Source organism: Physella acuta, unplaced genomic scaffold (genome assembly GCF_028476545.2).
Source record: "Physella acuta isolate Inbredline_101_S28 unplaced genomic scaffold, ASM2847654v3 ptg000476l, whole genome shotgun sequence".
Lineage (NCBI taxonomy): Eukaryota > Metazoa > Mollusca > Gastropoda > Physidae > Physella > Physella acuta.
Genome location: NW_026731995.1, coordinates 1,066,705 through 1,138,793, shown reverse-complemented (window position 1 = coordinate 1,138,793; position 72,089 = coordinate 1,066,705). Strand labels below are relative to the sequence as shown.

At 44.9% G+C, this 72,089-nt stretch overlaps 1 protein-coding gene across 1 annotated transcript; it reads right to left on the bottom strand.

The window, feature by feature from the left end:
• Positions 1-30,027: 30,027 nt before the first annotated feature.
• On the bottom strand, positions 30,028-51,256 carry LOC131944015 (RNA-binding protein 25-like). The gene is made up of 2 exons (XM_059304456.1): positions 50,424-51,256; positions 30,028-30,643 (listed from the first exon to the last, which is right to left on the bottom strand). The coding sequence occupies exons 1-2, from the start codon at positions 51,254-51,256 to the stop codon at positions 30,028-30,030; spliced, it is 1,449 nt and encodes a 482-aa protein (XP_059160439.1).
• Between the last annotated feature and the right edge of the window lie 20,833 nt (positions 51,257-72,089).

Here is a 72,089-nt window from a genome sequence, read left to right as displayed (position 1 = left end):
CTGTAGATGTAGCATCACGTGATACCGTACAGCGACCTCACCCATTGGCTAGTGCCATACTTTTAGAAGATGTAGTTTGCCAGCTCAAAAATGTATCCAAGGGCACATAATCTCAAAACCTTTTTTTGCTCATGTAATTTCATGAGTTACCTCGCTTTGACCGTGTAGTTTCCTCTAGCCTTGGCTAGTAATGAGATCGCCTTGTGATCTGTGAAAACATTTTTTTGTATCTCACATAAAACAGTCAAATCTCGAAGAGTTCAAAATGATTTTAATGACCAATTTAATGACTAATTTAATGACTAAATTAGTTTCAAAATTTTATCAATTCTGAACGATTTCCACTACCAGAAACGGGTACTTTATTTCAGTGTGACCGACAACTTGAGTGAGTACTGCTTAGGTTAGGTTGACGAGACTTCATATTTAACATCTTATACTTGGATTACTTTCAACTTTTAGTGACTTACAGCAAGGGTTAACCAGCCAGAGTTAAAGAAATACCGATAATTTAAGTACCGCATCAGTTAGGTAGAAAAAAGATTCCATAAATAGGTATGAATTTTGATTCTCTTATTCTGTCAATTTTGGGTATTTCTGATGATCGGAAGTAGCATTTTAAGCGATTTCCGTTTTCCAGAAGAAAAAAATCTTTTTTTTTCTACGCGTTTCAATTTCATTGAATGTGTGTCTAATGGCGTGGAAAACAAGAACTCAAAGTGGGATCTTGGGCTCTTGCCGATTTCTCAAAGATCGTCAGAGCAGAGTTTCTCTCCGGAATCTTCGCACGCCCCCCCCCCCCCCTCCCCCGGTGTGCGGAAAAAGTCACAGAAAGAAGTCACAAAATTATTTTAATTGTCGATACTTGTAACATTTCCGGTGGTAAATTTTTTGGTGGCAAATTTGTAAACTTTAAAAGCATAATGGTTTTTAAAAAATTATAAGTTAAAATAAAGTAAGATAATGTACATAGCAACCTCAACATTTGTTACGTATTTAGTTAACTACACGGTGGAAAATTATTATAAATTAAATTTAGGCTCATCAATTTGTTTGCACATATTTTTATGCCTATCTTGGTCGGCTTCTCCTCAGTCGGCCTTGTACGTCCATATTGTGTGTTGTTAATTTTTTGCGTGACAGCCTTTGTACCGTGTCGGCTTTCTCTTTTGATACAATGCTTTGCTATGTAATGAGCTTGATAAAGATTTTTTCACTATTGTTGCGATGAGTTGAGGGCAGCAAGTCTTTATGCCATTTTATGCTAATTTTAAGTTACTATTTAACAAACACGTTTGCAACCGATAAGGTTCGAACATTTTATTAAATTCTATTAAATATTATATTTAAAACTAAATTACAATTAAAACCTACAAACTTTATTCTAAAAATCTTTTATGTGTGGTATAAATAAAACTTGATGTATACAACCCACGAATATATACCTAAAATGTTTAAATTATATTTAGTTAATCGTAAGTTTATTCGCATAATACATAATAGTATTAACTGATTCTATACAAATTCCTCTGAATTTTTTTCCTGTGACTTTTTTCTTGTGACTTTTTTTATGACAATCCCCTCCCCCACCCCCGTTGCGAATCTGCCGACATAGAACACAATGTATTTATATATATATATATATATATATATATATATATATATATATATATATATATAAATTATTTGTAGAAACAAATCAGTTTGGTAAAGTTGTTGAAATTGTTTCACCTACGTGTCAAGTAAGAAACAAATTAGATTGGTAAAGTTGTTGAAATTGTTTCACCTACGTGTCAAGTAAGAAACAAATTAGATTGGTAAAGTTGTTGAAATTGTTTCACCTACGTGTCAAGTAAGAAACAAATTAGATTGGTAAAGTTGTTGAAATTGTTTCACCTACGTGTCAAGTAAGAAACAAATTAGATTGGTAAAGTTTGTGAGCAGAAATGACGAGAAATCAAATGATGTTTGTTTAATGTCTGATTTTAGATACATCCGCAATATCAAAGCATTATTAGCTTGATCTTCAGTTTAATTAGATATTAATTAAATGATTAAAGTAAATGTCGTTTTATGCAATAATAAAAGGACAAACATGCATTTGTGGTCATCTTTCTACGTAATGACATTTATTAGATAACATCAGCGTGGTTATGGTGCTATATTAGTGTGGTTATGGTGCTATATTAGCGTGGTTATGATGCAATATTAGCGTGGTTATGGTGCTATATTAGCGTGGTTATGGTGCTATATTAGCGTGGTTATGGTGCTATATTAAGGTGGTTATGGTGCTATATTAGCGTGGTTATGGTGCTATATTAGCGTGGTTATGGTGCTATATTAGCGTGGTTATGATGCAATATTAAGGTGGTTATGGTGCTATATTAGCGTGATTATGGTGCTATATTAGCGTGGTTATGGTGCTATATTAGCGTGGTTATGATGCAATATTAAGGTGGTTATGGTGCTATATTAGCGTGGTTATGGTGCTATATTAGTGTGGTTATGGTGCTATATTAGCGTGGTTATGGTGCTATATTAGCGTGGTTATGGTGCTATAGTGAATGAATAAAGCGCTCTTTTCAAATCTTTTCAGATCTTCAGTTTAATTAGATATTAATTAAATGATTAAAGTAAATGTCGTTTTATGCAATAATAAAAGGACAAACATGCATTTGTGGTCATCTTTCTACGTAATGACATTTATTAGATAACATCAGCGTGGTTATGGTGCTATATTAGTGTGGTTATGGTGCTATATTAGCGTGGTTATGATGCAATATTAGCGTGGTTATGGTGCTATATTAGCGTGGTTATGGTGCTATATTAGCGTGGTTATGGTGCTATATTAAGGTGGTTATGGTGCTATATTAGCGTGGTTATGGTGCTATATTAGCGTGGTTATGGTGCTATATTAGCGTGGTTATGATGCAATATTAAGGTGGTTATGGTGCTATATTAGCGTGATTATGGTGCTATATTAGCGTGGTTATGGTGCTATATTAGCGTGGTTATGATGCAATATTAAGGTGGTTATGGTGCTATATTAGCGTGGTTATGGTGCTATATTAGCGTGGTTATGGTGCTATATTAGCGTGATTATGGTGCTATATTAGCGTGGTTATGGTGCTATATTAGCGTGGTTATGATGCAATATTAAGGTGGTTATGGTGCTATATTAGCGTGGTTATGGTGCTATATTAGTGTGGTTATGGTGCTATATTAGCGTGGTTATGGTGCTATATTAGCGTGGTTATGGTGCTATAGTGAATGAATAAAGCGCTCTTTTCAAATCTTTGAAAGCGAATGCAAATATTTTACAATTCTGATAAGCTTTCATACGCAATGATATAAGAAAATAAACTAAATTTCACGTAGACATCAAACTGATTGTGTATATACATTGTATATACATTATATAATAATTATATATACATTAAATAACATTGTCTATACATAATATAACATTATGTAACTTTGTATTAATATTATATAACCTGGTAAAAAGGTGACTAATTATTTTGTTGTGTTGTTATATGTGGTAGGGTTGGATAACCCAAGGGCCCATTACATGTGTTGTTATATGTGGTAGGGGTGGATAACCCAATGTCCCATTACATGGTGTACATCGTCCCCAGGCCGATATCGATTAAATATATTAAACAGATCTAGATCGATCAGATATATTAAACAGATCTAGATCGATCATATATATTACACAGATCTCAACGGGCGAACACGATTTGGTGGATTAAAAAGTTGATGGAAATTTTTGTATTTGCATAATTTTTTTGGAGAACAGATAAGCTGATATAGCAGATATGGCAGACAATCAAAGCTTGGTGACATCATGGCAGACAATCAAAGCTTGGTGACATCATGGCAGACAATCAAAGCTTGGTGACATCATGGCAGACAATCAAAGCTTGGTGACATCTATTAGTTTCAAACTTAATTGCTCCTTTCGTACAGATGAAGTAGAGTTCGTGTGTTTTTGACCACTTGTGGTTAAGTATTTACAAGTGAAAAATCCGCAATGTGGTGACGTCATTGTAATTTCGGCGAATGACGTCCTTGTGTGAACGTCGACTGGGTCTGACGACATTTTCAACTTTTTAAATTCTTGTTTTTTTTTTTTCAAGACCCCAGGGTGCACCGAATTCTCCCTGATATAAATGTGATATGAGAGAAAAGGGGCCGCTGATCCCCCAGGATATGTGTGGTCACTCCTTGAATTAGCCCAACTACCAGACCAAAGCCAATCTTGCTCACCAGATTTGATTTACTGCACAGACAAAAATGTGAATTTTTTTATTTTTAACATATGGCCAATTTTGTTAATTGTAACAGGATGGAAAATGGGTAGAACAGTGAGGGGGGGGGGGGATGTAGCGTATAGCAATGTAGGCAGACGTGTAACTTTCAAATAGCACCTAGCAGTATGGGTAGCAGTGTTGGTGTAGCACGGTGTAGCAGCTGATGTTGTAGCCACGGTATAGCAGTTGATGGTGTAGCCACAGTTAGTCCATGGATAAACAAGGCTATTAATGACGTCACAATATTTTCAAGTTATTTAATCAATTGAATAATTGTAATCAAAGGTAGGACGCATTATCAGTTGTTGTTTATGGATTGTCCAATACTAACGCCTCGCCACCCCTCCCTCCGCCGCCATCTTTCATTACCACAACTTTGCTGATGAACCCCCCCCCCCCCCCCCCCCATGCCAGGGGATCAAAAGTTTCGCTTACTTTATTGACAAGGCTAGTGCCGCCTCAGACAAGGGAGATAATCAAGTGAAAGTAGTACCAGGGGCGACAAGCAACGGTAACCAGACCCGTCTCGGAGATTTTCCGGTCAAACGGCTCCCACATATCGCGTAGATCCACGAGCAGGCCGGACATTTTTTTTTACCCGTGATCCATCGGAAAATTTCCGCTCTCCTAGCTGACGCGGCGTCGAGAAGCGGGTGGAGTGGAGTGGAGTGGAAGACTGATAGAATTCAGGGCTTTGACCAGCGGAAACTGACACCGTTAGTTATTAGGGCCATACACAGATGAGATGGGGGGGGGGGGGTCGGTTACATACGCAGAATGATTTAGAAATCTTTTTCTCCACAAGAACCTTGGCTGACGACAGGGGTAAACACTAGGTGGGTCAAAGGTGAGTGACATGAAGCATATGGTCAACTGTCACATGAAACTAGGTCAACTGTCACGTTAAACTAGGCCAACTGTCACTTGAAATTAGGTCAACTGTCACATGAAACTGGCTAAGACGTGGAGTCTCAATGACACCAGGTGATATTTTAACAATGTGAGACTGTGTGTGACTGTGTGAGACTGTGTGAGACTGTGTGAAACTGTGTGAGACTGTGTGAGACTGTGTGAGACTGTGTGTGACTGTGTGAGACTGTGTGAGACTGTGTGAGACTGTGTGAGACTGTGTGAGACTGTGTGAGACTGTGTGAGACTGTGTGAAACTGTGTGAAACTGTGTGAGACTGTGTGAGACAGTGTGAGACTGTGTGAGACTATGTGAGACTGTGTGTGACTGTGTGAGACTGTGTGAGACTGTGTGAAACTGTGTGAGACTGTGTGAGACTGTGTGAGACTGTGAGACTGTGTGAGACTGTGTGAGACTGTGTGTGACTGTGTGAGACTGTGTGAGACTGTGTGAGACTGTGAGACCTACAGCTGGACGACACTGCTAGAAAATGATCACTTGACAAGATCCACACAGCTGTCACGTGGTCTGGTCAACTGGTGTGTTGCCACGTGACGTGAACACCTAATGACGTGACAGCGCATGTAGCCTGGCCCAGGTCACGCAGCCGTTGAGTGCGCACTACACGAGTTTACCTGTAAACAAAGCGCATTGATTGCAATCAGGTGGAGTGCCACGCCCCTTGAACCGGAGCGCTGCCGGTTCCCACGGGGGCCGGCACAATAATGTCGGCTGCACCGGAGCGCTGCCGGCAGGGTCTCCGCGTCACGTGCCGCATGTCGAGGGCCGCGCGTGCATTGATTGTGAGTGCTCACCCGGGCGTCTGCGTTAAGTTGGTTTCACTGTTCTACTCACGCTCGTCGGGCCTGTCAATATGTGGCATCTGTCAGTCAGAGGTAAACACACGGACAGCCGTCAGTCAGAGGTAAACACACGGACAGCTGTCAGTCAGAGGTAAACACACGGACAGCTGTCAGTCAGAGGTAAACACACGGACAGCTGTCAGTCAGAGGTAAACACACGGACAGCTGTCAGTCAGAGGTAAACACACGGACAGCTGTCAGTCAGAGGTAAACACACGGACAGCTGTCAGTCAGAGGTAAACACACGGACAGCTGTCAGTCAGAGGTAAGCACACGGACAGCTGTCAGAGGTAAGCACACGGACAGCTGTCAGGGGTAAACACACGGACAGCTGTCAGAGGTAAGCACACGGACAGCTGTCAGGGGTAAACACACGGACAGCTGTCAGTCAGGTGTAAACACACGGACAGCTGTCAGTCAGAGGTAAACACACGGACAGCTGTCAGGGGTAAACACACAGACAGCCGTCAGTCAGGGGTAAACACACGGACAGCAGTCAGTCAAAGGTAAACACACGGACAGCCGTAAGTCAAAGGTAAACACACGGACAGCCGTAAGTCAAAGGTAAACACACGGACAGCCGTAAGTCAAAAGTAAACACACGGACAGCCGTCAGTCAAAGGTAAACACACGGACAGCTGTCCGTAAACTTTCTCGAATATTCTTATACAATACTACGGGAGATGGCAACTCGATACATAGGCTAGACATAATTTCTAATCCATTTTTAAAAACTAAAGTTTAAAAAGATAGCGTAGAATCTTCTAGAAGAAAATGCGCACCAAATAAATAACAAACATTGTATGTATAATAAGTTACTTTAGAAAGATAAACTTAATTAAATTTCAAAAATTTAATTAATCATCTGATTCAAACATTTTATGTCGCAATACATTTTCCTTGAGTTTTGACCTACGTGAAAAGTTTGAAATAACTTGATCCGGCACAAGTGTTCGAAATTCTGTTCGCAATTTTCAGATGCCTTTTTTGAGAAATCGGAAATAGCGTAAAGTACTACTTCCGGTCACCGAAAATTACTCAAAAGTAGAATGTAAACAGAGAATTAGATCTTTTACTTACAAGTGAAGTTTCGTCCATCTAACTGAAACAGTAGGCCCAGTGGCGTAGCGAGATCGGGTGTCACCCGGTGCGGTCCGCACCCCCCCCCCCCCCCCCCCCCCCGCTACGCCTCTGAGTAGGCCTACTCAAGTTAGAAGGCTTTTTAAAAACCGAAAGCAGAATAAGCTATACTTCCGGTTACTGAAAATCGCTGAAAAGTTGAAACAGAACTACACATTTGATGTAATACTTATATATGAACTTTCATCAACCTAGCTGTAACGGTGTTCATGTTATCGTGTTTACAGACACAATACAGAGAGAGAGAGAGAGAGAGAGAGAGAGAGAGAGAGAGAGAGAGAGAGAGAGAGAGAGAGAGAGCGAGAGAGAGAGAGAGAGCGAGAGAGAGAGAGAGAGAGAGAGACATACGGACAAAATTGCCAAAGCAAGTTTTCCGGCTCAGGGAGACACCGAAAGATTTGTGAAATTTTCGTTTTCGATTTTTTGCACTATGACAATAATTGCTCTCTACTTGGTATACGAGACAGTAAAAAAACGTAAGACGCCTTTCATTGAACAAGTTGATGTTTCCAGCTAATTAATTTTTCACTTCTGACATAGCACGTGAAAGTCACTCAGGAAATGAGAAGGGAAATCAGAGATTGTCACGTGATCTTGCTAATCCTAGAGAGACCAGTGGACCAAATCACGTGACCGGTTCTTCAACAATGGAAACACATAGACGATATTTTCCAGACGAGCTGTTGGCCAGTTGTTGACCAGTTGTTGACCAGTTGTTGACCAGTTGTTGACCAGTTGTTGACCAGTTGTTGACCAGTTGTTGACCAGTTGTTGACCAGTTATTGACCAGTTGTTGACCAGTTGTTGACCAGTAGTTGACCAGTTGTTGACCAGTAGTTGACCAGTTGTTGACCAGTAGTTGACCAGTTGTTGACCAGTAGTTGACCAGTTGTTGACCAGTTGTTGACCAGTTGTTGACCAGTAGTTGACCAGTAGTTGACCAGTAGTTGACCAGTTGTTGACCAGTAGTTGACCAGCTGTTGACCAGTAGTTGACCAGTTGTTGACCAGTTGTTGACCAGTTGTTGACCAGTTGTTGACCAGTAGTTGACCAGTTGTTGACCAGTAGTTGACCAGTTGTTGACCAGTAGTTGACCAGTTGTTGACCAGTAGTTGACCAGTTGTTGACCAGTTGTTGACCAGTAGTTGACCAGTTGTTGACCAGTTGTTGACCAGTAGTTGACCAGTTGTTGACCAGTAGTTGACCAGTAGTTGACCAGTTGTTGACCAGTAGTTGACCAGTTGTTGACCAGTTGTTGACCAGTTGTTGACCAGTTGTTGACCAGTTGTTGACCAGTTGTTGACCAGTTGTTGACCAGTTGTTGACCAGTTGTTGACCAGCTGTTGACCAGTTGTTGACCAGTAGTTGACCAGTAGTTGACCAGTTGTTGACCAGTTGTTGACCAGTAGTTGACCAGTAGTTGACCAGTTGTTGACCAGTTGTTGACCAGTTGTTGACCACTGATTGTTGACCGATTGGCCACCTATGACAACCGACACTGACCATAAACCATTGAGATGAGAACCTCGCCAAAGCTAGATTTATACAGACAACCAGATCTTCGGTTGGTTGAAATGACCTGTCCAACCCTCCAACCCATCTCACCAGTCCAACCCCTCCCCAACCCATCTCACCAGTCCAACTCACCAACCCATCTCACCAGTCCAATCCCCCACCCCACAACCCATCTCACCAGTCCAACCCACAACACATCCTACAAGTCCAAACCCTCCCCAACCAGTCTGACGGGTCCAACCCCCCCCCCCCCCACCCCAACCCGTCCCACCACACCGACCAACCCTCCAACCCGTCATTAGTCTAGAGCCCAATAGTCTGGCTGCCCCTATAGGCTGAACTACTTGCCACTCCGCTCTGATAAACGATTCCAGGGGAGACAATATCTAAGAAAACATTTTATTTATCTCCCGTGCTCATCAGTGACGCTATTTTCCAAGTGTTCTCTGATCCCCAGCCTCCCCACCCCACCCCGACCCCTCCACCTCACTCCACCCCTGCTCCTCCATTCGTAAACGTCCCGGTCTACAAGTTCTATTCCCAAAAATGGCAATCAGTGATCGAACGGATGATCGTAGATCTACAAGTACTGACCAGCAAGTGACCGGCAAGGAAAATTGATTGAAGATTTACTTCGATTTTCCCAGCTCTGTCCTAGCCACTGACGTAAAGAGCTCGCCATTTTGTATGGGGTTCAGCCCCGTCTGACAAGGGCGATAATCTAGCAGGGGCATTAATCAAACGCTGTCATTTTGAAAAGGGGTGCAACTCTTATGTTGCAGGGAACTCAAAAGACGGGAGTAAAAATCGACCAGAATCCGTTTCTAGGTCATCTGGGCCTTACTGCAAGCAAACACGACCACCACCAACACCAACCCACCACCACCACCACCAACCCACCACCACCATCACCACCACAACAACAACAACAACACATACAGTATTGCCTCGAGGTACGAACTTTTCCATTCCGCAGCCTTGCTTTTAAGTTTATTTGCTCGCTTATCAAAACAATTTTCTCCGTTTAAATTAATTGAAATCCATTAAACAGATTAATTAGTGGTCTGCAGAAAAACGACGCCTAAAACACACCAGGACAGCACACAATGCTCAGACATTGAACAGGCTACAACAGGATGAAACAGCTGTTTGGAAAATTTAAAGTTGGTCCTAGCAAAACTTGACCTTTTGGTATGACCCCAGCCAATAAGACATGTCCCACCAGGCTACAGCATATACCACTAGACGCTGTATAGACTCAGGCCACAATACACCAGGCTACAGCATATACCACTAGACGCCACAATACACCAGGCTACAACATATACCACTAGACACTCTATAGACACAGGCCACAATACACCAGGCTACAGCATATACCACTAGATACTGTATAGACACAGGCCACAATACACCAGCCTACAACATATACCACTAGACACTGTATAGACACAGGCCACAATACACCAGGCTACAACATATACCACTAGACGCTGTATAGAGACAGGCCACAATACACCAGGCTACAACATATACCACTAGACACTGTATAGAGACAGGCCACAATACACCAGGCTACAACATATACCACTAGACACTGTATAGAGACAGGCCACAATACACCAGGCTACAACATATACCACTAGACGCCACAATACACCAGGCTACAGCATATACCACTAGACGCCACAATACACCAGGCTACAACATATACCACTAGACACTGTATAGACACAGGCCACAATACACCAGGCTACAGCATATACCACTAGACACTGTATAGACACAGGCCACAATACACCAGGCTACAGCATATACCACTAGACGCTGTATAGACACAGGCCACAATACACCAGGCTACAGCATATACCACTAGACACTGTATAGAGACAGGCCACAATACACCAGGCTACAACATATACCACTAGACGCTGTATAGACACAGGCCACAATACACCAGGCTACAGCATATACCACTAGACGCTGTATAGTGACAGGCCACAATACACCAGGCTACAACATATACCACTAGACGCCACAATACACCAGGCTACAACATATACCACTAGACGCTGTATAGACTCAGGCCACAATACACCAGGCTACAACATATACCACTAGACGCCACAATACACCAGGCTACAACATATACCACTAGACACTGTATAGACACAGGCCACAATACACCAGGCTACAGCATATACCACTAGACGCCACAATACACCAGGCTACAACATATACCACTAGACGCCACAATACACCAGGCTACAACATATACCACTAGACACTGTATAGACACAGGCCACAATACACCAGGCTACAGCATATACCACTAGACGCCACAATACACCAGGCTACAGCATATACCACTAGACGCCACAATACACCAGGCTACAGCATATACCACTAGACGCCACAATACACCAGGCTACAACATATACCACTAGACACTGTATAGACACAGGCCACAATACACCAGGCTACAGCATATACCACTAGACGCCACAATACACCAGGCTACAGCATATACCACTAGACGCCACAATACACCAGGCTACAGCATATACCACTAGACGCCACAATACACCAGGCTACAACATATACCACTAGACACTGTATAGACACAGGCCACAATACACCAGGCTACAGCATATACCACTAGACACTGTATAGACTCAGGTCACAATACACCAGGCTACAGCATATACCACTAGACGCCACAATACACCAGGCTACAGCATATACCACTAGACGCCACAATACACCAGGCTACAACATATACCACTAGACACTGTATAGACACAGGCCACAATACACCAGGCTACAGCATATACCACTAGACACTGTATAGACACAGGCCACAATACACCAGGCTACAACATATACCACTAGACACTGTATAGACACAGGCCACAATACACCAGGCTACAGCATATACCACTAGACACTGTATAGACTCAGGTCACAATACACCAGGCTACAGCATATACCACTAGACGCCACAATACACCAGGCTACAACATATACCACTAGACACTGTATAGACACAGGCCACAATACACCAGGCTACAGCATATACCACTAGACACTGTATAGACACAGGCCACAATACACCAGGCTACAACATATACCACTAGACACTGTATAGACTCAGGCCACAATACACCAGGCTACAACATATACCACTAGACACTGTATAGACACAGGCCACAATACACCAGGCTACAGCATATACCACTAGACGCTGTATAGACTCAGGTCACAATACACCAGGCTACAGCATATACAATTAGACGCCACAATACACCAGGCTACAACATATACCACTAGACACTGTATAGACACAGGCCACAATACACCAGGCTACAGCATATACCACTAGACGCCACAATACACCAGGCTACAACATATACCACTAGACGCTGTATAGACACAGGCCACAATACACCAGGCTACAGCATATACCACTAGACACTGTATAGACACAGGCCACAATACACCAGGCTACAGCATATACCACTAGACGTCACAATACACCAGGCTACAACATATACCACTAGACACTGTATAGACACAGGCCACAATACACCAGGCTACAACATATACCACTAGACACTGTATAGACACAGGCCACAATACACCAGGCTACAGCATATACCACTAGACACTGTATAGACACAGGCCACAATACACCAGGCTACAGCATATACCACTAGACGCCACAATACACCAGGCTACAGCATATACCACTAGACGATGTATAGACACAGGCCACAATACACCAGGCTACAGCATATACCACTAGACGCCACAATACACCAGGCTACAGCATATACCACTAGACGCTGTATAGACTCAGGCCACAATACACCAGGCTACAACATATACCACTAGACGCCACAATACACCAGCCTACAACATATACCACTAGACACTGTATAGACTCAGGCCACAATACACCAGGCTACAGCATATATCACTAGACGCTGTATAGACTCAGGCCACAATACACCAGGCTACAACATATACCACTAGACACTGTATAGACTCAGGCCACAATACACTAGGCTACAACATATACCACTAGACGCCACAATACACCAGGCTACAACATATACCACTAGACACTGTATAGACACAGGCCACAATACACCAGGCTACAACATATACCACTAGACGCTGTATAGACTCAGGCCACAATACACCAGGCTACAGCATATACCACTAGACGCTGTATAGACACAGGCCACAATACACCAGGCTACAACATATACCACTAGACGCTGTATAGACTCAGGCCACAATACACCAGGCTACAACATATACCACTAGACGCTGTATAGACTCAGGCCACAATACACTAGGCTACAACATATACCACTAGACGCCACAATACACCAGGCTACAGCATATACCACTAGACGCCACAATACACCAGGCTACAGCATATACCACTAGACACTGTATAGACACAGGCCACAATACACCAGGCTACAACATATACCACTAGACGCTGTATAGAGACAGGCCACAATACACCAGGCTACAACATATACCACTAGACGCCACAATACACCAGGCTACAACATATACCACTAGACGCTGTATAGACACAGGCCACAATACACCAGGCTACAGCATATACCACTAGACGCCACAATACACCAGGCTACAACATATACCACTAGACACTGTATAGACACAGGCCACAATACACCAGACTACAACATATACCACTAGACGCTGTATAGACACAGGCCACAATACACCAGGCTACAGCATATACCACTAGACGCCACAATACACCAGGCTACAACATATACCACTAGACGCTGTATAGACACAGGCCACAATACACCAGGCTACAGCATATACCACTAGACGCCACAATACACCAGGCTACAACATATACCACTAGACGCTGTATAGACACAGGCCACAATACACCAGGCTACAACATATACCACTAGACGCTGTATAGACACAGGCCACAATACACCAGGCTACAACATATACCACTAGACGCTGTATAGACTCAGGCCACAATACACCAGGCTACAACATATACCACTAGACGCTGTATAGACTCAGGCCACAATACACCAGGCTACAGCATATACCACTAGACGCTGTATAGACTCAGGCCACAATACACCAGGCTACAACATATACCACTAGACGCCACAATACACCAGGCTACAACATATACCACTAGACGCTGTATAGACACAGGCCACAATACACCAGGCTACAACATATACCACTAGACGCTGTATAGAGACAGGCCACAATACACCAGGCTACAACATATACCACTAGACGTCACAATACACCAGGCTACAGCATATACCACTAGACGCCACAATACACCAGGCTACAGCATATACCACTAGACACTGTATAGACACAGGCCACAATACACCAGGCTACAACATATACCACTAGACGCCACAATACACCAGGCTACAACATATACCACTAGACACTGTATAGACACAGGCCACAATACACCAGGCTACAACATATACCACTAGACGCCACAATACACCAGGCTACAACATATACCACTAGACACTGTATAGACACAGGCCACAATACACCAGGCTACAGCATATACCACTAGACGCTGTATAGACACAGGCCACAATACACCAGGCTACAGCATATACCACTAGACACTGTATAGACTCAGGCCACAATACACCAGGCTACAGCATATACCACTAGACACTGTATAAACACAGGCCACAATACACCAGGCTACAGCATATACCACTAGACGCTGTATAGACACAGGCCACAATACACCAGGCTACAGCATATACCACTAGACGCCACAATACACCAGGCTACAGCATATACCACTAGACACTGTATAGACACAGGCCACAATACACCAGGCTACAGCATATACCACTAGACACTGTATAGACACAGGCCACAATACACCAGCCTACAACATATACCACTAGACACTGTATAGACACAGGCCACAATACACCAGGCTACAGCATATACCACTAGACACTGTATAGACACAGGCCACAATACACCAGGCTACAGCATATACCACTAGACGCTGTATAGTGACAGGCCACAATACACCAGGCTACAACATATACCACTAGACGCTGTATAGACACAGGCCACAATACACCAGGCTACAGCATATACCACTAGACGCTGTATAGACTCAGGTCACAATACACCAGGCTACAACATATACCACTAGACACTGTATAGACTCAGGCCACAATACACCAGGCTACAGCATATACCACTAGACGCCACAATACACCAGGCTACAACATATACCACTAGACACTGTATAGACTCAGGCCACAATACACCAGGCTACAACATATACCACTAGACGCTGTATAGACACAGGCCACAATACACCAGGCTACAGCATATACCACTAGACGCTGTATAGTGACAGGTCACAATACACCAGGCTACAGCATATACCACTGGACGCTGTATAGACTCAGGCCACAATACACCAGGCTACAACATATACCAATAGACGCTGTATAGACACAGGCCACAATACACCAGGCTACAGCATATACCACTACACGCTGTATAGACTCAGGCCACAATACACCAGGCTACAGCATATACCACTAGACGCCACAATACACCAGGCTACAACATATACCACTAGACACTGTATAGACACAGGCCACAATACACCAGGCTACAGCATATACCACTAGACGCCACAATACACCAGGCTACAACATATACCACTAGACACTGTATAGACTCAGGCCACAATACACTAGGCTACAGCATATACCACTAGACGCCACAATACACCAGGCTACAGCATATACCACTAGACACTGTATAGACTCAGGCCACAATACACCAGGCTACAACATATACCACTAGACACTGTATAGACACAGGCCACAATACACCAGGCTACAACATATACCACTAGACACTGTATAGACACAGGCCACAATACACCAGGCTACAGCATATACCACTAGACGCCACAATACACCAGGCTACAGCATATACCACTAGACGCCATAATACACCAGGCTACAACATATACCACTAGACACTGTATAGACACAGGCCACAATACACCAGGCTACAGCATATACCACTAGACACTGTATAGACACAGGCCACAATACACCAGGCTACAGCATATACCACTAGACGCTGTATAGTGACAGGCCACAATACACCAGGCTACAACATATACCACTAGACGCTGTATAGACACAGGCCACAATACACCAGGCTACAACATATACCACTAGACACTGTATAGACACAGGCCACAATACACCAGGCTACAGCATATACCACTAGACGCAGTATAGACTCAGGTCACAATACACCAGGCTACAGCATATACCACTAGACGCCACAATACACCAGGCTACAACATATACCACTAGACACTGTATAGACACAGGCCACAATACACCAGGCTACAGCATATACCACTAGACGCCACAATACACCAGGCTACAACATATACCACTAGACGCTGTATAGACACAGGCCACAATACACCAGGCTACAGCATATACCACTAGACACTGTATAGACACAGGCCACAATACACCAGGCTACAGCATATACCACTAGACGTCACAATACACCAGGCTACAACATATACCACTAGACACTGTATAGACACAGGCCACAATACACCAGGCTACAACATATACCACTAGACACTGTATAGACACAGGCCACAATACACCAGGCTACAGCATATACCACTAGACACTGTATAGACACAGGCCACAATACACCAGGCTACAGCATATACCACTAGACGTCACAATACACCAGGCTACAACATATACCACTAGACGCTGTATAGACACAGGCCACAATACACCAGGCTACAACATATACCACTAGACACTGTATAGACACAGGCCACAATACACCAGGCTACAGCATATACCACTAGACGCTGTATAGACTCAGGTCACAATACACCAGGCTACAACATATACCACTAGACACTGTATAGACTCAGGCCACAATACACCAGGCTACAGCATATACCACTAGACGCCACAATACACCAGGCTACAGCATATACCACTAGACGCTGTATAGACTCAGGCCACAATACACCAGGCTACAACATATACCACTAGACGCCACAATACACCAGCCTACAACATATACCACTAGACACTGTATAGACTCAGGCCACAATACACCAGGCTACAGCATATACCACTAGACGCTGTATAGACTCAGGCCACAATACACCAGGCTACAACATATACCACTAGACACTGTATAGACTCAGGCCACAATACACTAGGCTACAACATATACCACTAGACGCCACAATACACCAGGCTACAACATATACCACTAGAAACTGTATAGACACAGGCCACAATACACTAGGCTACAACATATACCACTAGACGCCACAATACACCAGGCTACAACATATACCACTAGAAACTGTATAGTCACAGGCCACAATACACCAGGCTACAACATATACCACTAGACGCTGTATAGACTCAGGCCACAATACACCAGGCTACAACATATACCACTAGACGCTGTATAGACTCAGGCCACAATACACTAGGCTACAACATATACCACTAGACGCCACAATACACCAGGCAACAGCATATACCACTAGACGCCACAATACACCAGGCTACAACATATACCACTAGACACTGTATAGACACAGGCCACAATACACCAGGCTACAACATATACCACTAGACGCTGTATAGAGACAGGCCACAATACACCAGGCTACAACATATACCACTAGACGCCACAATACACCAGGCTACAACATATACCACTAGACGCTGTATAGACACAGGCCACAATACACCAGGCTACAGCATATACCACTAGACGCCACAATACACCAGGCTACAACATATACCACTAGACACTGTATAGACACAGGCCACAATACACCAGACTACAACATATGCCACTAGACGCTGTATAGACACAGGCCACAATACACCAGGCTACAGCATATACCACTAGACGCCACAATACACCAGGCTACAACATATACCACTAGACGCTGTATAGACTCAGGCCACAATACACCAGGCTACAGCATATACCACTAGACGCTGTATAGTGACAGGCCACAATACACCAGGCTACAGCATATACCACTAGACGCCACAATACACCAGGCTACAACATATACCACTAGACGCTGTATAGACACAGGCCACAATACACCAGGCTACAGCATATACCACTAGACGCCACAATACACCAGGCTACAACATATACCACTAGACGCTGTATAGACACAGGCCACAATACACCAGGCTACAACATATACCACTAGACGCTGTATAGACACAGGCCACAATACACCAGGCTACAACATATACCACTAGACGCTGTATAGACTCAGGCCACAATACACCAGGCTACAACATATACCACTAGACGCTGTATAGACTCAGGCCACAATACACCAGGCTACAGCATATACCACTAGACGCTGTATAGACTCAGGCCACAATACACCAGGCTACAACATATACCACTAGACGCCACAATACACCAGGCTACAACATATACCACTAGACGATGTATAGACACAGGCCACAATACACCAGGCTACAACATATACCACTAGACGCTGTATAGAGACAGGCCACAATACACCAGGCTACAACATATACCACTAGACGTCACAATACACCAGGCTACAGCATATACCACTAGACGCCACAATACACCAGGCTACAGCATATACCACTAGACACTGTATAGACACAGGCCACAATACACCAGGCTACAACATATACCACTAGACGCCACAATACACCAGGCTACAACATATACCACTAGACACTGTATAGACACAGGCCACAATACACCAGACTACAACATATACCACTAGACGCCACAATACACCAGGCTACAACATATACCACTAGACACTGTATAGACACAGGCCACAATACACCAGGCTACAACATATACCACTAGACGCCACAATACACCAGGCTACAACATATACCACTAGACACTGTATAGACACAGGCCACAATACACCAGGCTACAACATATACCACTAGACGCTGTATAGACACAGGCCACAATACACCAGGCTACAACATATACCACTAGACGCTGTATAGACACAGGCCACAATACACCAGGCTACAGCATATACCACTAGACACTGTATAGACACAGGCCACAATACACCAGGCTACAGCATATACCACTAGACGCTGTATAGACACAGGCCACAATACACCAGGCTACAGCATATACCACTAGACACTGTATAGACTCAGGCCACAATACACCAGGCTACAGCATATACCACTAGACACTGTATAGACACAGGCCACAATACACCAGGCTACAGCATATACCACTAGACGCTGTATAGACACAGGCCACAATACACCAGGCTACAGCATATACCACTAGACGCCACAATACACCAGGCTACAGCATATACCACTAGACACTGTATAGACACAGGCCACAATACACCAGGCTACAGCATATACCACTAGACACTGTATAGACACAGGCCACAATACACCAGCCTACAACATATACCACTAGACACTGTATAGACACAGGCCACAATACACCAGGCTACAGCATATACCACTAGACACTGTATAGACACAGGCCACAATACACCAGGCTACAGCATATACCACTAGACGCTGTATAGTGACAGGCCACAATACACCAGGCTACAACATATACCACTAGACGCTGTATAGACACAGGCCACAATACACTAGGCTACAACATATACCACTAGACGCTGTATAGACACAGGCCACAATACACCAGGCTACAACATATACCACTAGACGCTGTATAGACACAGGCCACAATACACCAGGCTACAGCATATACCACTAGACGCTGTATAGACTCAGGTCACAATACACCAGGCTACAACATATACCACTAGACACTGTATAGACTCAGGCCACAATACACCAGGCTACAGCATATACCACTAGACGCCACAATACACCAGGCTACAACATATACCACTAGACACTGTATAGACACAGGCCACAATACACCAGGCTACAACATATACCACTAGACACTGTATAGACACAGGCCACAATACACCAGGCTACAGCATATACCACTAGACACTGTATAGACACAGGCCACAATACACCAGGCTACAGCATATACCACTAGACGTCACAATACACCAGGCTACAACATATACCACTAGACGCTGTATAGACACAGGCCACAATACACCAGGCTACAACATATACCACTAGACACTGTATAGACACAGGCCACAATACACCAGGCTACAGCATATACCACTAGACGCTGTATAGACTCAGGTCACAATACACCAGGCTACAACATATACCACTAGACACTGTATAGACTCAGGCCACAATACACCAGGCTACAGCATATACCACTAGACGCCACAATACACCAGGCTACAGCATATACCACTAGACGCTGTATAGACTTAGGCCACAATACACCAGGCTACAACATATACCACTAGACGCCACAATACACCAGCCTACAACATATACCACTAGACACTGTATAGACTCAGGCCACAATACACCAGGCTACAGCATATACCACTAGACGCTGTATAGACTCAGGCCACAATACACCAGGCTACAACATATACCACTAGACACTGTATAGACTCAGGCCACAATACACTAGGCTACAACATATACCACTAGACGCCACAATACACCAGGCTACAACATATACCACTAGACACTGTATAGACACAGGCCACAATACACCAGGCTACAACATATACCACTAGACGCTGTATAGACTCAGGCCACAATACACCAGGCTACAGCATATACCACTAGACGCTGTATAGACACAGGCCACAATACACCAGGCTACAACATATACCACTAGACACTGTATAGACACAGGCCACAATACACCAGGCTACAACATATACCACTAGACGCTGTATAGACTCAGGCCACAATACACCAGGCTACAACATATACCACTAGACGCTGTATAGACTCAGGCCACAATACACTAGGCTACAACATATACCACTAGACGCCACAATACACCAGGCTACAGCATATACCACTAGACGCCACAATACACCAGGCTACAACATATACCACTAGACACTGTATAGACACAGGCCACAATACACCAGGCTACAACATATACCACTAGACGCTGTATAGAGACAGGCCACAATACACCAGGCTACAACATATACCACTAGACGCCACAATACACCAGGCTACAACATATACCACTAGACGCTGTATAGACACAGGCCACAATACACCAGGCTACAGCATATACCACTAGACGCCACAATACACCAGGCTACAACATATACCACTAGACACTGTATAGACACAGGCCACAATACACCAGACTACAACATATGCCACTAGACGCTGTATAGACACAGGCCACAATACACCAGGCTACAGCATATACCACTAGACGCCACAATACACCAGGCTACAACATATACCACTAGACGCTGTATAGACTCAGGCCACAATACACCAGGCTACAGCATATACCACTAGACGCTGTATAGTGACAGGCCACAATACACCAGGCTACAGCATATACCACTAGACGCCACAATACACCAGGCTACAACATATACCACTAGACGCTGTATAGACACAGGCCACAATACACCAGGCTACAGCATATACCACTAGACGCCACAATACACCAGGCTACAACATATACCACTAGACGCTGTATAGACACAGGCCACAATACACCAGGCTACAACATATACCACTAGACGCTGTATAGACACAGGCCACAATACACCAGGCTACAACATATACCACTAGACGCTGTATAGACTCAGGCCACAATACACCAGGCTACAACATATACCACTAGACGCTGTATAGACTCAGGCCACAATACACCAGGCTACAACATATACCACTAGACACTGTATAGACACAGGCCACAATACACCAGGCTACAGCATATACCACTAGACGCTGTATAGTGACAGGCCACAATACACCAGGCTACAACATATACCACTAGACGCTGTATAGACACAGGCCACAATACACCAGGCTACAACATATACCACTAGACGCTGTATAGACTCAGGCCACAATACACCAGGCTACAACATATACCACTAGACGCTGTATAGACTCAGGCCACAATACACCAGGCTACAACATATACCACTAGACGCTGTATAGACACAGGCCACAATACACCAGGCTACAACATATACCACTAGACGCTGTATAGAGACAGGCCACAATACACCAGGCTACAACATATACCACTAGACGTCACAATACACCAGGCTACAGCATATACCACTAGACGCCACAATACACCAGGCTACAGCATATACCACTAGACACTGTATAGACACAGGCCACAATACACCAGGCTACAACATATACCACTAGACGCCACAATACACCAGGCTACAACATATACCACTAGACACTGTATAGACACAGGCCACAATACACCAGGCTACAACATATACCACTAGACGCTGTATAGACACAGGCCACAATACACCAGGCTACAGCATATACCACTAGACACTGTATAGACACAGGCCACAATACACCAGGCTACAGCATATACCACTAGACGCTGTATAGACACAGGCCACAATACACCAGGCTACAGCATATACCACTAGACACTGTATAGACTCAGGCCACAATACACCAGGCTACAGCATATACCACTAGACACTGTATAGACACAGGCCACAATACACCAGGCTACAGCATATACCACTAGACGCTGTATAGACACAGGCCACAATACACCAGGCTACAGCATATACCACTAGACGCCACAATACACCAGGCTACAGCATATACCACTAGACACTGTATAGACACAGGCCACAATACACCAGGCTACAGCATATACCACTAGACACTGTATAGACACAGGCCACAATACACCAGCCTACAACATATACCACTAGACACTGTATAGACACAGGCCACAATACACCAGGCTACAGCATATACCACTAGACACTGTATAGACACAGGCCACAATACACCAGGCTACAGCATATACCACTAGACGCTGTATAGTGACAGGCCACAATACACCAGGCTACAACATATACCACTAGACGCTGTATAGACACAGGCCACAATACACCAGGCTACAGCATATACCACTAGACGCTGTATAGACTCAGGTCACAATACACCAGGCTACAACATATACCACTAGACACTGTATAGACTCAGGCCACAATACACCAGGCTACAGCATATACCACTAGACGCCACAATACACCAGGCTACAACATATACCACTAGACACTGTATAGACTCAGGCCACAATACACCAGGCTACAACATATACCACTAGACGCTGTATAGACACAGGCCACAATACACCAGGCTACAGCATATACCACTAGACGCTGTATAGTGACAGGTCACAATACACCAGGCTACAGCATATACCACTGGACGCTGTATAGACTCAGGCCACAATACACTAGGCTACAACATATACCAATAGACGCTGTATAGACACAGGCCACAATACACCAGGCTACAGCATATACCACTAGACGCTGTATAGACTCAGGCCACAATACACCAGGCTACAGCATATACCACTAGACGCCACAATACACCAGGCTACAACATATACCACTAGACACTGTATAGACACAGGCCACAATACACCAGGCTACAGCATATACCACTAGACGCCACAATACACCAGGCTACAACATATACCACTAGACACTGTATAGACTCAGGCCACAATACACTAGGCTACAGCATATACCACTAGACGCCACAATACACCAGGCTACAGCATATACCACTAGACACTGTATAGACTCAGGCCACAATACACCAGGCTACAACATATACCACTAGACACTGTATAGACACAGGCCACAATACACCAGGCTACAACATATACCACTAGACACTGTATAGACACAGGCCACAATACACCAGGCTACAGCATATACCACTAGACGCCACAATACACCAGGCTACAGCATATACCACTAGACGCCATAATACACCAGGCTACAACATATACCACTAGACACTGTATAGACACAGGCCACAATACACCAGGCTACAGCATATACCACTAGACACTGTATAGACACAGGCCACAATACACCAGGCTACAGCATATACCACTAGACGCTGTATAGTGACAGGCCACAATACACCAGGCTACAACATATACCACTAGACGCTGTATAGACACAGGCCACAATACACCAGGCTACAACATATACCACTAGACGCTGTATAGTGACAGGCCACAATACACCAGGCTACAGCATATACCACTAGACGCTGTATAGACTCAGGTCACAATACACCAGGCTACAACATATACCACTAGACACTGTATAGACTCAGGCCACAATACACCAGGCTACAGCATATACCACTAGACGCCACAATACACCAGGCTACAACATATACCACTAGACACTGTATAGACACAGGCCACAATACACCAGGCTACAGCATATACCACTAGACGCTGTATAGTGACAGGTCACAATACTCCAGGCTACAGCATATACCACTAGACGCTGTATAGACTCAGGCCACAATACACCAGGCTACAACATATACCACTAGACGCTGTATAGTGACAGGTCACAATACACCAGGCTACAGCATATACCACTAGACGCTGTATAGACTCAGGCCACAATACACCAGGCTACAACATATACCACTAGACGCTGTATAGACACAGGCCACAATACACCAGGCTACAACATATACCACTAGACGCTGTATAGACTCAGGCCACAATACACCAGGCTACAGCATATACCACTAGACGCTGTATAGAGACAGGCCACAATACACCAGGCTACAGCATATACCACTAGACGCTGTATAGACACAGGCCACAATACACCAGGCTACAACATATACCACTAGACACTGTATAGACACAGGCCACAATACACCAGGCTACAGCATATACCACTAGACGCCACAATACACCAGGCTACAGCATATACCACTAGACGCCACAATACACCAGGCTACAACATATACCACTAGACACTGTATAGACACAGGCCACAATACACCAGGCTACAGCATATACCACTAGACACTGTATAGACACAGGCCACAATACACCAGGCTACAGCATATACCACTAGACGCTGTATAGACTCAGGTCACAATACACCAGGCTACAACATATACCACTAGACACTGTATAGACTCAGGCCACAATACACCAGGCTACAGCATATACCACTAGACGCCACAATACACCAGGCTACAGCATATACCACTAGACGCTGTATAGACTCAGGCCACAATACACCAGACTACAACATATACCACTAGACCAGGCGTCTCCAAACTACGGCCCGCGGGCCGAATGCGGCCCGCGAAGTCCTCTCATCCGGCCCGCTGAGATATTTTTGTCCAAGGAAAAATCGTTTGTTAGTGATGGCTGAGGAACTTTGCCCAGAAAAATCAAAGATATGCCTGGAAGAAACTGGCCCCCGAACTGAAATTTTATAGTTAATGCGGCCCTCAGACTGAAACGTTTGGAGACCCCTGCAGACTACAATATATACCACTAGACTGTAGCTTATACCATCAGACTACAACTTATACCACTAGACTGTAGCTTATACCATCAGACTACAACTTATACCACTAGACTGTAGCTTATACCATCAGACTACAACTTATACCAATAAACGTTGTATAGACTCAGGCCACAAAATGTAGAGCTTGCAAACATGTAGGTGGCCGTGCTGTGTCGGATGGTGGTGATGTTACATTATTAATCAAATCTATAAAAGAATAAGAGCGAATGTGAAGAAAAAAATCAGATGAATCCGTTCTTATCTCCAAAATATCACCTCAGTTGTTTTTCTTGCGTGTTTTTGAATAAGAAAAGAACATTCATAAATGACAAAAGTTGTATAAAAACATAAAAGAGAACGTAAAATAAAGTGGGATTGATCTCCCCTAAACTTTCTCGAATATTCTTACATAACATTACGGAGGATGGCAACTCTGGATAGAAACATGATTTTTAGACAGTTTTTACATACTTAGATTTTTGAGACTAGAATAGAATCTCATACAAAAAAGAATTGCGCACCAAGTGAACGGCAAACAATATACAATACACTAAATACGCAACAAAAGTTTAGGCTGCTATGTACATTGTCTTACTGTATTTTAACGTGTTATTGTTATCATCCATAATGCTTATAAAATTTACAAATATGCTACCAAAGAAATCACCACGCACATTAACAAACACCCAAATTTTAGAAATATCAACAATTAAATCAAAATATTTCGTAAAAGATTTTTTGTGACTTTTTTACTTTCTCGTATATACGTAGTATAGAGAAAGTATTGTAATCGTGCAAAAAAAAAATCGAGATTTTTACAAATCTCGACGTTTTACACCTCACTGATACGGAAAAACATAATTTTGCAATCTTGTCCGTATGTCTGTGTGTGTGTGTGTCTGTGTGTGTGTCTGTGTGTCCGTGTGTAAACACGATAACTTGAGTACCGTTACAGCTAGGTTGATGAAATTTCATATATAAGTATTATATCAAAATCGTAGATCCGTATCAACTTTTGAGCTATTTCCGACAACCGGAAGTGGTACTTTTTTTTTAATTATAAAAGAAATTTAGGCACATTTAGCCGTAGGTTATTCTCTGGTCGGCCTCTCCTCAGTAGGCATTGTCCGAACATATTTTGTGTTGTGGACGGTTTGTGTCAATGACAGTCTTTGAACCTTGTCGGCTTTCTGTTTTGATCCTAGGTTTTGTTATGTAATGAGCGTGATAAATGTGGGCAGTAAAGGTAGTTGAACTAAACATAACTATTGTTGCCATGAGTTGAGGGCAGCAAGTCAGATGAACTTACCATTTCATGGTAATTTAATATTGGTATTTTAAAAAAAAACACGACGAAAAACGTGGACTTTGGAGCATTCTATTAAATGGTACTAATCTAAAGTTTAAAATAATCTACGTACTTTATAATAAATATTTTTAGATGAATTATTAAAATTCCTATGTGTATACAGCCTACACACATTACATTACATTTAATTAATCCTAAGTTAATTTACACTCTCTAAATATTTAATACATAAAATTATTAAGAAATATAATGCAAATATATATTTGTGACTTTTTTCCTGTGACTTTTTTTCCTACTCTTCTTCTTCGTTCTTAATTATTAGTGTTGAAGGGGATCGAGATTTATCTGCCAGTGCGTTTGAACTCGAGACTTTGTTCGAATTTATCAACCATGAGCTTTTTTGCCGACTCGACCACGCCTCCAACACAATTAAGGATTACGTGTCAACTGGTTATGCGCCATTGAGGCCATTGACACCGATTTCAGCCTGCTTTTCTTTTTGGATTTGCTTCCATAGCCTTTGTCCAACCAAGAACAAACTACAAGGCAGCAGTTGTTTAATTTTGGAGTTTTCTCTCCTAGAAGAGTGGCTGTCCCCAGCTAACGAGCCTCATCTGCCCGGGGGTTCGAACTCGAGACTTTTTCGGTTTAGCAAACATGAGCTTTACCGACTCGACCACGCCGACCCCTTTTTTTTTCCTACAATCAGTTAGAAAAGCCGGAAATTTTGCTCGAGCGTTTTATCTATGACGACAGACAGGTGAGTCAGTATGTTGTTAATCCTTGTGTGTGGGTAGGGGGTGGGGGTGGGGAGGGGTTCTTCCCCAAGGTCGGCACCGTCACAAAGGCTTCCTCACCGACACTGCTTGTATCGGCGTCCTACACAAGCGATATACCCAGTGTATCGGCGTCCTACATAAGCGATATACCCAGTGTTTCTTTCAGACTTTTATCTCCGGGGGGGGGGGGGGGGGGGGGGATACTTGATATTTTCGAGAGGGGGGGGGGGCGTTCAACATTTGGTGAACAAAAAAAAGTAAAAAAAAAACACAGACAAAAAATCACAGTTTTTGCTAGGAAAAAAGTCACAGAAACAAAATGGAAAAATTTTATCGGAAAAAAGTCACAGAAAAAAAGTCACAAAAATATTTGCAGACATATTTTGATTTATTTGTTTAGAATTGTAAAATGTTGTATGTTTATTGTTGTGAGTTTTGTTATTTCATAGCATAAATTTGTTAGACGTTAAAAGCATTATGGTTTATAACAACTTAAAGTAAAAAAAAAAAATAATTTACACAATTATCTCAACTTTTGTTAGGTATTTAGTTAAATATGCGGCAGAAAAGTTAATTATAAAAGAAATTTAGGCACATTGTGTTTTGCATATGTTTAGCCGCAGGCTATTCTCTGGTCGGCCTCTCCTCAGTAGGCCTTGTCCGAACATATTGTGTGTTGTTGACGTTATGCGTCAATGACAGCCTTTGAACCTTGTCGGCTTTCTGTTTTGATCATATGCTTTGATATGTAATGAGCGTGATAAATATGGGCAGTAAAGACGGTTGAACTAAGCATAACTATTGTTGCGATGAGTTGAGGGCAGACGAAATTATCATTTCACGGTATTTTAATGTTGGTATTTAAAAAAAAAACACGCTGAAAACCGAGGACGTTGAAACATTCTATTAAATGCTATTAATATTATGTTTTACATAAGTACAATCTACATACTTCATACTAAATATTTTTAAATGAATTTTAAAAATTACCATGTTTATACAACCTACACACATTACATTACATTTAATTAATCCTAAGTTAATTTGCACTCTCTGAATATTTAATACATAAAAGTATTAGCAAATTCCATGCAAATATATATATGTGACTTTTTTCCTGTGACTTTTTTTCCTACAACCCAACATTTTCCGGGAGGAGGGGGGGGGGGGCGGTCACTAGTAAAAGTATATGTTTACTATATAAATTCCATCTTGTTTGGGCGGGAAGTGCGGTAGACTATCTTTCCCCCCCCCCCCCCCCGAAAAGATGCCTGGAAGAAACTCTGGATATACAAACGATATACTAGCAATATATCAGCGATATACCAGCAATATATCAGCGATATACCAGCAATATATCAGCGATATACCAGCAATATATCAGCGATATACCAGCAATATATCAGCGATATACCAGCATTATAGTAGCGATATACCAGCAATATATCAGCGATATACCAGCAATATATCAGCGATATACCAGCAATATATCAGCGATATACCAGCAATATAGTAGCGATATACCAGCAATATATCAGCGATATACCAGCAATATATCAGCGATATACCAGCAATATATCAGCGATATACCAGCAATATATCAGCGATATACCAGCAATATATCAGCGATATACCAGCAATATAGTAGCGATATACCAGCAATATATCAGCGATATACCAGCAATATATCAGCGATATACCAGCAATATATCAGCGATATACCAGCAATATATCAGCGATATACCAGCAATATATCAGCGATATACCAGCAATATATCAGCGATATACCAGCAATATATCAGCGATATACCAGCAATATATCAGCGATATACCAGCAATATATCAGCGATATACCGCAATATATCAGCGATATACCAGCAATATACCAATGATATGCTGCCTATATAATATCAATTAACCAGCACAATACCAGCGATATACCAGCAATATATCAGCGATATACCAGCAATATACCAGCGATATACCAGCAATATACCAGCGATATACCAATGATATGCTGCCTATATACTATCAATTAACCAGCACAATACCAGCAATATATCAGCGATATACCAGCAATATACCAGCGATATACCAATGATATGCTGCCTATATACTATCAATCAACCAGCACAATACCAGCGATATACCAATGATATGCTGCCTATATACTATCAATTAACCAGCACAATACCAGCATTATAGGCTTACCGGTAATATCAAATAACTTTACCAATACTTTATTATCGTGAATGTTTTTACACGTGTGAATTTGTGAATAGAAATCAAATAAAACGAAGATTAACAATGACAACTTTGGCGCCGTAGTTTTGTCTAGAGACTGACGTCACAAATTGTACTTGGAGATCGACCGGAAATATCCGGCTACTGCAGCTGGCAATCAAAACAAAATTCTAATGAGCTGCCACAGCCACGTGCCGGCTCGTGTTTACGCCCAGTTGACATCTGTAAGCCCCGCCTTATTTCCAAATCACTGCGCGGGCTACGAGTGGACTACATTTCCAGACAAAGGGAGAGAATAAAGAAGTCTTCATTTCCGGTACGTCGCAGACGACGATATTAAACTCCGGCGCTCGTTTTCCTCGTCTGCCCCCGGGGGCTGGATGGACGCTCGTCGCCTCTCTTTCTCTGCCTCCCTTTCTCTGCCTCCCTTTCTCTGCCTCCCTTTCTCTGCCTCCCTTTCTCTGCCTCCCTTTCTCTGCCTCCCTTTCTCTGCCTCTCTTTCTCTGCCTCTCTTTCTCTGCCTCCCTTTGTCTGCCTCCCTTTCTCTGCCTCTCTTTCTCTGCCTCTCTTTCTCTGCCTCCCTTTCTCTGCCTCTCTTTCTCTGCCTCCCTTTCTCTGCCTCTCTTTCTCTGCCTCCCTTTCTCTGCCTCTCTTTCTCTGCCTCCCTTTCTCTGCCTCTCTTTCTCTGCCTCCCTTTCTCTGCCTCCCTTTCTCTGCCTCCCTTTCTCTGCCTCCCTTTGTCTGCCTCCCTTTCTCTGCCTCTCTTTCTCTGCCTCTCTTTCTCTGCCTCCCTTTCTCTGCCTCTCTTTCTCTGCCTCCCTTTCTCTGCCTCTCTTTCTCTGCCTCCCTTTCTCTGCCTCTCTTTCTCTGCCTCCCTTTCTCTGCCTCTCTTTCTCTGCCTCCCTTTCTCTGCCTCCCTTTCTCTGCCTCCCTTTTTCTGCCTCCCTTTCTCCGCCTTTTCGTTCTCCCCCCCCCCCCCCCCCCCCCACCTCTCCTTCAGCGTCGAGTAGAGAAAGTTTTGACGTCACAAGTCGTGATCTTCCAGTACCTCAGCACCTATTCGAATCCCCGCCCTCAAAATGTTGACAGTCCTTTTCCAAACACTCCTTTCTCCTCTCATCCCCCACACACCATCCCCCTTCACACACCCTCATACACACCCGCCACACCCTCACACACTCCCACCACACCCTCACACACTCCCCCACACCCTCATACACTCCCCCACACCCCACACCCTCATACACTCCCCCACACCCCCACACCCTCATACACACCCTCATACACTCCCCACACCCTCACTCACCATGGACAACCTCCACTACCAACCCGCCACGAAACAGTTTAATAACGAAACAAAAAACTAGAACATGTTCATAACGCCGCCATTAAAACTATTTTTCCCACAATTCATTTCATCTACTTCCGGTCATGTGTAAATAGCGATATTGTCTGACGCCATCCCCTGTTGTATCACGTGACCACGTTGCCGTGCACGTAAAAATTATTTTTTTTCTCACACGTGGGGTGGGGTGGGGGGGGGTGAAATATTTTCTCTTCAAATGGCTCCTTTTAATTGAATTCATTAATTTTTTATTTGTAGATAGGGGATTGAAAATGTTTGAAAAAAAATTAGTTTCAAGTATAGCTGACCATATATCTAACCTATAGAGCTGACCCACATAATTGACCCAGATAGTTGATCCACATAGCTGACCCACATAGCCGACCCACATAGATGACCCACATAGTTGACCATATGCCTGTCACATATAGCTGACCAATATAGCTTACCATTCAGCTGACCACATGGATGACCCATATAACTGACCCATATAAGTGACCTATGTACATGACCCCTATAACTGACCCATACAACTGCCCCATATAACTGACTCATATATGTGACCCAAATACTATACATCTGAAAACACATCTGAAAATTAAGCTCAACATATATACACATTCAGCTTAATATAAAACTTTAATATATAATATACAACATAACCATACTTGAATATACGCCTTAAACATACATCTGTATATACAGAACATTGTTCGTGGAAAATGGATATTTTTAGCTACTACAAAAATGATACATCTAGCTTGTGGCTCCAGCCTAATTTGAAATCTATTATATTATCCATTATATTATCTATTCTATTTTAAAAGGCGAAATTGTAAATTGGCTTCATTGAAATATTTTAAAATCTGATTTTATTTGCATTATTTTAATGGAATTTTTCAGATATATTTTTGTCCAAATTTCAGGTATGATTTTAAAAAAGAGTTAATTGTTCATTAAATGTGTGCGTGAGTGTGAGTGTATAGATGTGTGTATGTGTTTGTGTGTATATGTGAGTATGTGTGTGTATGTATGCATGTATTTATGTATGTATGTATGTATGTATGTATGTATGTATGTATGTATGTATGTATGTATGTATGTATGTATGTATGTATGTATGTATGTATGTATGTGTGTGTGTTATCCTTTCAATAGCCGACACAAGACCAACGCCTTTTCTAGCCGTATCCTCCCCCCTCCCCCTCCCCTCCCACGAATCGCCTGTAATTAATTTAAATCACTTCTATTTGACGAACTATTTGACGAACTAGATCAAATTTGTTTGTCAGCGTGAAAATTAAACGTCACGGCAAAAAAAAAAATTGTTTACAAATCAATTTTGCTTTAAGACATCACGTTGGCATTTTTATATCTCCGCCATTTTGTTCGTTGTGTTTTGTTGATGTGTTCTATAGTTTATTTAGTTGATGTGTTCTATAGTTTGTTGGTGTGTTCTAAAGTTTATTTTGTTGATGTGTTCTATAGTTTGTTGATGTGTTCTATAGTTTGTTGATGTGTTCTATAGTTTATTTTGTTGATGTGTTCTATAGTTTGTTGATGTTTTCTATAGTTTATTTTGTTGATGTGTTCTATAGTTTATTTTGTTGATGTGTTCTATAGTTTGTTGATGTGTTCTATAGTTTATTTTGTTGATGTGTTCTATAGTTTGTTGATGTGTTCTATAGTTTAGACTAAACCTAACACTAACCTTTAGACCTAAGGTTGGGGTGTCTAGTGGTGTTTTGACGTCATATGGTGTCTGATGGTGTAGGATGTTGCTTGATGGTGTTTGATGTTGAACCAAAATGCGTGTATAATAGTGAGGTAAATAATACTTTATATATTAAATTTTGATTAATTCATAAAAAAATGAATATAGCATCCACTTAACTCAAATATGAAGTCAGACTGCATTGTCATCGGGTCTTGACCCACGCGCCTAGTTTGAAACGATTCGGTCAGTTAGAAGTCAAAACACGTCTTTAAAATTATCTTCTTAATTCTGTCTCGTTACATTAAGGTTTGAGTCAGGGGCGTAGTGGGGGGGGGGGGGGGGGGGGGCGGGGGGTGCGGATCGCACCGGGTGACACCATTTAGGGGGGGTGACACCAAGGCAAAAAATAGCAAAATATATAGAGAAAAACTTGAGGGGGGGGGTGCAAATCGAAAGTTTGAGAGGGGGGGATGCACCGGATGACACCCGACCTCGCTACGCCACTGGTTTGAGTTAAAAATAGAAAGAAAACGGATGCTCTTCATCATTCCTAATTTTGTTTTGACCTCACTTCGTATAATCTCACGTTAATTTCACTTTGTGATGACCTTGGCCCCCAGAAGCCAACTAGTGACGTCACTAGAAGTGGAATCTCTAGCAGACGATTGTGACGTGGCCAGACTCTCCGGCTGGCCATCTCCAAACTGAAAAGGCCGTCCCGCTGTGGACGTTGAGCACACTACATCCGGCCCCGGAAGCCCGTGCGCATGCGCAAGCAGAATGACATCCGCCTTGAGAGGGCGTCTTACCGTAGTACGTCTTCAAAGCTGGGCCTCTCACGGTAATAGGGGAGATAAATGCAAATCGATTTTTTATGTGAACTTTCAATGAAAGAGAACAGCTGTATTTGTTCTTGGTTTGTTGAATAATTTAGACGTTCAAAACTTGCGTTCAAAATGTCCTAATACTTTATACAAATTGACCTCAAGATTGTATCCAAATGTCCTCTTCACAAAATGTACGTAACTAGTTGTTTAATTGGGTTACACGCATTGTTGGCTATGTAGATCTAAATTCTATAGCTTGTTTGAGAAAACTATAGCCATCTCCCAGCTATAGCCATCTCCCTATAGTCATCTCCCTATAGCCATCTCCCAGCTATAGCCATCTCCCAGATAAAGCCATCTCCCAGCTATAGCCATCTCCGAGCTATAGTCATCTCCCTATAGCCATCTCCCAGCTATAACCATCTCCCAGCTATAACCATCTCCCAGCTATAACCATCTCCCAGCTATAGCCATCTCCCTATAGCCATCTCCCAGCTATAGCCATCTCCCAGCTATAGCCATCTCCCAGCTATAGCCATCTCCCTATAGTCATCTCCCAGCTATAGCCATCTCCCTATAGCCATCTCCCAGCTATAACCATCTCCCAGCTATAACCATCTCCCAGCTATAGCCATCTCCCTATAGCCATCTCCCAGCTATAGCCATCTCCCAGCTATAACCATCTCCCAGCTATAGCCATCTCCCAGCTATAGCCATCTCCCAGCTATAGCCATCTCCCAGCTATAGCCATCTCCCAGCTATAACCATCTCCCAGCTATAGCCATCTCCCAGCTATAGCCATCTCCCAGCTATAGCCATCTCCCAGCTATAGCCATCTCCCAGCTATAGCCATCTCCCAGCTATAGCCATCTCCCAGCTATAGCCATCTCCCTATAGTCATCTCCCAGCTAAAGCCATCTCCCAGCTATAGCCATCTCCCAGCTATATCCATCTCCCAGCTATAGCCATCTCCCTATAGCCATCTCCCAGCTATAACCATCTCCCAGCTATAGCCATCTCCCAGCTATAACCATCTCCCAGCTATAGCCATCTCCCTATAGCCATCTCCCAGCTATAGCCATCTCCCAGCTATAACCATCTCCCAGCTATAACCATCTCCCAGCTATATCTATCTCCCTATAGCCATCTTCCAGCTATAGCCATCTCCCAGCTATAACCATCTCCCAGCTATAGCCATCTCCCAGCTATAGCCATCTCCCAGCTATAACCATCTCCCAGCTATAGCCATCGCCCAATAGACATCTCCCAGCTATAGCCATCTCCCAGCTATACCCATCTCACAGCTATAACCATCTCCCAGCTATAGCATCTCACAGCTTAAGCTAACTCACAGCCAACGAGTTTGTTTCAGAATTTGGCGTTTTCACTTGGAAATATTTTTTTTCTTGGTTGATGGGTGGGGGGGGGGGGGGGGAGATAGATAATTTCTGTGTGTTTGTGTGTGCGTAGGGAGGGGGGTGAGATAGATCATTTCTATGTGTGTGGGGTGGGGTGGGGTTGATCTGATATTGTAAAATATGAGAACCATCGACCCGAGCCGTCAAAGACTTTTTGGGCCCGGCTAGACTCAAGAAAGTCGGCAGAAGATAAGGCGTCATGGATTTTTTTGGTCGAAACGTCTCCTATGTAAGCCATTCTCTGGCTTTGTTGCGTCACTCACACTTGCTGGGATAAAAGCCATTTTTATTGGACCCTAAATAAGGGACACTTTTCTTACTTTTCGTTATTAGAAAATGTGTCGATAGCCGTACAAATTTGTCGAGTGTCGGAAAATGTGTCGAGTGCCGGAAAATGTGTCGAGTGTCGGAAAATGTGTCGAGTGTCGGAAAATGTGTCAAGTATATCCTGCTGTTTTTGGTCAGTGCAGGTAAAATAGTTGGCTCCTATTTGTGCTGGTAAAACAGTTGGCTCCTATTTGTGCTGGTAAAATAGTTGGCTCCTATTTGTGCTGGTAAAATAGTTGGCTCCTATTTGTGTTGGTAAAATAGTTGGCTCCTATTTGTGCTGGTAAAATAGTTGGCTCCTATTTGTGCTGGTAAAATAGTTGGCTCCTATTTGTGCTGGTAAAATAGTTGGCTCCTATTTGTGCTGGTAAAATAGTTGGCTCCTATTTGTGCTGGTAAAATAGTTGGCTCCTATTTGTGCTGGTAAAATAGTTGGCTCCTATTTGTGCTGGTAAAATAGTTGGCTCCTATTTGTGCTGGTAAAATAGTTGGCTCCTAATTGTGCTGGTAAAATAGTTGGCTCCTATTTGTGCTGGTAAAACAGTTGGCTCCTATTTGTGCAGGTAAAATAGTTGGCTCCTATTTGTGCTGGTAAAACAGTTGGCTCCTATTTGTGCTGTGCTGGTAAAATAGTTGGCTCCTATTTGTGCTGGTAAAACAGTTGGCTCCTATTTGTGCTGGTAAAACAGTTGGCTCCTATTTGTGCTGGTAAAACAGTTGGCTCCTATTTGTGCTGGTAAAACAGTTGGCTCCTATTTGTGCTGGTAAAATAGTTGGCTCCTATTTGTGCTGGTAAAATAGTTGGCTCCTATTTGTGCTGGTAAAACAGTTGGCTCCTATTTGTGCTGGTAAAATAGTTGGCTCCTATTTGACTAGCGGAGTTATTGCCCTTGCTTGTGACACCTGGCTAGAAATGGCCCATTGAAATATTTTTTTTGTTAAGACTAGTGTACGCAGCGGTGGGTGAGGGGTGGGTTAGGGGTGGGTGAGAGGGGGGGTATAGGGTTCACTACGATAACTTACCCGGCCAGTGTTCGAACCCGCCCGCCCAACTAAAACAGGCTCAAATTGATTTCAATTGGGGTCACACGATTGTCATTCCTCGCTGGACATTTGCAGTCGCTGAAATTTTAATCACTCAAGATAAAACCATTCAAGCTAGATTCTCTCAGATTTACTTGCGGCTCCGGCTTCAGTTGTAAAGATTCGGGTTCAATTGGGGCTCGTGTTGTGCGCCCCCTGGTTCGGGTTCGTGTGGGATCTGGTTTGTTTCAATAGCGGCTCAGGTACGGGTTCCAGAGGGGTTCGGGTTCAATTAGACATCTTTTGATGGTTCCATGGCTCGCTGCCAGTTCTGTTTGTAGCAAGTTGCAAGCGGCCAGCCAAGATATTGTAGCAGGGACACAACTCGGCACACAACAAGGGGACTAATCAGTCTGATTAACTTCTCCTGGGCGGGAAGATGAATGGAGTGACCGCCCGTTGAGTCAATGTTGACACCCGCCTTTCTTCCGTCCAGACAAATATTTGACCGGCTCGTTAGGAAGTTTTCCAAACATGTTGCATTCCTCTCTTTCTCTCGCCTCATTCACTGCCTTGTTTTTTACATCGCTCCTTTCATCCATACAGTTTGATCTTTTATCTTTAGAGCTCTAGCTTTCACAGATGATCCTCCCCCGCCCCACGCCAACCGTCCCCAACACCCCCACCCCAATATTGTGCGGGATCTGACGCCAAATTTTGGGGCCCTGGGTTATCCGGCCTGCCAAAATGGCGTCGTTCTTTGAGCAACGTACACAAGTGGGTAACAGGTAGTAATGTGTCTAGCAGGATTCCAGCATAATGACCACTTCCTGTCTATCATAATGACCACTTCCTGTCTACCATAATGACCACTTCCTGTCCTCTCATAATGACCACTTCCTGTATTTAAAACGTCCTTACTGTTTCCATGTGAAGAGATTGTACAGCAGAATATTCTCTAACACAACCACACCACTAATACCACTAACACCATCACACAACCACACCACTAATACCACTAACACCATCACACAACCACACCACTAACACCACTAACACCATCACACAACCACACCACAAACACCACTAACACCACTAACACCATCACACAACCACACCACAAACACCACTAACACCACTAACACCATCACACAACCACACCACAAACACCACTAACACCACTAACACCATCACACAACCACACCACAAACACCACTAACACCACTCACACAACCACACCACTAACACCACTAACACCATCACACAACCACACCACTAACACCACTAACACCACTAACACCACTCACACAACCACACCACTAACACCACTAACACCATCACACAACCACACCACTAACACCACTAACACCACTAACACCATCACACAACCACACCACAAACACCACTAACACCACTCACACAACCACACCACTAATACCACTAACACCATCACACAACCACACCACTAACACCACTAACACCACTAACACCATCACACAACCACACCACAAACACCACTAACACCACTAACACCATCACACAACCACACCACAAACACCACTAACACCACTCACACAACCACACCACTAACACCACTAACACCATCACACAACCACACCACTAACACCACTAACACCACTAACACCACTCACACAACCACACCACTAACACCACTAACACCATCACACAACCACACCACTAACACCACTAACACCACTAACACCATCACACAACCACACCACAAACACCACTAACACCACTCACACAACCACACCACTAATACCACTAACACCATCACACAACCACACCACTAACACCACTAACACCACTAACACCATCACACAACCACACCACAAACACCACTAACACCACTCACACAACCACACCACTAACACCACTAACACCATCACACAACCACACCACTAACACCACTAACACCACTAACACCATCACACAACCACACCACTAACACCACTAACACCACTAACACCATCACACAACCACACCACTAACACCACTAACACCATCACACAACCACACCACTAACACCACTAACACCACTAACACCATCACACAACCACACCACAAACACCACTAACACCACTCACACAACCACACCACTAATACCACTAACACCATCACACAACCACACCACTAATACCACTAACACCATCACACAACCACACCACTAACACCACTAACACCATCACACAACCACACCACTAACACCACTAACACCACTAACACCATCACACAACCACACCACAAACACCACTAACACCACTAACACCACTAACACCACTAACACCATCACACAACCACACCACAAACACCACTAACACCACTAACACCATACGTCTCTAACAAATGTTACAAGGTCACACAAAGATCAAGTTTTAATTAGAGATGACGTCATACAACCGTTCATCATACATTTTGTTCTGGCCACCCCAACTCCCCCCCCCCCCCTGCCCCCTGAGCGTCAAATTTCTCCTGTCCAGTTCGCTATTTGATAATTGTCCTCAAGCGATTTCTCATCTTTCTGACATCAAATTTGTCAATAAAAACATACGATATATGTATGACCGTCCCCCGACACACATCAAATTTGCCAATAAAAACATACGATGTATGTATGCCCGTCCCCCGACACACATCAAATTTGTCAATAAAAACATACGATGTATGTATGCCCGTCCCCCGACACACATTAAATTTGTCAATAAAAACATACGATGTATGTATGCCCGTCCCCCGACACACATCAAATTTGTCAATAAAAACATACGATGTATGTATGCCCGTCCCCCGACACACATCAAATTTGTCAATAAAAACATACGATGTATGTATGCCCGTCCCCGACACACATCAAATTTGCCAATAAAAACATACGATGTATGTATGCCCGTCCCCCGACACACAAACATACGATGTATGTATGCCCGTCCCCCGACACACATCACTAGCCAGCCAGTGTGACCTGTACTTGTGACAGTGACAACCTAGATGCCTCCACCCCCTCCCCCCCCCCCCCCCCCCCACACACACAGACCCCCACGTTATCCCCGCGTGTCGAGTTATTTACATTTGTTTTACCCACTGTCTGTAGGAAATTTTCCGCTAGAATATTATTTATTTATCTCTGACGTTACACGACGGTGCGACTGGGATTCGAACCTCCCAAGGGAGACGTGAGGAAACAAATAAAAGACACGGCTAATAGACCGGTGGCACAGCAGGTCATTGATAGATTCTTGTCTGCTGTTGCCCAAATCTCCCCCACCACACCTCCCCTCCACCCTCCCCGCTACTAATTTAATAATAATAAAACATGTAGAATAGAATAACATTACAACAAGCGTCCAAGTGTAATAAAGAACTATGAAAATGTTTTTCTGTCATCTAATAATAAAAGTGTCGGGCGCTCGTGATAATTGATTGACCTATTTTAGCGAGCAACTGTTTAACTTCTATCAACTATGGAGTGTTTTGGTCGATAGTTTAAGTTAAAAAAAGTTTAAAATAGCAAATCTTATTTCTCTTTCCATTCCTAGTGTTCTCTCGTCGACAACTTTCGATATCAAAACTTATTTGTTTTAAAATCCCGATCAGGATCTGGCTATCTTAAACTCTCGACGACAAAGATCTGTCAGCTAGTTGACAACCAGGGGTGACTTCCGCTTATCTGACGGTTCCGGCAAGTAGTAGTTACTTACTTCCCCTTTTGTTGGTCAATGTGGTTATCTTCCAATAATCAATCAATCATGACTGATGTAAACTCTAGTTTGATAAACAATTAGATATCATTGCTTTGTTATCACAGATTCATTATTTTAAAAGTTAGAAAGATATCGTTGCATTAACAGAGCAACCAGTGTGTGTGAGTGTGTGAGTGTGTGTGTGTGAGTGTGTGTGAGTGTGTGTGTTTAAGTGTGTGGATGTGTCTGTATTGCCCAACCCACTGACCAATCAAATTGTGTGTGAGTGTGTGGGTGGGTGTGAGTGTGTTTGTAAGTGAGTGTGAGTATGTGTGTGAGTGTAAGTGTGTGAGTGTGTGGACGGGTGTGAGTGTGTGTGTGTAAGTTTGTAAGTGTCAGTGTGTGGGTGGGTGTGAGTCTGTGTGTAAGTGTGTGTGGGTGTCAGTGTGTGGGTGTCAGTGTCAGTATCCCCCCATCCACTGACCAACTCTAGGAGTGTGTGATTATGTGGGTGTGAGTGTGAGTATCTGTATCTCCCCCCCCCCGACTGACCAACTCTAGGAAACATAAACCACGTGACGTCTCATGCCAGGACATTTGTTGTCGTGCGGGGACATTTGTCCCGATGACAGTTGTACTTTGTCAACCGGAAGTGATGGGAAGAACACGATTAAACTTCGCGGTGCTGGCACCGGAACGGGGAACACGGACAAAAACCTGAGGGTCACCCTGACCTCACTCTCGGCGATATATCACTCGATGGGAGGTTAATAGGTCATTGGATAGCTCATGTAGGTCATTGGATAGCTCATGTAGGTCATGGGATGGCTAATGTAGGTCATGGGATGGCTAACGAAAGTCAAGTGATGGCTAATGTAGGTCAGATGGCTAAATGGGTTAGGCATGACTAAAACACATGACTAAATAGATATCAACATGACTAAACCAGAAGACTAAACCAGATATCAACATGACTAAACCAGATGACTAAACCAGATGACTAAACCAGATATCAACATGACTAAGGCATCAATGAAATGTTAACACACGTATTCTTTCAATATTATCTTTTATTCTGACCGTCGTTTGTTTGTCCTCTAACCATCTAAAGTTATATATGTATATCAGCATATGTTGATATACATACATACATACACACACACACACACACATATATATATATATATATATATATATATATATATATATATATATATATATATATATATATATATATATATATATATATATATATATATATATATATATATATATATATATATATATATTGATTGATATGTGTGTATTTACAATATCATTTACATAAATACACACACACAAATCTTGTGTTATACTACCCACAATTCCCTAAATCACAGAAAAGTGCAAGCTGAATGGCCACCGCCCTAGCTCCCACCCCAGTCCAGTCCACCCCAGAGATAAAAACGGCCATCAAGTAGAAAATGGCCGTCAATGTTAACAAAAAAATCATACAAGATAGGGGAAAAATATGGTAGCCTAGAGGAGAACAGGGGGGATAGGAGGGGGGGAGATTTTCCATAGCCGCAACCTGCAAGTCGACAGTGATAGCCCTGTGGATGGCCCTGTGGATGGCCCTGTGGATGGCCCTGTGGATGGCCCTGTGGATGGCCCTGTTGGTGGCCCTGTTGGTGGTCCTGTGGATGGCCCTGTGGATGGCCCTGTTGGTGGCCCTATTGGTGGCCCTGTTGGTGGCCTGTTGGTAGCCCTGTGGATGGCCCTGTGGATGGCCCTGTTGGTGGCCCTATTGGTGGCCCTGTTGGTGGCCTGTTGGTGGCCCTGTGGATGGCCCTGTGGATGGCCCTGTTGGTGGCCCTATTGGTGGCCCTGTTGGTGGCCCTGTGGATGGCCCTGTGGATGGCCCTGTGGATGGCCCTGTGGATGGCCCTGTGGATGGCCCTGTTGGTGGCCCTGTTGGTGGTCCTGTTGGTGGCCTGTTGGTGGCCCTGTGGATGGCCCTGTGGATGGCCCTGTTGGTGGCCCTGTGGATGGCCCTGTAGATGGTCCTGTGGATGGCCCTGTGGATGGCCCTGTTGGTGGCCCTGTGGATGGCCCTGTGGATGGCCCTGTGGATGGCCCTGTGGATGGCCCTGTAGATGGCCCTGTGGATGGCCCTGTTGGTGGCCCTGTTGGTGGCCCTGTGGATGGCCCTGTTGGTGGCCCTGTTGGTGGCCCTGTGGATGGCCCTGTGGATGGCCCTGTGGATGGCCCTGTTGGCGGCCCTGTGGATGGCCCTGTTGGTAGCCCTGTGGATGGCCCTGTGGATGGCCCTGTGGATGGCCCTGTTGGTGGCCCTATGGATGGCCCTGTGGATGGCCCTGTTGGTAGCCCTGTGGATGGCCCTGTTGGTGGCCCTGTTGGTGGCCCTGTTGGTGGCCCTATGGATGGCCCTGTGGATGGCCCTGTTGGTAGCCCTGTGGATGGCCCTGTGGATGGCCCTGTTGGTGGCCCTGTGGATGGCCCTGTTGGTGGCCCTATGGATGGCCCTGTGGATGGCCCTGTTGGTAGCCCTGTGGATGGCCCTGTTGGTGGCCCTGTGGATGGCCCTGTGGATGGCCCTGTAGATGGCCCTGTGGATGGCCCTGTTGGTGGCCCTGTGGATGGCCCTGTTGGTAGCCCTGTTGGTGGCCCTGTGGATGGCCCTGTGGATGGCCCTGTGGATGGCCCTGTGGATGGCCCTGTGGATGGCCCTGTGGATGGCCCTGTGGATGGCCCTGTGGATGGCCCTGTGGATGGCCCTGTTGGTAGCCCTGTTGGTGGCCCTGTGGATGGCCCTGTGGATGGCCCTGTGGATGGCCCTGTGGATGGCCCTGTGGATGGCCCTGTGGATGGCCCTGTAGATGGCCCTGTGGATGGCCCTGTGGATGGCCCTGTGGATGGCCCTGTTGGTAGCCCTGTTGGTGGCCCTGTGGATGGCCCTGTGGATGGCCCTGTGGATGGCCCTGTGGATGGCCCTGTGGATGGCCCTGTTGGTGTCCCTGTTGGTGGCCCTGTGGATGGCCCTGTGGATGGCACTGTTGGTGGCCCTGTGGATGGCCCTGTTGGTAGCCCTGTGGATGGCCCTGTGGATGGCCCTGTAGATGGTCCTGTTGGTAGCCCTGTGGATGGCCCTGTGGATGGCCCTGTTGGTGTCCCTGTTGGTGGCCCTGTGGATGGCCCTGTTGGTGGCCCTGTGGATGGCCCTGTGGATGGCCCTGTTGGTGTCCCTGTTGGTGGCCCTGTGGATGGCCCTGTGGATGGCCCTGTAGATGGTCCTGTTGGTAGCCCTGTGGATGGCCCTGTGGATGGCCCTGTTGGTGTCCCTGTTGGTGGCCCTGTGGATGGCCCTGTGGATGGCCCTGTGGATGGCCCTGTTGGTGTCCCTGTTGGTGGCCCTGTGGATGGCACTGTTGGTGGCCCTGTGGATGGCCCTGTTGGTAGCCCTGTGGATGGCCCTGTGGATGGCCCTGTTGGTGTCCCTGTTGGTGGCCCTGTGGATGGCCCTGTTGGTGGCCCTGTGGATGGCCCTGTTGGTAGCCCTGTGGATGGCCCTGTGGATGGCCCTGTGGATGGCCCTGTTGGTGGCCCTGTGGATGGCCCTGTGGATGGCCCTGTTGGTAGCCCTGTGGATGGCCCTGTTGGTGGCCCTGTGGATGGCCTTGTTGGTGGCCCTGTGGATGGCCCTGTGGATGGCCCTGTGGATGGCCCTGTGGATGGCCCTGTGGATAGCCCTGTGGATGGCCCTGTGGATGGCCCTGTTGGTAGCCCTGTGGATGGCCCTGTAGATGGCCCTGTGGATGGCCCTGTTGGTGGCCCTGTGGATGGCCCTGTTGGTAGCCCTGTGGATGGCCCTGTGGATGGCCCTGTGGATGGCCCTGTTGGTGGCCCTGTGGATGGCCCTGTGGATGGCCCTGTGGATGGCCCTGTGGATGGCCCTGTAGCTGGCCCTGTGGATGGCCCTGTTGGTGGCCCTGTTGGTGGCCCTGTGGATGGCCCTGTGGATGGCTCTGTGGATGGCCCTGTAGATGGCCCTGTTGGTGGCCCTGTGGATGGCCCTGTGGATGGCCCTGTGGATGGCCCTGTGGATGGCCCTGTAGATGGCCCTGTTGGTGGCCCTGTTGGTGGCCCTGTGGATGGCCCTGTTGGTAGCCCTGTGGATGGCCCTGTGGATGGCCCTGTGGATGGCCCTGTTGGTGGCCCTGTGGATGGCCTTGTTGGTGGCCCTGTGGATGGCCCTGTGGATGGCCCTGTGGATGGCCCTGTGGATGGCCCTGTTGGTGGCCCTGTGGATAGCCCTGTGGATGGCCCTGTTGGTGGCCCTGTGGATAGCCCTGTGGATGGCCCTGTGGATGGCCCTGTGGATGGCCCTGTTGGTGGCCCTGTGGATAGCCCTGTGGATGGCCCTGTGGATGGCCCTGTTGGTGGCCCTGTTGGTGGCCCTGTTGGTGGCCTGTTGGTGGCCCTGTGGATGGCCCTGTGGATGGCCCTGTTGGTGGCCCTGTGGATGGCCCTGTGGATGGCGCTGTTGGTGGCCCTGTGGATAGCCCTGTGGATGGCCCTGTTGGTGGCCCTGTGGATAGCCCTGTGGATGGCCCTGTGGATGGCCCTGTGGATGGCCCTGTTGGTGGCCCTGTGGATAGCCCTGTGGATGGCCCTGTGGATGGCCCTGTTGGTGGCCCTGTTGGTGGCCCTGTTGGTGGCCTGTTGGTGGCCCTGTGGATGGCCCTGTGGATGGCCCTGTTGGTGGCCCTGTTGGTGGCCCTGTTGGTGGCCTGTTGGTGGCCCTGTGGATGGCCCTGTGGATGGCCCTGTTGGTGGCCCTGTGGATGGCCCTGTGGATGGCCCTGTGGATGGCCCTGTGGATGGCCCTGTAGATGGCCCTGTGGATGGCCCTGTTGGTGGCCCTGTTGGTGGCCCTGTGGATGGCCCTGTAGATGGCCCTGTGGATGGCCCTGTTGGCGGCCCTGTGGCTGGCCCTGTTGGTGGCCCTATGGATGGCCCTGTGGATGGCCCTGTTGGTAGCCCTGTGGATGGCCCTGTTGGTGGCCCTGTTGGTGGCCCTGTTGGTGGCCCTATGGATGGCCCTGTGGATGGCCCTGTTGGTAGCCCTGTGGATGGCCCTGTGGATGGCCCTGTTGGTGGCCCTGTGGATGGCCCTGTTGGTGGCCCTATGGATGGCCCTGTGGATGGCCCTGTTGGTAGCCCTGTGGATGGCCCTGTTGGTGGCCCTGTTGGTGGCCCTGTGGATGGCCCTGTGGATGGCCCTGTAGATGGCCCTGTGGATGGCCCTGTTGGTGGCCCTGTGGATGGCCCTGTTGGTAGCCCTGTGGATGGCCCTGTGGATGGCCCTGTTGGTGTCCCTGTTGGTGGCCCTGTGGATGGCCCTGTGGATGGCCCTGTTGGTGGCCCTGTGGATGGCCCTGTTGGTAGCCCTGTGGATGGCCCTGTGGATGGCCCTGTGGATGGCCCTGTTGGTGTCCCTGTTGGTGGCCCTGTGGATGGCCCTGTGGATGGCCCTGTTGGTGGCCCTGTGGATGGCCCTGTTGGTGGCCCTGTGGATGGCCCTGTGGATGGCCCTGTGGATGGCCCTGTTGGTGGCCCTGTGGATGGCCCTGTGGATGGCCCTGTTGGTAGCCCTGTGGATGGCCCTGTTGGTGGCCCTGTGGATGGCCTTGTTGGTGGCCCTGTGGATGGCCCTGTGGATGGCCCTGTGGATGGCCCTGTGGATGGCCCTGTGGATGGCCCTGTGGATGGCCCTGTGGATGGCCCTGTGGATGGCCCTGTTGGTGGCCCTGTGGATGGCCCTGTTGGTGGCATGTTGGTGGCCCTGTTGGTGGCCCTGTGGATGGCCCTGTGGATGGCCCTGTGGATGGCCCTGTGGATGGCCCTGTAGCTGGCCCTGTGGATGGCCCTGTTGGTGGCCCTGTTGGTGGCCCTGTGGATGGCCCTGTGGATGGCCCTGTGGATGGCCCTGTTGGTGGCCCTGTGGATGGCCCTGTTGGTGGCCCTGTGGATGGCCCTGTGGATGGCCCTGTGGATGGCCCTGTTGGTGGCCCTGTGGATGGCCCTGTTGGTGGCCCCTGTGGATGGCCCTGTGGATGGCCCTGTGGATGGCCCTGTAGATGGCCCTGTTGGTGGCCCTGTGGATGGCCCTGTGGATGGCCCTGTGGATGGCCCTGTGGATGGCCCTGTAGATGGCCCTGTTGGTGGCCCTGTTGGTGGCCCTGTGGATGGCCCTGTTGGTAGCCCTGTGGATGGCCCTGTGGATGGCCCTGTTGGTGGCCCAGTGAATGGCCCTGATGTTGGCCCTGTGGATGGCCCTGTTGGTGGCCCAGTGAATGGCCCTGATGTTGGCCCTGTGGATGGCCCTGTTGGTGGCCCAGTGAATGGCCCTGATGTTGGCCCTGTGGATGGCCCTGTTGGTGGCCCAGTGAATGGCCCTGATGTTGGCCCTGTGGATGGCCCTGTTGGTGGCCCAGTGAATGGCCCTGATGTTGGCCCTGTGGATGGCCCTGTGAATGGCCCTGTTGGTAGCCCTGTGGATGGCCCTGTGGATGGCCCTGTGGATGGCCCTGTTGGTGGCCCTGTGGATGGCCTTGTTGGTGGCCCTGTGGATGGCCCTGTGGATGGCCCTGTGGATGGCCCTGTGGATGGCCCTGTTGGTGGCCCTGTGGATAGCCCTGTGGATGGCCCTGTGGATGGCCCTGTTGGTGGCCCTGTGGATAGCCCTGTGGATGGCCCTGTTGGTGGCCCTGTTGGTGGCCCTGTAGTCACGTGATATGGTCACGTGGTATGGTCACGTGGTATGGTCTCCCTCTGTCAGGTATCAGGAGTCAGCTTTAGCTTCACAGAGGTCAGTTTGGGTTGGATATGGCTTATCTGGGTTAATCTAGGTTTAACGGCTATTTTCGGTTAAGCTACACTATCCAAAGTTCAACTAATCTAACCTAGACTACACTAACGTAGACTACACTAACCTAGACTAGACTAACCTAGACTTACTAAGACTAACCATGACTAAACTAACCAAGACTAGACTAACCTAGACTAACCTAGACTAACCTAGACTAACCTAGACTAACCTAGACTAACCTAGACTAACCTAGACTAACCTAGAAATTTAGGTTAATGGATTGAAGCGGGCATCAAACGGGGCGTGGCTATATTTTTCTCTTTTCTTGTTGCCAGATAACTTTTTTCTTTTCTTGTTGCCAGATAAATTTTCACGTTTCTTGTTGCCAGATAAATTTTCTCTCTTCTTGTTGCCAGATAAATTTTCTCTTTTCCTGTTGCCAGATAAATGTTCTGTTCTTGTAGCCAGATAAATTTTCTCTTTTCTTGATGCCAGATAAATTTTATGTTCTTGTAGCCAGATACATTTTCTGTTTCTGCCTACGCAATTACGGTTTTTTTTAAAAAAGAAAGCAAACCAAAAATGATCTGCAACATCTATGTGAGTGGCAGATCTGTAAAGCACATGTGAAGTATTAAAAGGCCGTTTGATGGAGGTTTTTTAAAGGAAGCCTGAACAGAGGATTCGAGAAATTTCTTAGCCAACGTTATGAATCATGATGTAATGCCCTAAAACGGCACCATGTCTCCCCTTACTCCGCCATCGAAATTGGATAAAATAACATCAGAAGGCAATATCTGGAAGATTGGCTTGATTGATATTTAATGTAGGCATGTTTTCGTGGACACGGCTATCCAATTGTCCCGAGTCTCACGTCGATGTCTATCCAATTGTCCCGAGTCTCACGTCGATGTCTATCCAATTGTCCCCGTGTCCCATAAATGACCATAGATGGGCCCCCCGGGGGTCTGACAGCCCAAATCTCCCCGACACAACGTGCTGGTGGGTGGAGGAGGGCGGGGTGCCCGCCTAATGGATACTTGAATAGTTTCGCCATTTGGGGGTTAACCAAGCATGGGAAGCTAACAGATCGCTGCTGAGTCGTCCGACACAGACACCGCTCGGAAGTTACAGGGTTAAAGATTACGTCACGGGGAACAGGATTGTAAATTGATAAAATTAGGATGGGGGGGGGGGGGGGGTCAAAGACGTACGAACATCTCCTGCCAATGTTTGAGTGAGGATTGGGAGTGGGGAGGGGGGGGGGGGTTACTCAGCTGCAGATATCAGGGGCTTGGTGGTAGACTTTTGTGGGGGGTGGGGTAAGTGTGTGAGGGTCAGTGGGGGGGGGGCAGTGTGTGAGGGTCAGTGGGGGGGGGGCAGTGTGTGAGGGTCAGTGGGGGGGGGGCAGTGTGGGGGTTGGTGGGTGGGGGCCAGTGTGTGTTGGTCAGTGTGTGTTGGTCAGTGTGTGGGGCTCAGTGTGTGGGTCGGTGTGTGGGTCAGTGTATGGGTCAGTGTGTGGGTCGGTGTGTGGGTCAGTGTGTGTTTGTCAGTATGTCGGGATGTAGGTGTCAGTGATTAGTCGATATCGTGAGAGAGCTTGTTGATTGGTTGGTTTAAATTTGGTTGTAACTCGCTTCTGTAGAAAAATTAATCTTTCTTTACTCGTACCTGCACTCCCCCCCTCTCCCTTTATTTACTCCCCCCCCCTGTTGTTGTCCTCCCTGCCGACATTATCCACATCGTCTATCACCAACGTCGAGAAAATTCTCTTTTGATACAAATCTAATTTAGTCGCCATTTTTTTTTCTACACTATCCAACCAAGACGCACAAAAAAAAATTTCCATTACGTTTTCTGAAAGCAGTTCATTAAGCGAGTCGGTTTGTCTGATGTAAGCGTACAACATACGTACAACATACGTACAACATACGTACTAGAAAACCATTACTCGTGTGTCTAACATACAACATTTCATCCAACACAAGAAATGTCCAACATACAAATATTTGACTGAGACTTAAATAGGTCAGGGTTAGTCAGGTCATCATAGCTTGAAAGGTCAAATTTTAATGAGTTCATTAATTAAATCCAGATCAATTCCAATTTAGCTGAAGGAGATCAAATCCTACATAAGAAGGCCGACATCCGTCTATACATCTTAGAGTACATAAACATGACAGTGTCCTCAGAAATGTCAGTAAACATGACATGACGTCAGCAAATGTCAGTAAACAAAGCGATCGTCTGGCTGATAGAGATACCAGACGTGAAAATATTTGACCAAATGTTTGACCAAATGTTTGACCAAATGTTTGACCAAATGTTTGACCAAATGTTTGACCAAATGTTTGACCAAATGTTTGACCAAATGTTTGACCAAATGTTTGACCAAATGTTTGACCAAATGTTTGACCAAATGTTTGACCAAATGTTTGACCAAATGATGGCGTCGGAACGTGACCTTGACATTTGAATTCATTATGGCTCGCGAATGTTTTAATTGATGAATCATCACGGGTGTGGTAGAGACCATCACCCAACAGTTGACTGATGAGGTTTGATTTTTGATAAGTAACGACTCTTCTACTTCACCTGCGGGCTTGGCTGATAAAAATGTGAACGCGTTTCTGGCAACAATTCAAAGTTTTAAGATTTCCTGGCAACAGTTTAAAGTTTCAAGATTTCCTGGCAACAGTTTAAAGATTCAAGATTTCCTGGCAACAGTTTAAAGTTTCAAGATTTCCTGGCAACAATTTAAAGTTTTAAGATTTCCTGGCAACAGTTTAAAGTTTCAAGATTTCCTGGCAACAATTTAAAGTTTTAAGATTTCCTGGCAACAGTTTAAAGTTTCAAGATTTCCTGGCAACAGTTTAAAGTTTCAAGATTTCCTGGCAACAGTTTAAAGTTTTAAGATTTCCTGGCAACTGTTTAAAGTTTCAAGATTTCCTGGCAACAGTTTAAAGTTTCAAGATTTTCTGGCAACAATTTAAAGTTTTAAGATTTACTGGCAACAGTTTAAAGTTTCAAGATTTCCCGGCTCCACAGAATGAACGAGTGTTGAAACTGTGACACTATTATTGCTGAAAAAGTCAAAGCATCAAAGCTGATTCTAGCACGTAATCACGTCTGTAATGCCATTATGATGTATCAGCCAAACCAAAATGTTTCCTTAACTCAGCTGACCCCAGGGACCTGTGACCTCCCCTTGACTCCTGACCCCGTATTGACCCCCCACATATATCCGTGTGATTTCCGCTTACCACGGCAACCCCCCCACATATATCCGTGTGACTTCCGGTTACCACGGCAACCCCCCATATATATCCGTGTGATTTCCGCTTACCACGGCACCCCAATGGTTAAAAAAACCAGATCTCTGCCGCGTTATCATTTAGCCGGCACACTGACCGGTCTGCCGGTCTAGTCCCCATTGTTACCGTCCCCATCTCTGTTGATGCTGGGATGTTTTACCGGCAAGCTTTGTCTGGGCTCCTGTCGTTCTCGGCTTTTCTCGTCAATTCTCCTTTTATCTCAGCCTCAACTTTTATCTCAGCCTCTACTTTTATCTCAGCCTCTACTTTTATCTCAGCCTCTACTTTTATCTCAGCCTCTACTTTTATCTCAGCCTCTACTTTTATCTCAGCCTCTACTTTTATCTCAGCCTCTACTTTTATCTCAGCCTCTACTTTTATCTCAGCCTCTACTTTTATCTCAGCCTCTACTTTTATCTCAGCCTCTACTTTTATCTCAGCCTCTACTTTTATCTCAGCCTCTACTTTTATCTCAGCCTCTACTTTTATCTCAGCCTCTACCTTTATCTCAGCCTCTACTTTTATCTCAGCCTCTACTTTTATCTCAGCCTCTACTTTTATCTCAGCCTCTACTTTTATCTCAGCCTTCACTTTTATCTCAGCCTCTACTTTTATCTCAGCCTCTACTTTTATCTCAGCCTCTACTTTTATCTCAGCCTCTACTTTTATCTCAGCCTCTACTTTTATCTCAGCCTCTACTTTTATCTCAGCTTCTACTTTTATCTCAGCCTCTACTTTTATCTCAGCCTCTACTTTTATCTCAGCCTCTACTTTTATCTCAGCCTTCACTTTTATCTCAGCCTCTACTTTTATCTCAGCCTCTACTTTTATCTCAGCCTCTACTTTTATCTCAGCCTCTACTTTTATCTCAGCCTCTACTTTTATCTCAGCCTCTACTTTTATCTCAGCCTCTACTTTTATCTCAGCCTCTACTTTTATCTCAGCCTCTACTTTTATCTCAGCCTCTACTTTTATTTGCTTCAAGAACGTCATTACATTTTTGTTTTAAAAAACTGACCGAATTCAATCATGTGACTTATTGAATCACGTGACTGAAAAGAAAACAAGACTGAAAATTGAGAAAACATTTGGGTCTGTTTGGGTAGGTCTAGTCTAGTCTAGAGTCTAGAGGCTGTGGCTGGGGGGGGGGGGGGGGAGGGGAACATAGTCTGGGTGGTATGACGCGTAGTCGGGGTGTCGCCCAGTTAAGTGTGTCGTCCAGTTAAGTGTGTCGTCCAGGTTTATGTGTTGTCCAGTTAAGTGTGTCGTCCAGTTAAGTGTGTCGTCCAGGTTTATGTGTTGTCCAGTTAAGTGTGTCGTCCAGTTAAGTGTGTCGTCCAGTTAAGTGTGTCGCCCAGTTAAGTGTGTCGTCCAGTTAAGTGTGTCGTCCAGTTAAGTGTGTCGTCCAGGTTTATGTGTTGTCCAGTTAAGTGTGTCGTCCAGTTAAGTGTGTCGTCCAGTTAAGTGTGTCGTCCAGTTAAGTGTGTCGTCCAGGTAAGTGTGTCGTCCAGTTAAGTGTGTCGTCCAGTTAAGTGTGTCGTCCAGTTAAGTGTGTCGTCCAGTTAAGTGTGTCGTCCAGTTAAGTGTGTCGTCCAGTGGCCCTGAAGACATTTTGCGGCCGTCAATTAGAAGATACTGGCATGTTGCAACAATACGCAGGGGTGGGGAAGTGGGGGGGGGGGCACAGCATAGGGTTCGGTGACGTCAATCGAGCGAATGTTGTTGTTGCTGAGTGAGTGACGTAATAGAATAAAATCTCGTAGAAAAAGAATGCACACCAAGTGAACGCCAAATAATCTGTGTATAAGAGTGCGAAATATTATTAGTACTTTATAAATTCACATTCGTTTTTTTTTTTTTTTTTGAGAAATCGGAGATAGCGTAAATTACTACTTCCGTTCAACTGAAATTACTAAAAAATTGACAGAAGGCAGAGAATTAGATCGTTTACTTACATGTGAAATTTCATATCTATCTGAAACAGTACTCAATTTATAGGCTTTTGAAAAATTGAAAGTAAAATTAGTTACATTTCCGGTTACCGGAAATCGCTAAAAAGTTTGATACAGAACCACAAATTTGAAATAATACTTGTTTATGAAATTTCATCAACCTATCTGTAATCGTACCAAAGTTATCGTGTTTACAGACACACACACATACACACCTACACACAGACATACAGACAAGATTGCAAAACAATGTTTTTCCGACTCAGGGAGGTAAAAACGTCGAGATTTGCGAAAATCTCGATTTTTTTTTTGCACGATTACAATACTTTCTCTATACTTCGTATACGAGAAAGTAAAAATGTATGTTTTTTGTCAGTGTTTAAAAAAAAATAACACTGTTATGACTGAGTTTTTAGTTGTTTGAGAATTTCAACATGTTGAGCCCCATGATGTGTCTACTTACTGTAATACATGGGACCACACAATACAACGCACGCAACAATATATTAGGTTATAATAAAGTGTTTGATTTATATATAGATAATATATATATATACATACATATGTATATATATATATATATATATATATATATATATATATATATATATATATATATATATATACATATGTATGTATATATATTATCTATATATATAATTCTCTTCTGGGAGACGCTAGAAAACAAGCTGTAAACGCGCTCCCTACCATCCCCACCCCTACATGGTCTTAGTGAGCTGTGGTTCACGCTATGTTTACCTTCGTTAAGTCGGGTTTAGTGACGGCTATTAGGGGTAGATAATTTAGTTTGAAACGATTTTAAACGTAGGGGGGGGGAGGAAGGGGGGGGGGGGGTATGGTCCTTAACGAGCTACTTATAGTGTTTTAAAGAAATATTTTCAGTGGCAGCGTTGGTACTGTCGCATTCACAAATTATGAATTACTGAAAAGTAGAAAAAACAACAACTAAATAGCGGCGTTATGTTATGCCGCGGGCCGGCTCGTAAAAAATAAAGGTTTACGACACAAATTACGATACACAATACTTAACACACTCGTCCACGTCTTCTCTCAGCCACACACACCAACCAACCGCCACACACCCTAACACCCGCTCTGTCACCCGTCAACTGACAACCCTCACGTGAACACCTCTCGTTCTATGTAAACACACTCAACCAAGGGCTACAACTATAAACAAATAGAGGGCACCTGTCATTCGAGCACAAAACACACACACACACACAACACACACAATCAGGGGAGGCTATATGTAAGTAACGTAACATGGTTCATCAACGCCGTAAGTTTAGTTTTAAATGTGCACCTAGTGAACTCAATGCACCAAGTGAACTCGTTTTAAACGTGCACTGAACTGAACTCAAGCTGTCAATGTGCACCAAGTGAACTCATGGTTGGCCCCTACTTTTCTCATGGTTGGCCCCTACTTTTCTCATGGTTGGCCCCAAATTTTCTCATCGTCTGCACCCAGAGCCACATGCTGACAAAGACGGCGGTCACGTGATCTTGTTAATTACCTGCCTGAAGGCTAGAGTTACCTTTTCCTGTAATTAGAAATACAATACATCTTACAACATACGACACAACATGCAACTTGCGACACGACATACGACACGACAAGCAGCATACAACATACGACACGACATACGAAACGACATATAACATAACATTAGAGATGCAGCATTTTCAGTCTACCTATGATTTTTATCTGTATGTGTATCTGTAGGGTTGTATCTGTATGTGTATCTGTATGTGTATCTGTATGTGTATCTGTGGGTGTATCTTTAGGGTTGTATCTGTAGGGTTGTATCTGCATGTGTATCTGTAGGGTTGTATCTGTATGTGTATCTGTAGGGTTGTATCTGTGGGTGTATCTGTAGGGTTGTATCTGTGGGTGTATGCCCAACCGATACAAGACACCATAACTCTACAGCCATGCCCAACCGACACAAGACACCATAACTCTACCACCATGCCCAACCGCCAGTTTTTCTCACGGGAGTCACGTGCCCAAGAATTGGGTGGACTCAGTAGATTCGAGCCCTGGATCCGAACTCTTTACTATTGGGTCAGCAGTCTAGAGACTTGCTGCCTTGGTCGTTAGCAGTCTAGAGATTGCTGCCTTGGTCGTTAGCAGTCTAAAGATGTATTGCCTTATTCGTTAGATGTCTAACTACTGTCTAGTCATTAGATGTCTAATTAATGTCTAGTCATTAGATGTCTAATTAATGTCTAGTCATTAGATGTCTAATTACTGTCTTAGTTGTGAGATGTCTAATTACTGTCTTAGTTGTGAGATGTCTAATTACTGTCTTAGTTGTGAGATGTCTAATTAATGTCTAGTCATTAGATGTCTAATTACTGTCTTAGTTGTGAGATGTCCAATGACTAGCTGTCTGTCGAAAGGCTTCAAGCTGTGTTCCACCACAATTTTCCGGCTAAGGTTTCGGATCGACTGAATTTATTGTCTGCCCTTAGCGTCATCCCCAGCATGAGTTATAGCCCCTCATTTAGCCCCAGGATGACTCAGTTAATTCGGATAATCGAATACATGTAGGGGCATCGACAAATAAAATAATGGACAAATTAGGTTGGTATCGATTACTTCTAGTATCGATATTTATAGATGTCGGTTATTTTTGCTCAGCGTTTGTTTAGGTTGTTGAGAGAAATCCAAAAAAAATATTTTTGGACCTGGTGGATGAGTTGTGATCCTTTAGTTGGGATAAAGTTAGTTATGTGGGCGCTGGGATAAAGTTAGTTATGTGGGCGCTGGGATAAAGTTAGTTATGTGGGCGCTGGGATAAAGTTAGTTATGTGGGCGCTGGGATAAAGTTAGTTATGTGGGCGCTGGGATAAAGTTAGTTATGTGGGCGCTGGGATAAAGTTAGTTATGTGGGCGCTGGGATAAAGTTAGTTATGTGGGCGCTGGGTTAGGGGTAACACTCAGGCCCGGGGGTGGGGGTGCTGAAGTGTGGTCGTTGGCGTTTTCAGCATACCATAAAACGGGTGGGCCTTATATTTCTGAGTTTAGGGCTCTGGTTCTTAAAGTTCTATAAGTAAATTAGCAAGACTATGTCCTACAAGACTACGCCCTACGTCCTACAAGACTACGCCCTACGTCCTACAAGACTACGCCCTACGTCCTACAAGACTACGCCCTACGTCCTACAAGACTACGCCCTACGTCCTACAAGACTACGCCCTACGTCCTACAAGACTACGCCCTACGTCCTACAAGACTACGCCCTACGTCCTACAGGACTACGCCCTACGTCCTACAAGACTACGCCCTACGTCCTACAAGACTACGCCCTTCGTCCTACAAGACTACGCCCTACGTCCTACAAGACTACGCCCTACGTCCTACAAGACTACGCCCTACGTCCTACAAGACTACGCCCTACGTCCTACAAGACTACGCCCTACGTCCTACAAGACTACGCCCTACGTCCTACAGGACTACGCCCTACGTCCTACAAGACTACGCCCTACGTCCTACAAGACTACGCCCTACGTCCTACAAGACTACGCCCTACGTCCTACAAGACTACGCCCTTCGTCCTACAAGACTACGCCCTACGTCCTACAAGACTACGCCCTACGTCCTACAAGACTACGCCCTACGTCCTACAAGACTACGCCCTACGTCCTACAGGACTACGCCCTACGTCCTACAAGACTACGCCCTACGTCCTACAAGACTACGCCCTACGTCCTACAAGACTACGCCCTACGTCCTACAAGACTACGCCCTTCGTCCTACAAGACTACGCCCTACGTCCTACAAGACTACGCCCTACGTCCTACTTGACTACGCCCTACGTCCTACAAGACTACGCCCTACGTCCTACAAGACTACGCCCTACGTCCTACAAGACTACGCCCTACGTCCTACAAGACTACGCCCTACGTCCTACTTGACTACGCCCTACGTCCTACAAGACTACGCCCTACGTCCTACAAGACTACGCCCTACGTCCTACAAGACTACGCCCTACGTCCTACTTGACGTTCGGTCTGTCTCATCTTGCACCGAATATCTCGGGAAGCTTATGATTTACATACCGCCTTCATTCACCGTCTGTGGAGCCGTCTACGTCATGTGTGGCCGTCTACTTCAGGCGGGGCCGTCTACGTCATGTGTGGCCGTCTACTTCAGGCGGGGCCGTCTACGTCATGTGTGGCCGTCTACTTCAGGCGGGCCGTCTACGTCATGTGTGGCCGTCTACTTCAGGCGGGGCCGTCTACGTCATGTGTGGCCGTCTACTTCAGGCGGGGCCGTCTACGTCATGTGTGGCCGTCTACTTCAGGCGGGGCCGTCTACGTCATGTGTGGCCGTCTACGTCATGTGTGGCCGTCTACGTCATGTGTGGCCGTCTACTTCAGGCGGGGCCGTCTACGTCATGTGTGGCCGTCTACTTCAGGCGGGGCCGTCTACGTCATGTGTGGCCGTCTACGTCATGTGTGGCCGTCTACGTCATGTGTGGCCGTCTACTTCAGGCGGGGCCGTCTATGTCATGTGTGGCCGTCTACTTCAGGCGGGGCCGTCTACGTCATGTGTGGCCGTCTACGTCATGTGTGGCCGTCTACGTCATGTGTGGCCGTCTACTTCAGGCGGGGCCGTCTACGTCATGTGTGGCCGTCTACTTCAGGCGGGGCCGTCTACGTCATGTGTGGCCGTCTACGTCATGTGTGGCCGTCTACGTCATGTGTGGCCGTCTACTTCAGGCGGGGCCGTCTACGTCATGTGTGGCCGTCTACTTCAGGCGGGGCCGTCTACGTCATGTGTGGCCGTCTACTTCAGGCGGGGCCGTCTACGTCATGTGTGGCCGTCTACTTCAGGCGGGGCCGTCTACGTCATGTGTGGCCGTCTACGTCATGTGTGGCCGTCTACGTCATGTGTGGCCGTCTACTTCAGGCGGGGCCGTCTACGTCATGTGTGGCCGTCTACTTCAGGCGGGGCCGTCTACGTCATGTGTGGCCGTCTACGTCATGTGTGGCCGTCTACGTCATGTGTGGCCGTCTACTTCAGGCGGGGCCGTCTACGTCATGTGTGGCCGTCTACTTCAGGCGGGGCCGTCTGTCACACAGGGGCCGTCTATGTGAGCATTTGTCGACTATTCCTACACATTTTTCGACTGGTATCCGCCCCCCACAAAATTTACGACTGTCCCCCACACAATTTACTTCTGCCGTCTGTCCCTCACACAATTTACTTCTGCCGTCTGTCCCTCACACAATATACTTCTGCCGTCTGTCGCCACACAATTTTCGACTGTCCCCCACACAATTTACTTCTGCCGTCTGTCCCTCACACAATTTACGACTTATCTGTCCCCACACAATTTCGTCTGGACCCTTTGTTGGCTCAGCCGGTTCTCCGGTCCATTGTCTGCTGCTGCCTCTAGAAAACCGGAACAAAGCCGGCAAGTTTTGTTGATTTCTCCTGTCGCACGAAGCGTTACTTACGCCGAGATAATTAGATATTATTATTAATATTCATGAAGCACGTCCACGGTTGGGTGTGGTCACTGAATATTCATGCCCGTGGGTGGCCCGGCCCCGGGCGAGAGAAACCAGAGTTAATGGACACCTGGGACGGGGGGACGATCAAGCCATGTTGTCGGAACTCCCACAATTCCCTGCCGGTGCATCTCAATTTAGTCCAGGCGGGAGCCATGACATCGCGAGATCTGCGGGATCCGCGGCGAGATCTGGACCAAAGTATGCGGTGATCATTCATGGGGTCGCTATTCGCGGGGTCTAAGGGGTCAGGGGGTCAGTGGATGATAAGTTAGCTTAGAAGAATGAACTGCAGGAGAGATGGTGTACAAAGCCAGCAATTTTCGTCTGCTGATCTACACAATCTAGCAGCCATTATGGTACACAAAACTATTCTCAGTACTCACAACTATTCTCAGTACACAAAACGGTACTCAGTACACAAAACGGTACTCAGTACACAAAACGGTACTCAGTACACAAAACGGTACTCAATACACAAAAAGGTACTCAGTACACAAAACGGTACTCAGTACACAAAACGATACTCAGTACTTGCTACTGATCTGGTATCGAGTACGTTGGTCCTAATATGATTTCCGTAGATTTCACTCAAGTTACAACTTTTGGTTCGCGATGTTTGGAGATGTTTGGAGATGTTTGGAGATGTTTGGAGATGTTTGGAGATGTTTGGAGATGTTTGGAGATGTTTGGAGATGTTTGGAGATGTTTGGAGATGTTTGGAGATGTTTGGAGATGTTTGGAGATGTTTGGAGATGTTTGGAGATGTTTGGAGATATTTGGAGATGTTTGGAGATGTTTGGAGTTGACCCTTAAAATAGCCAGCCTGCCGACTGATATTTTCACTGAAAACAACAGTCTGTGCAGGCTGTAAAACTGGTTGCTGGTGGTGGGACTGTGAGAATCTCCAAAACTAGGGCGTGCCATGGAGATTCTCCAGAACTAGGGCGTGCCACGGAGATTCTCCAGAACTAGGGCGTGCCACGGAGATTCTCCAGAACTAGGCCTAACTTAACCTGAATGAGATCGTTGGGCCAAATGGTTTGGCCAGATGGTTGGGTCAGATGGTTGGGTCAGATGGTTGGGTCAGATGGTTGGGTCAGATGGTTGGGTCAGATGGTTGGGTCAGATGGTTGGGTCAGATGGTTGGGTCAGATGGTTGGGTCAGATGGTTGGGTCGTTGGGTCAGATGGTTGGGTCAGATGGTTGGGTCAGTCAGATGGTTGGGTCAGATGGTTGGACCAGATGGTTGGACCAGATGGTTGGGTCAGATGGTTGGGTCAGATGGTTGGGTCAGATGGTTGGGTCAGAACTTTTCTCGTCACCTCATATCCTAGTCCAATAGAACTGATGACGACATCAACCGTATTTTGGAGATGACACAGGGACTAATTAGTCTGGCACCATTGGATTTATTCATTAGCTAATTACCTACCAACCTAATGATGTGTATGTGACCTTGATCTAACCCACATCCTGACTAATACCTTGTCTAAACCAGTTACATGACGGTAAGGTCGAGCTAGAATCATGTGGACAAGGGTCAAGTCCCTGGGGGTCGGGCTAGACAGCCGGACCAGACTTCGCGGCTACGACATGGGGCTCGGGACAACGACAATGGGGTGTGGGGCCATTTGGTGTCAGAGAGCCCGACATTGGGGTGGGGGTGGGCCATTTTGGTGTCAGAGTGCCCGTTATTAACAATTTTAATTTATCAACTGAATTTGTTAATTAACAGATTTAATTAAATTAGAGATTAAGTAATTAACAGATTCGGTAACTTAACAGATTCACTTAATGAAAAAATTGGGTGAATTAACGAACAACGGTGCTAGCAGGTGACATGACCACAAAGCTCATCATTTGTTTGCCCCACATTTCTCCCCCCCCCCCCCCCCCTCCACACATCAACACAAACATATTTGACCCAAGTAAATCTATCCAAACTTAAAATTTCCCTACCCTACCCTCACATCGCCAGTTAAACTCTTCCCTTACCCCCCCCCCCCTCCACCCCCCCCCCCCCCCCCCCACGCAATGTCAGCAATGGTGTTTGTGTACCAGGGGCGGAGAACTGTAAATAAATTTATTACTTGCTGGACGAGCCGAGTTATCGGACGTGACACCAATTGGCGGAGTTGCCGTTCGTCAAAGTTTGTCTCGGTCTTTGTTGTCTCGTGTCAAGTCAAAGAATTCCCTCGACGTCGCTGGCAGGTCTAAAAGTCGATGATTCCCTGACGCTCGTCTGCTCGCCCGTATTAGGTCTGTGACGTCATGCTCTTGAACTGACGATTGGATTTTAAATACAGGGAACAAAATAGGGAACATGGAGAAGGGACCCTAGGACAGGGGAAAAAATAGGGAACATGGAGAAGGAAACCTAGGCCAGGGAACAAAATAGGGAACATGGAGAAGGGAACAGGACAGGGAACAAAATAGGGAACATGGAGAAGGGAACAGGGCAGGGAACACAATAGGGAACATGGAGAATGGAACCTAGGAGAGGGAACAAAATACGGAACATGGAGAAGGTACCCTAAGGCAGGGAATAAAATAGGGAACATAGAGAAGGGAACCTAGGCCAGGGAACAAAATAGGGAACATGGAGAAGGGAACAGGACAGGGAACAAAATAGGGAACATGGAGAAGGGAACAGGGCAGGGAACACAATAGGGAACATGGAGAATGGAACCTAGGAGAGGGAACAAAATACGGAACATGGAGAAGGTACCCTAAGGCAGGGAATAAAATAGGGAACATAGAGCAGGGAACCTAGGCCAGGGAACAAAATAGGGAACATGGAGAAGGGAACCTATGACAGTGAACAAAATAGGCAACATGGAGAAAGGAACCTAGGACAGGGAACAAAATAGGGAACATGGAGAATGGAACCTAGGCCAGGGAACAAAATAGGGAACATGGAGAAGGGGACAGGACAGGGAAAAAATAGGGAACATGGAGAAGGGACCCTAGGACAGGGAACAAAATATGGAACATGGAGAAGCGACCTTAGGACAGGGAATAAAATAGGGAACATGGATTAGGGAACCTAGGACATGGAACAAATAGGGAACATAACATGGAGAAGGGAACCTAGGACATAGAACAAAATAGGGAACATGGAGAAGGGAACCTAGGACAGGGAACAAAATATGGAACATGGAGAAGCAACCTTAGGACAGGGAATAAAATAGGGAACATGGATTAGGGAACCTAGGACATGGAACAAATAGGGAACATAACATGGAGAAGGGAACCTAGGACATAGAACAAAATAGGGAACATGGAGAAGGGAACCTAGGACAGGGAACAAAATAGGGAACATTGATAAGGGAACCTAGGACAGGGAACAAAATAGGGAACATAGAGAAGGGAACCTAGGACATGGAAAAAAATACAGAACATGAGGCAGGGAACATGAGGCAGGGAACTTAAGGCGGGGAACATGATCCATCAACGAGACGCAACCACCTAAACTGTGTCTTCAAGTTCCAACTTCAGCTTTTTACGACGACAATCAAACATATCTGTTTGGATAGCGAGAATACATACTAATATTCTCGAATAGTGATACTTCATACAAATTTATTTGGATAGTGAGGCTAATTACAAATTTATTCGGATAGAGAGGCTACATCTATAATATAAGGCTGGTGGTGGTAGTGTGTCAGTCAGTCCTTCATTCCGTCATTGTCATGGAACCATATAAGTAAACACAACATGCCGAGATTTTACTTGCATCGCATTGTCTTATTAGAAGTAAAGGAGTAGGATCTATATATAGTTTATAGTCGGCAAAGTTTTTAGTCTTTTGCATACGTCAAGTAAAGGACGGGAAGAAATTAATATTAAATACACTTACATTGCAAAAACATATTAAATAGATTAGTGTCAAATAAAAGTTTTACTTATATTCCTAGAAAAAAATGGATACATTTTAATAATAGCAATGTCGAAAAAAATAATTAATTAAAATGTTTAATAATTTTGCCAGGGGAGGTAATTTTAAAAGTAATTCAACCAAAGCTAAATATTGCTATCTATCTTCTATATATATAATTCTCTTGTTGGTGACGATAGATAACACCAAGCTGTTTGCGCGCTCCCTACCACCCCCACCCCTACATGGTCTGGTGAACTGTGGTTCACGCTAAATGTTTACAATCGTAGAACAGGGTTTAGTGACGGCTAATAGGGGCAGATAATTTAGTTTGAAACGATTTTAAACTTAGGGGAGGTAACTAAGAGGAGTTTCCTTTCATGGGGGGTAGGGTATGGGAAAGGATCGGGGGGTTACGATAGTGTTTTAAAGCAAATGTTTTGTCTTTTGTACTTTGTATTTTTGTACTGTCGAATTCACAAATTATGAATTACTGAAAAGTAGAAAATAAAAATACTAAATAGCGGCGTATGATACGCCGCGTGTCGGCTCGTTTAACTAATTTAAGTACAAAATGTGAATGCAAATTGCGCGGACGTCTATGAAAGCATTATTGTCTTAATATTCGGCTGTTTGTTTGATAAAGACATTTGATGAAGCGTTTGCGTTTGTGTTTGCATTGTTTTTGTGTTTGCGTTTAGGTTTGTGTTTGTGTTGGCGTTTTCTTTTGTGTTAGCGTCTGCGTTTGTGTTTGCCTTTGCGTTGTGTTTATGTTTGCGTTTGTGTTTTCTTTTGTGTTTGTTTTTGTGTTTGTGTGTTGCGTTTGTGTTCGCGTTAACGTTAGCGTTTGCGTTGGTGTTTGTGTTTGCGTTGTGAGTGTGTTAGCGTTTGTGTTTTCTTTTTCTGTTTGTCCAGCTAGTAGAAATATATTCGGGTAGCGAGGCTACGCATTGGTCACACGGCTGGATGTTGCCGCACATCGAATGTTCTTGAAATGTTCTTGAAATGTTCTTGAAATGTTTTTAAATGTTCTTGAAATGTTCTTGAAATGTTCTTGAATGTTCTTGAAATGTTCTTGAAATGTTCTTGAAATGTTCTTGAAATGTTCTTGAAATGTTCTTGAAATGTTCTTGAAATGTTCTTGAAATGTTCTTGAAATGTTCTTGAAATGTTCTTGAAATGTTCTTGAAATGTTCTTGAAATGTTCTTGAAATGTTCTTGAAATGTTCTTGAAATGTTCTTGAAATGTTCTTGAAATGCTAACATTTTTCGTGGTTAGCTAATCCAACATTTGTTTGATGAGTTGTAAAAAAGTGTCGCATCCCAGCAACTTTGCCAGACAACTGTGACTTTTTTTCTGTTTTTTTTTTGTGACTTTTTTTCTTTTTTTTTCTTGTGACTTTTTTTCTGGTTTTTTTTTTGTGACTTTTTTTCTGTTTTTTTCTTGTGACTTTTTTTCTGTGTTTTTTTTTCTTGTGACTTTTTTTCTGTGTTTTTTTCTTGTGACTTTTTTTCGTGTTTTTTTTCTTGTGACTTTTTTCTGTTTTTTTTTCTTGTGACTTTTTTTCTGTTTTTTTTTTTTTTGACTTTTTTTCTGTGTTTTTTTCTTGTGACTTTTTTTCTGTTTTTTTTTTCTTGTGACTTTTTTTCTGTTTTTTTTTTCTTGTGACTTTTTTCTGTTTTTTTTTCTTGTGACTTTTTTTTTAACACGTTTTTCTTAACTCAGCTTCGCGTTTGTTTGTTTGTTTGGTTGTTTGGATGTTTGTTGTTAAAATTGACATCGAAAATTAGCCCACTTCTGATTGCTCTAGAGACCTGAAATTTGGCATGCATGCTACTTTCGCCTAACAATTTCAGATGCAATCATAAAAACTAGCAATTAGTGACCGTAATTAGCTTAATTTAATTACGCCCCAAGGACCATAAAATTGAGGACATGATTTCTAAAGATACCGACAAGACTGGAGGCCTATTGACACAGTTACTTCGGCCCCAATCGATGTGAGCGCGCTGGCCGTGATCGTATAGTGGTTAGTACTTCGCGTTGTGGCCGCGACAACCCAGGTTCGAATCCTGGTCGCTCAAGATTTTTAGTCCGTGTATTTATAAACACTTTTTTAAAAACCACGTTTTTCATGTGTAGCAACGGACTAAAAAGGAGAAAATAAAATACTTAAAAAAAACTTTTTAAAAAACCACGTTTTTTATGTGTAGCAACGGACTAAAAAGGAGAACGGACACGGTAACACATTGTTAACGGTGACACGGTTGGTACGCTGGGCATGCTAAAATACACATAAACACGTTTTCCTTAACTCAGTTCGCGTTTATTTGTTTGTTTATGGGAGATTTGATCACGTGATTCGTGAGTAGATCTCCACGCCAGCAACGTAAATTACACCCTTTCTCTGTTTAAAGCGTATCGGTCGCTCAAGATTTTTTTAGTCCGTGTATTTAAAAACACTTAGTCAAGTCATACTTAATCAAGTGATTAGATAAAGTAGAAAATAAACTATATAAAAAACTTTTTAAAAACCACGTTTTTCATGTGTAGCAACGGACTAAAAAGGAGAAAATAAAATACTTAAAAAAAACTTTTTAAAAAACCACGTTTTTCTTGTGGACTAAAAAGTAGAAAATAAATTTTCATACATTTGATGACAAAAAACGTGGGTCGGGCAGATGGGTCGGGAAATTTGATGGTGAACGTACCCACGTTTTTTGTCATCAAATGTATGAAAATTTATTTTCTACTTTTTAGTCCACAAGAAAAACGTGGTTTTTTAAAAAGTTTTTTAAAAGTATTTTATTCTGTTTTTTTTTTCTTGTGACTTTTTTTCTGTTTTTTTCTTGTGACTTTTTTTTTCTTGTGACTTTTTTTCTTGTGACCTTTTTTTTGTGACTTTTTTCTGTGTTTTTTTCTTGTGACTTTTTTTCTGTTTTTTTTTCTTGAGTTTTTTTTTCTGTTTTTTTTTCTTGTGACATTTTTTCTGTGTTTTTTTTTCTTGTGACTTTTTTTCTGTGTTTTTTTTTTCTTGAGACTTTTTTCCGTTTACCGTTTAATCACGTCTTATCTAAGACAACATAAAGAAGTCTTGTCTAAGACAGTCTTAAGACGTCTTGTCTAAGACAGTCTTAAGACGTCTTGTCTAAGACAGTTCGAACACGTTCATACACTACTGATACAAACACATACACTACTGATACGAACACGTCTCAAACTTGGACGAGATCTCGACGAGAGCTGCTCTCACGTCACGTGACCGAGGAGACAGGAAGTTGTGAGTGGTCTCAAGTGTGACCAAAAATGTTTCGTCACCGCGCATGTCCGGGATGTGAGTGTCTAGCCAATGGCGTGTGAGGACGCCAGGAGTAGGTCAAGTGTGTGCCGGTGGCTCTCCTCCCTCCTTGGGTGGCTTGACTCACACTTGATAATTACCTGCACGGCCGGTCTAACATTACTTCATTACTTGGACGGCTAGACTAGCATTACTTCATTATTTGGACGGCTAGACTAGCATTACTTCATTACTTGGACGGCTTGACTAACGTTACGGAAAAACTTGGACGGCTAACAGTCTATATCACCTGGATGCTTAAACTTCTTAATGAACTGGACGCTAAAGAAATACTTTGATACAAGATAGGTGGTCAGGTCGTCCGTCATTTCCTGGGATAATTCTGGGATAATTCTGGGAAATGGTGAATGACATACACCGGGTAACGAGAGGATTCAAGAGGACGTAACTCTGTGACCCAATTAAAACCTTTTGTTCTCTGTTTGCTCTTGTATCAACTCGCAGCTCCCCCCCCCACATCCCCACCCCCCACCAAGATGGAAGCACCAACGTAATGAGTCTGTGCCTCGTTCTGACGGCGGGGCGGAAGAGTGATTTCATCAGCCACGGTGAGTAACTCGCGCAGAAATGGTATCTATCTCGGAAAGTTATGTCCCCTGGTTGCATGTCTCGCGAGTTCGCTATATCCGGTCTGAGGGCAAGTTTTGGGATGTCACATGACGCCTGGACTGGCACCCGTTTCTCATATCTCATGGTGCCTCACATTTCTCATCCTTCAGATATCATCGTACTCAGATCTACAGACCAACTTCCGGTCACGTGTCACATACGTTCTCCAGACACCAACACGTGGATGACACCGGAAGTATGACGTCACGACACGTTCTGCCACCCCAGTTCCCATAAACCATCCCAAATTGGTCCCACGTGGTCTCCACAGACGATTGGCCAGATTTCCTCCGACACAATATCCGGGTGTTTATGCCAGCTTGTAATCCGGGGCCTGTCTGTAAGTCCTAGATTAAGCTGGGTCAGCTCCAGCAAATCTTCCATGCTGGGATCAGATTAGTGCTGGGTAAGCTCGTAAACACTGGCAAGCCTGGCGGCACGGCGGTAGTTGACGTCTGCTAGACCAACAGCTGTAGTTGACGTCTGCTAGACCAACTGTAGTTGACGTCTGCTAGACCAACAGCTGTAGTTGACGTCTGCTAGACCAACTGTAGTTGACGTCTGCTAGACCGCCAGCTGTAGTTGACGTCTGCTAGACCAGCTGTAGCTGACGTCTGCTAGACCAGCTGTAGTTGACGTCTGCTAGACCAACTGTAGTTGACGTCTGCTAGACCAACTGTAGTTGACGTCTGCTAGACCAGCTGTAGCTGACGTCTGCTAGACCAACAGCTGTAGTTGACGTCTGCTAGACCAACAGCTGTAGTTGACGTCTGCTAGACCAACTGTAGTTGACGTCTGCTAGACCAACAGCTGTAGTTGACGTCTGCTAGACCAACTGTAGTTGACGTCTGCTAGACCAACAGCTGTAGTTGACGTCTGCTAGACCAACTGCTATAGTTGACTTCTGCTAGACCAACAGCTGTAGTTGACGTCTGCTAGACTAACTGCTATAGTTGACTTCTGCTAGACCAACAGCTGTAGTTGACGTCTGCTAGACCAGCTGTAGTTGACGTCTGCTAGACCAACAGCTGTAGTTGACGTCTGCTAGACCAGCTGTAGTTGACGTCTGCTAGACCAGCTGTAGTTGACGTCTGCTAGACCAACAACTGTAGTTGACGTCTGCTAGACCAACAGCTGTAGTTGACGTCTGCTAGACCAACAGCTGTAGTTGACGTCTACTAGACAAACAGATGTAGTTGACGTCTGCTAGACCAACAGCTGTAGTTGACATCTGCTAGACCAACAGCTGTAGTTGACGTCTGCTAGATCAACAGCTGTAGTTGACGTCTGCTAGACCACAGCTGTAGTTGACGTCTGCTAGACCAACAGCTGTAGTTGACGTCTGCTAGACCTACAGATGTAGTTGACGTCTGCTAGACCAACAGCTGTAGTTGACGTCTGCTAGACCAACAGCTGTAGTTGACGTCTGCTAGACCAACAGCTGTAGTTGACGTCTGCAAGACCAACAGCTGTAGTTGACATCTCCTAGACAAACAGCTGTAGTTGACGTCTGCTAGACCAACAGCTGTAGTTGACGTCTGCTAGACCAGCTGTAGTTGACGTCTGCTAGACCAACAGCTGTAGTTGACGTCTGCTAGACCAACAGCTGTAGTTGACGTCTCCTAGACCAACAGCTGTAGTTGACGTCTGCTAGACCAACAGCTGTAGTTGACGTCTGCTAGACCAGCTGTAGTTGACGTCTGCTAGACCAACAGCTGTAGTTGACGTCTGCTAGACCAACAGCTGTAGTTGACGTCTGCTAGACCAACTGTAGCTGACGTCTGCTAGACCAGCTGCAGTTGACGTCTGCTAGATCACAGCTGTAGTTGACGTCTGCTAGACCAACAGCTGTAGTTGAGGTCTGCTAGACCAACAGCTGTAGTTGACGTCTGCTAGACCAACAGCTGTAGTTGACGTCTGCTAGACCAACAGCTGTAGTTGACGTCTGCTAGACCAGCTGTAGTTGACGTCTGCTAGACCAACTGTAGCTGACGTCTGCTAGACCAGCTGCAGTTGACGTCTGCTAGATCACAGCTGTAGTTGACGTCTGCTAGACCAACAGCTGTAGTTGACGACTGCTAGACCAACAGCTGTAGTTGACGTCTGCTAGACCAACAGCTGTAGTTAACGTCTGCTAGACCAACAGCTGTAGTTGACGTCTGCTAGACCAGCTGTAGTTGACGTCTGCTAGACCAGCTGTAGTTGACGTCTGCTAGACCAGCTGTAGATGACATCTGACACATTAAAAGACAGTGACAGACGTACAGTGACAGACGGTCAGTGTCAGATGGACTGTGTTGTCAGGCGACTGACCGATGTCCCCACAAGCTCCAGATGCAGGTTTAAAAAAATAATTTTCCTCACTGTATCAAGCATGAAGAAAGAAAACTTTCAAAAACTTTCCTGCGATTAAATTAATTAGTTTTCCCCAGCCTGAGTTAAAATTTCAATTCGAATCTAATGCTCTCCCGTGGAGAAAATGTCTATTGTAAAAAAAAAAATCCGATATTAATTAAATCTGAATTCTTGGCTCAAACTGGACAAACGGCTCTAGATTTTCATAAACATCCGTGTTTGTCCGTCTGTCTGTCCGTAACATCCGTGTTTACTTTTGTCCGTCTGTCTGTCCATACGAACAGACAAAATTTAGATCAGAACCTAACAATAACTAGCAGAAAAGTTGAGATAATGTTACAGTTTTTAACCGCCCGCCATTTGGGCCGTCTGCTGGGCCGACCGTCCTACAGCCCGTGGCCAGGCAGAGCCAGGCAAGTTTTTACTGCGGCTCTGCTCGGGATAAATGAGTCGCTCCACGCATGCGTGAAATGGCCGACTGCTGGAAACTAACAGACCTTGAGTTCTTCCCCCAGGGGAAGTTAACACGGGGAGAGATGAGACTAAGGGAGTTAACAGAGAGATGAGACTAAGGGAGTTAACACGGGGAGAGATGAGACTAAGGGAGTTAACACGGGGAGAGATGAGACTAAGGGAGTTAACAGAGAGATGAGACTAAGGGAGTTAACAGAGAGATGAGACTAAGGGAGTTAACAGAGAGATGAGACTAAGGAAGTTAACACGGGGAGAGATGAGACTAAGGGAGTTAACACGGGGAGAGATGAGACTAAGGGAGTTAACAGAGAGATGAGACTAAGGGAGTTAACACGGGGAGAGATGAGACTAAGGGAGTTAACAGAGAGATGAGACTAAGGGAGTTAACACGGGGAGAGATGAGACTAAGGGAGTTAACACGGGGAGAGATGAGACTAAGGGAGTTAACAGAGAGATGAGACTAAGGGAGTTAACAGAGAGATGAGACTAAGGGAGTTAACACGGGGAGAGATGAGACTAAGGGAGTTAACACGGGGAGAGATGAGACTAAGGGAGTTAACAGAGAGATGAGACTAAGGGAGTTAACACGGGGAGAGATGAGACTAAGGGAGTTAACAGAGAGATGAGACTAAGGGAGTTAACACGGGGAGAGATGAGACTAAGGGAGTTAACACGGGGAGAGATGAGACTAAGGGAGTTAACACGGGGAGAGATGAGACTAAGGGAGTTAACACGGGGAGAGATGAGACTAAGGGAGTTAACACGGGGAGAGATGAGACTAAGGGAGTTAACAGAGAGATGAGACTAAGGGAGTTAACAGAGAGATGAGACTAAGGGAGTTAACACGGGGAGAGATGAGACTAAGGGAGTTAACACGGGGAGAGATGAGACTAAGGGAGTTAACAGAGAGATGAGACTAAAGGAGTTAACAGAGAGATGAGACTAAGGGAGTTAACACGGGGAGAGATGAGACTAAGGGAGTTAACACGGGGAGAGATGAGACTAAGGGAGTTAACACGGGGAGAGATGAGACTAAGGGAGTTAACACGGGGAGAGATGAGACTAAGGGAGTTAACAGAGAGATGAGACTAAGGGAGTTGACACGGGGAGAGATGAGACTAAGGGAGTTAACACGGGGAGAGATGAGACTAAGGGAGTTAACACGGGGAGAGATGAGACTAAGGGAGTTAACACGGGGAGAGATGAGACTAAGGGAGTTAACAGAGAGATGAGACTAAGGGAGTTAACACGGGGAGAGATGAGACTAAGGGAGTTAACAGAGAGATGAGACTAAGGGAGTTAACAGAGAGATGAGACTAAGGGAGTTAACACGGGGAGAGATGAGACTAAGGGAGTTAACAGAGAGATGAGACTAAGGGAGTTAACACGGGGAGAGATGAGACTAAGGGAGTTAACACGGGGAGAGATGAGACTAAGGGAGTTAACACGGGGAGAGATGAGACTAAGGGAGTTAACAGAGAGATGAGACTAAGGGAGTTAACACGGGGAGAGATGAGACTAAGGGAGTTAACACGGGGAGAGATGAGACTAAGGGAGTTAACACGGGGAGAGATGAGACTAAGGGAGTTAACAGAGAGATGAGAATAAGGAAGTTAACACGGGGAGAGATGAGACTAAGGGAGTTAACACGGGGAGAGATGAGACTAAGGGAGTTAACAGAGAGATGAGACTAAGGGAGTTAACACGGGGAGAGATGAGACTAAGGGAGTTAACAGAGAGATGAGACTAAGGGAGTTAACACGGGGAGAGATGAGACTAAGGGAGTTAACACAACAATGTGGGGCGGGGATGTGAGCATTTAGGTGGAGTTGTCTGACCTTACATGGGACCTACACACCGTAAAACAGTGCTGCCTGGTAGCACCGTCATAGCACCGTCATCGCACCGTGATAGCACACCGTCATACACTTCTTACAACGTCCACGCAATAGCACATAGCACCTACAGAATAGCGAATTGCACAGTAAGAAAACATTTGATTAGTTGTCCCGTGTTTGATATGATCGTCGGTAGTTGATTTTTTATCAGTTGGCCAATTTGGATCTTTTGGCCAATTTTGATCTGATGGCCCATAATTTATTTGATCTGATGGTCCATACTTTATTTGATCTGATGGCCAAGTTTGATCTATTGGCCAAGTTTGATCTGACAGCCCATACTTTATTGGATCTGATGGCCAAGTTTGATCAGTTGGCCACGTTTGATCTGACAGCCCATACTTTATTTGATCTATTGGCTTGCCTGATCTCAGGGGGCCTAAAATGTGATCACTTTGATCAACTATTTCCACCGATGTAAAAAATTATATCAATAAACTCGATATTAGATATTTTGACCTATTTCTTTTAATTATAGCAATTGTTTCACGGATGGCCCTTCTGTAGAACCTAATTAGATTTCTTTGGCCAACATTTGATCCCTGTTGGCCCCTGGTTTTTCACTATTTGCACTTTTTACTTTCTCGTATATACGAAGTATAGAGAAAGTATTTTAATCGTGCACAAAAATCACTTGAAATTTTAACAATTTTCACCGTATTACACCTCAGTCCTTCATCACATCCGAAGTATAGAGGACTTATTTTAATCGGGCAAAAATTATCAATCCAGATTTATCAAAATTAAGAGGTTTTATGCGTAATCCAGTCTGAAAAACTGGGCTTTGCAATTCTGTCCGTATGTCTGTGTGTCTGTGTGTGTGTGTGTCCGTGTGTAAACACGATAACTTGAGTACCGTTACAGCTAGGTTGATGAAATTTCATATATAAGTATTTTATCAAAATCGTAGATCCGTATCAACTTTTGAGCGATTTCCGATAACCGGAAGTGGTACTTTTTCTACTTTGAATTTTTCAAAAGCATATAACTTGAGTACTATTTCAGATAGATAAATGAAATTTCACATGTAAGTAAAAGATCTAATTCTCTACCTTCTCTCAAATTTTGAGTAATTTCCGTTGAACGGAAGTAGTAATTTACGCTACTTCCGATTTCTCAAAAAACTAATGTAAATTTATTAAGTACTAATACTATTGCGCACTATTATACACACCTTTATTAGGCGTTCGCTTGGTGCGCAATTGTTTTTTACTGAGATTCTATTCTATTTTTAAAAGTTTAAGTATTTAAAATGGATTTAAAAAATTCATAAAAAACGTTTTAATAACAAGCTTTTATGTAATGATGCACTAAAAAGTAGAAAATAAATTATAGACTACTATTTAAATAACTATAAAGAAAAGCGTGGGTGTCTTCCTTAACATTAGTAAAGGTATCCAATAGATACTAAAGTGACCCACGCTTTTCTTTATAGTTATTTAAATAGTAGTCTATAATTTATTTTCTACTTTTTAGTGCATCATTACATAAAAGCTTGTTATTAAAACGTTTTTTATGAATTTTTTTTTCAGTACTTTACATGTTTTATTTACAATAGAGTTACATGACTAAAAACCATTGCGCGCCTACTGAACATCACGTTCAGTAGGCGCGCAATGGTTTTTGAACGCAGCCATTACGTGATGGCGCAGCTATTGAAGGTGATGACGCGTGTGGTGTGGTTGGCTAGACATGCCTACTAATTCGGTCCAAATTTTAATTAATTAATAAAAAATTAATTAGGCATCCAAT

Coding starts and splice junctions, on each gene's coding strand:
- LOC131944015 (XM_059304456.1), bottom strand. CDS start 51,256: ATGACGTTCTTGAAGCAAATAAAAGTAGAGGCTGAGATAAAAGTAGAG. Junction 30,644..50,423: donor AGCCCAGACAAAGCTTGCCG/GTAAAACATCCC, acceptor AAAGGGAGGCAG/AGAAAGGGAGGCAGAGAAAG.